Consider the following 72,089-nt stretch of genomic DNA (forward strand, 5'->3'; position numbering starts at 1 on the left):
TCTAAATCTCAAAAAACAGAACAAAACAAAACAGAACAAAAATTCCAACCAGGCAAACAAAAAATAATTTTAAAAAAAGCTTTTCTATCTCCTGAGCAATTCTGATTCACCTGTGCACACAGCAGATGGAAATCCATGAGTGGATTCTGATATTGATCCTGACTCTGAGCATCTGTGAATTAATTTTAAGAAAAGTAAATTATATTAACATACATAAAAACTACTCTGAAATCCAAATACTCTACATCTATTATTTAGAATACCAATATTCTAAATAGTAGATATTTATTATTAGATTTTTAGAATACCAATATTCTGAATAATAGTGAAGATATTCTAAATAATAGATATTTATTATTAGATACTTAGAATACCGATATTCTAAATAATAGTGAAGAAAAATAAATTGCAAGAGGATTGCGTGGACCCTCTGAAAGCTAAGACAGGAGGTGAAGGGTAAATACACGCCTGTGCAGGCCTGGGGGAAGTAAGCAGAGTGGCTGGGAGGTGACACCAAGCACAATGCTCAGTTCAAGTCCCCCAGAGCCACCCCTGAAGCCTGGTCCTGGCCCATCTAATGCTAGTGCACATGACTAGCTAAGGGCTAGTGGAACCTGGTAGTTAACATTTAGATTTTGCCAGAATCCCGATTTTCTTATTCCAAGTCCAGTGTATTGTCCACTACCTACTTCATTCCAAGTTCTGAAAAGGAATGTCGCAATGTTGAAATTTACTTTAAGCTTGTCAGATAGAAAGCCTCCCATGAGTGCTTGAACCTCTAAGCAGCTTAATCCCTGACAGAATTAAGGTGATCTGCACTTAATTTTTCTAGCATAAAGTTAGCAAAATGCTTTCTGGAAAAAAAAATCTGGACCTTTTTCTATTAAAAAATTTTTAATAGAAAATATGAAAGATTCTGTCAAAAATTATGTGATACCTTGAGAGGCAAGAGCAATAATAGTAAGGCTATCAGTGATCCAGTTATTAGTGTTATCAGAGATTTAGAAGTAATCATGATCAAAATGTTGCAGGAAACCATGAAGAATTCCACTAGACCTCTGAGATCATTAAAAAGAAAGAAATGTGCATTCAAAAACTAAAGCATATCATAAATTGAAAGTAAAAACATGCATATGGGTCTATCTGCATATTTGACTATCCTGAAGACAGTTAGCAGAAAATGTCCAAACCAAGTACAGAAAGACAATAAAAAAGGAGAGGAAGAAAACCGGGGGGAAAAAAAGACTAAAGATACATAAGGCTTTGTGAAAAAGTCTAATATTTTGTAATATTGGAATGTTAGAATATAACAGAATGAAGCACAAACAATATTTTAAAAGTCTTTGCCTGCAAAGAAACAGTAGGACCTATGTTTGACTCTCCACAGAATGAAGAAAGCGTAATGACAGAGGAATGACAAATGTAAAGTTCTGAAAGAAAGTAACTGATGAGCTGGAATCCTACACCTGGTAAAAATATTCTTCAAAAATGAAGACAAAAACATTTCCAGAAAAAGAAAAATGAAAGATTTCATTGCGAATAAACCCATGCTAACATAAACACTACAAGGAGACTTTCACTTAGAAGTATCTTTCTTAATAAAGGTATAAAAATGCATGGTAGAGGGTCAGATGTATTGGCTCACGCCTGTAATCCCAGCACTTTGGTAGGCTGAGGTGGGCAGATTATGAGGTCACGAGTTTGAGAACAGCCTGACCAACATAATGAAACCCCATCTCTACTAAAAATACAAAGATTAGCCAGATGTGGTGGCATGGGCCTGTAATTCCAGCTACTCAGGAGGCTGAGGCAGGAGAATCCAGGAGGCAGAGGTTGCCGTGAACACAGATTGCTCCACTGCACTCCAGCCTGGGCAACAGAGTGAGACTCTGCCTCAAAAAAAGAAAAATGCTTGATAGAGTTAGGGGTAATTCAAATATGTCAGCAATTATATTAACTATAAATGTATTAAATACTTCAAAAAGACAATGATTGATAGACTATATTAAAATAAAAACTTTATACTGCTTTCAGGACACAAATTAAATATAACGACCTCAGATTGCAGATAAGAAAATGGAAAGGTTATGTCAGATACTAATCATTAAAAGGAGCTATAATTAAGGTAATAGATGAGTAGACTTTAAGGCAAGAAGAAATTCCTTTTGATGAAAAGATATTCCATAAGAAATAGATAATAAATTTAAATTCATAGGTAACTAATGATATAGATTCAAAATATATAAAGCAAAATTTAAATAACTAAAATCGATGTAAGCATATTCACAAGTCAAAGAATATATCATACTGTCTTAGGAGCTAATTTAATAAGTATTCAAAATAATCATTAAGAGTATAGAAAATGTAAATGACATGATTCGTAAACTTGATCCAGTTGACATGTAGAGAACACTGCAAACAGAAGTCTTATTAGTATTACATCATTAGTTATTATAATTAATTACATCATTATTTATTATTGACAATTTAATAATCATTGAGCCATCAAACTATTAAAAAACGTAGACATTAATCTTCACAATCTCAGATTCAGCAATTAATTACTCTATTTGACACCAGAAGTACTAACAACAAAAGAAAATAAATTGGACTTTATAAAAATTAAAGATATTTACGTTTAAAGGCACTATCAAGAAATTAAAAACATCCCCATAGAAAGGGTGAAAATATTTACAAATCATGTATCTGATAATTGAATTGTATCCAGGACATACAAAGGCCATATACAACTCAGTATAAAAATGAGCAAGCAGTTTGATAGTCATTTCTTCAAAAACATGAATCTGCTAATAAGCATATGAAAAGATGCTTGACGTCTTCAGTCATCAGAGCAATGCAAATCAAGAGCACCATGACATACCACCTCACATGATCTAGCAAGACTGTAATAGAAATCACAGACCAAAACCAAGTGTTAGTCTGGGTGTGAGGAAGCTGAAATCCTCCTGCACTGCTAAATGGTGCACTTAGAAAAACACTATAGTAGTTCCTCAAAATGCTTAACACAGAGTTACTATATTACCTAGCCAGCAGTTCCACTGCTAGTTCAAGAAATATGCAAATATATGTCCACACAAATACTTGCACACAGCTAGTGTTAGTATCATTATTCATGAAATCAAGAAGTGAAAACAACCCAAATATCTGTCTACTCATAAGTGAATAAACAAAATACGATAAATCTATACAATAGAGTGTTACTTGACAATGGAAAGGAATTAAGCACTGATGCATGCTACAGCCTGCATGAACCTTGAAAACATTACACTAAATGAAAGAAGCCATACCTAAAACCCCACATGTTGTATGATTCCATTTATATGAAATATCCAAAACAGGCAAATCTTTAAGGATAAATACTTGAACAAATGGAACAAATGGAAAGTGATTGCCAGAGGTTTTAAAGCCGATGAAATTGTTTTAAATGATATTATTTTAATGGCTACATAACTGTCTATATTAAACTATTCTATTGTAACTGTAAATAGGCTAATCTCAAAATACGTAAATTATATCTCAACATAATTGTTTTTTAAAAGAAAAGTAAAAACCCATATAATAATACACCTTCAAAATATGTGAGATTAAAAAGGACAGATAAAAAGGAGAAATTGGAAAATCTATCACGCCAGAGGTTTTTATTCACTCTCATTAATTGATAGAATGTATGTAGAAAAAAACATTTAAATATAGTAGGCTTGAAACAACACAATTAATCGTTTTGGTACAGTAAATACATGCTACACATCTAATGATCGGGAGGTGAATATTCTTCAGAAGCACACAAAGGACATTTACAAAAAGGGGCTACTTATCAAGGTATAAATCGACTTTTTTTTTTTTTTTTTTTTTTTTTTGAGACGGAGTTTCGCTCTTGTTACCCAGGCTGGAGTGCAATGGCGTGATCTCGGCTCACCGCAACCTCCGCCTCCTGGGTTCAGGCAATTCTTCCTGCCTCAGCCTCCTGAGTAGCTGGGATTACAGGCACTCGCCACCGTGCCCAGCTAATTTTTTGTATTTTTAGTAGAGACGGGGTTTCACCATGTTGACCAGGATGGTCTCGATCTCTTGACCTCGTGATCCACCCGCCTCGGCCTCCCAATAAATCGACATTTTAAAGTTACTATTATTCAGTGCACACTCTCTGCTTTCAAATATCTATTTCTAAAACAAATAATCTGATTTTTTAATGTACATAGAACTCCAATGAATGGCTTTTTGAAATACATTTTTTGGACCCAGTCAAATTTCTGCCTTAGAAAGTGTAAGGTGAGGCCCATATTTGCATTTCTAGCAAGTTCTCAGATGATGCTTATGTTGCTAATCTAGGAGGCAGGTTTTAAGAAACATAGCTCTTAAATACGCATTCACAAATTTAAAAACACACTTCCAAATGTCATATTATATGTAAAGCAATTGAAATATAAAATACTTTAAAATACATAATAATAAAAGTGCTTCACACCAAAAGATCGGGGATACGACTAAGGAGTGTCTTAAGTGTATATTTAAAGCAAACATATTGGAAAATAAGAATGGCTAAAAATTAATGAGTCAGGCATCCAGCACAGGAAGTAAGCAAAATAGCCACAGAATAAACTCAAAGATGCAGGGGAAAGGAAGTAATAAGCATGAAAGCAGAGATTCATAAAATAGAAGACAAAGGAATAATTGAGCTCATTCACAGTGCCAGATTATTTGTTTTTGAAAGTGTAATAAGATGGACAAACCTCTGGCAATGATGGTCAAAGGAAAAATAAAGAGAAAATGTGCAAATAGCCAATATTAGAAATGAAAATGGGAATTATCACTGCATGTAATAAAGACTAAAATGATAACAGACTATTATGAAAAAATGTGCCAGTGCATTTTAAAACCTAGAAAACAGGGACAATTTTCTTGTAAAGTATAAATTTCAAAACTGATTCAAGTATTAGAGATAATGCATAATAAAAAACTTTTAGAAAACTACAAGAAGAGCACTTCAATAATCTGATGAAGGAATTACAGGAAGCATGAAATAACAAAACTTAAAACAAAATTATTAATAAATACAGTCAAAAACAATACCAGTTTCCCAGTTTCATCATACCTGTTAAAACAAACAAACAAACAAACAAAAGACTCAATTGTAAAAAATAAAGAAAATAAATTCTAAAGTGTATCATTGGGTTCCTAGAAATAAATAGTATAAAGCAAATATATATATATATGTGTGTGTGTGTGTGTGTGTGTGTGTGTGTGTGTGTGTGTGTGTGTATATATATGTTTTCCAGTAAGGAAAGGAAAAAGAAAAATATATAAAATGAGTGAGAATTAAAAAGGGAAAAAAGAAAATGGTCATTATTCACACATAATATGATTGTTTACGTAGTAGTCCCAAAAACTTCTACAGACAAATCTCTAGAATTAATATTGGAAATTATGCTAGGTTACACACTATAAGATTCATACATAAAGGTAATAGGATTTTTACACTGAAAGAGCAAACATATCACAAGCTTGTAATTTATAATAGAAAAATATATTTGTAACTAACAATATATTTTAAAACACATGTGTAAATTTACTCTGGAGAAGCATGAAGCTTTATCTTGATCACGTTAAAGGAAGTCCATATGAAGTTATAGGTAAAACAGGCGTATGCATAAAGAGCCATCACATGGGAGAGATACCAGACTTTCCCAAATTGACCTGTGTATTCAACTGCATTCCTCAAACACTCTGATTGTTTCTCATTTATTTTTTTCGAGGGGAGGTTTGTTTGTTTGTTTTTGATGGTATCAAGTAAGCTGATTCTAAAACAAAGCTACGGAAGTTAACAACAGGCAAGATATTTCTCTGGATGTCAAACTCCTTATCCTGGAGTTTAGGAGTTCATGTCTTACAAATCCACATTATCATTATTTTTTTCCTGGGGAATGCTGGGCAGCTCTCTACTTTCTCTGTATTCTCTCTCAATGACCTTCACATCATTCACTATGCAATCTCTTGTATAATGGCTGTTTTTGTATCTTTCTTGCCATATCTACTTGATTATGAATGCTTCATGATAAAAGACCACCTGTAATTATCTCTGAATCTTTTATAGAAGACTTGCCCTGACTCACCTGTGTTCAGGAAATGCCTACTACATGCTTGGCCTCGTTCTGAGTCTTAGGGACACAAAAGTCTACAAGACATGCAAAGCTTCTCTCTTGGGAACATATATTCTAGAGGATTTAATGGATACAGATTTAAATGCCAAAGAAGAAAAATTATTTTGCTCTAGAAGATATCAGACTAGTAAATGTAATAAAACATATAAAAATTGTGCATCCTAAAAATATTAACATTAAATATAATTAGAATATTAGAATTTTAGTTAAAGCAGAAATTAGCTCAGATGTTATCTAATCAGGTAACTTCCATTTTGATGATGAAACAAAGGCTCAGAGAGTTTAGGAGGATTTGTTTTGTTTTAGGGCATTTGACTGGATATTTTTTCATTTGGACTAAAATTTATATTTTGGAGGAGTGAACTTAAATGAACCCATTTGACTGGGTATTTTTTCATTGGGACTAAAATGTATTTATTGGAGGTATGAACTTAAATGATCAACACAGTCAGGTAATCAAATCTTGCATGAAGGGTTGAATTTCATTATCAGTGTCTATAGGATGGTTGATGTTATTCCCATGTGAGGCTGCAGTGTCATCCGTGTGCCTGACTCAGAGAAGACCGTCAAACGTGCTCATCAAGGGCTGCTAACAAAAGTCTCTTCCTTCATGTTGGAGCAGTTATACCAGAAAAACAGGAATGCTACAATCTTTTTGAAATAAGTCAAGAAACAGACAAAGTGAGATCTTTCACTAAGCTATATCTAGCCAGGCACGGCCATGTGCACCTGTAGTCCTAGCTACTCAGGAGGCTGAGGCAGGAAGATCAGTTGAGCACAGGAGTTTGAGGCTCTGTGAACGTGCCTGTGAAGAGCCACTGCACTCCAGTCTAGACAACACAGGGAGATCTGTCTCTTAAAAATAAATGTTTAAAAAGATATGTGTCTGAAGAGAGGGTGTGAGAACCAAGTTACATAAAAATGACCCAATTCAAATGCAATCTGCATGATTGTCTCCGGTCCAAGCAGGGCAGGGAAGACCTCCCTTGTGTTACTTGCTAGAGCAGAACCTGAGGCCTTCGTAGATGCATAGTTCCCACCTAGTCACCACTTAGAGAACTGCATAATTCACCAAGAGGGTGAAATGTGCTCTAACTGGTTTATAAAATTTATCCTATATGCATTTATTTTCCTAAAATTTCCTTGAATATTTGCTCAGATTCTTAAAGCAGATGAAAAAAAAACAAATCATTATTTGTACAAAAAAAACATATTTACTGTTAAATTTGATTCATTATGGCTAGCACTTCTAAGTACAGACATATTTTCTGAATTATTGAAATGCAGTATAGTGTCCTACATATAAAGTTCTTTGCTTTGCAACATTATATGAGAACAGTTAAAGTGTTATTCAAATACTTTAGAAGTATAAAAATATAGAGAATTTCTCATAATTTCTAAAATCGTGTAATAGTTGTTAGTCCTTATCCAAATTGTTACTAAAATGCCTATCTAAAAGTTTTTCATAACAAGCTCAATCATTTTCAAGATTATAATTTATCTCTGAGCATCATATATTAAAACAAGATCCTCAGTACCAAATGTGACCAAGTTTAATTTAAAAATATCTCATTAATTTGCAATAATGAGATGTAATGAATATTTATGGGAAGTTTTATCTGTACCTATTAATTTGCCATGATGTGTCACTGATAAACTAGTCCTCTAAGCTGAAACCAAGAGATGTGAAAGTGAAAAGTATATAAAATAATGTTCAATAACTACCACTTGAGATTCCGACATTTGGTGTAAAAGGTAATACGTTTTCTGCAAATGAAAGTTTACTGTATAATGCTCTGAATACACCACAGGGAATGAAGTCATTTTCTCTGCACACACAGTTTATTACTTTTGAATATCATTTCTCTCCTACTTCACCAATAAGGTAGAACAACAGCGTTTTTCCTGCAGCAGAAACCAATTGTCTTCACTTCTAGATATTAGATAAAAGGTCATTTGTATTGCAGATGAAAGGAAGTGGCAGATCTGCAAACCACCAGCAAGTTTTGTTGAAGGGTTTGAGGATGTGCTGGTCCTGGCTCCACACTGGTCTGATGTTTTGCTGAGTGCATTTGGTGGGACCTTGGCTGTGCTCTCCTGCTTGTCACTGTACCACTAATGGTCACTGAGCACATTTCCTTGCAGTTTCCAATGGTGTCTTCATGTGCCTCAAAGCAGCAAACTATAATGAATTATTTACTCACACTAGTTTATTCTACAGAAAGGTGAATTTAAACATATGGTCATCTGCACATTTTCCTGATTGATGAACCTTAAAGAAAACTCCTTCCTAAAGACTGAGGTCTTAATTCTGGCTATTATCAGTTTAAAATGGACTAGCCTTCAGCTTAAGTCAACTTAATCACAGCCCAAATGCAATTTTTATGCCCTAACCAATAATCGTGTCCAGGTCAGAATGCTAAAAAATCTCTAACAAGAAGCTGTAAAACTATGGTCTTCAGGACATAAACATTTTGTGATAATGAGGGACATTTTCAAATAAGTCATCAACAGCTGAATTTACTGACTGTGAAGCAGGGGTATTTCAGATCATTAATTTTGCAAATCAAGAGATCTATATAGTAATTTATTTTTACTTTGGCTTAGGAATAGTATAATCTATTAGAAGGAACTTGGTATTAATTTTAAAATTTTAATAAAGTAGAGTAAAAGCTTTTTAATTTTTAATTTTGTAGTATAAATGACCAAAAACTCCTTTTATTTTCAAATAAAAAGACAAAACTATTGATTTAATTTAGATTTTAACAAATTACGTAGAAATCTTAAGATTAGTTTAATAACCCATAGAAAGACAAAATTAGGGTACAGAGCACAAAAACCAATAAAGAAAATGACATGAGGGAGAAAAAAAATCATTCAAAGAGAAGGTAAGACACAAAGCAGGAAGAAAATCAAGACAAAAAGAAAGTTAAAGAATGAAATAAGAGAAACTCATTAAGTAATGATATTGGATAGGAATGGACCAAATTATTCTATTAAAGAAAAATTTTGAGGCTGAGCATGGTGGCTCATACCTGTAATCCCAGCACTTTGGGAGGCCAAGGCGATCAGGTGGATCACCTGAGGTCAGGAGTTCAAGGCCAGCCTGGCCAACTTGGAGAAACCTTGTCTCTACTAAAAATACAAAAATTATCCAGGCATGGTGGCGCATGCTTGTAATCCCAGCTACTCGGGAGGCTGAGGCAGGAGAATTGCTTGAACCCAGGAGGCAGAGGATGCAGTGAGTCAAGACCACACCACTGCGCTCCAGCCTGGGCAACAGAGCAAGACTCCATCTCAATTAAAATGTATAAATAAAATAAACATAGGAGAATTTTGGTAGACATACTTAAATCTAAAGAAAAAAACAATTAAATTTATGATGGGCAAATGCCAAACATAACAAACAGAAAAACAACCCAAATGAAGCAGCTGTATTATATCAGGCAGCAGAAAATATTAACGGGGTTAAACAGGAATGTTTTCTAATGATAACACTTTCAACAACACAACAAAATTTGATACTAAGCTTGTCTGCACTCTTAAAATAGATCTTCTTATAAGGTAGAAACCATAAGAAAGTAGATAATTCATAGTAGCAATAACACAAAATTTAAAATAAGAATAAACATAAATTTGTAAAATTCTTGTGATAGAAACATTAGAATACTGAAAAAAGATAAAAATACGTCAAAACAAATGATGAGGTTTCTCATATAACATATAAGAATATATGTTAAAGTTATGTAAGAAACTGAGATTTCCAGTTTCAGAAAGAAAAACAGATACAGATATAATAGCACATAAGAAGTTCAATTTAAATTGGAAATGTGACTATGTGCTAAAGATCTTTTATTAAAAGTAACTCCAGCTCTCTTTGCTGAAAGACCCTAAAAGACATAAACTTTAGAAGTATTCAGAACTGTAAGGCTGGTTGCCTCGCCGGGAGCTTGGACGCACATCCCCCTCCACACTTTTTTCCAAAAGCTCGGACATGCTCGGGTTGTTCCCTTCTCCCTTTCTCGCACAGCCTGGCTTTCCCTTAAAGAACCCAGGATGCAAGCGGGGTCTTGTGATTCTAGCCAATAGTAGCCAAGTCTTTCTAGCCAATAGCAACTGAGTCTTTCTAGCCAATAGCAGCCGAGTCTTTCCAGCCAATAGCAGCCGAGTAATTCTAACCAACAGCAGCCAAGTCCTGTATGCAAACAAAGGCTTGTAACCTTACCCAATAGTAGTCCTGCTCTCCCACAACCAATCGAGCTCTTTCACTCCTTATAAAACCCCACGTCTGAGAGGAGTGCGTGCGACTTCTCCGGCCCCTCCTGTTGGACCACAGAACCTCGCCTGGGAGCCTGAATAAATTCCTTTATATTGGATCGTCTTGTGTTGGCCTCAGTTTCCTCCTTTTAAACTCGGCAAGAACAAACCTTACAAGAACCACTAGTATCTAATCACTATTTCTAAATACACTTTTCCAGTAAAGGAACTAAAAAACAATTGGAGAAATTCTAAGACAGAGGACAGAGTTATCCTATAACGTCTTGTGCCAGAAAACAGCAAGATACAAAAGACCAAGGAGGGTATGTTTAAAGCACAGAAGAGTTAGGTTAAAGTTGCTTCTGTTGGCCAAATATGGGATACATCAACATCAAAAATGAATACTCACTGTATTTTATTATACCACATTGAATCCATAAAAAGCCATGTGTTTCTGGTGATGTGAGGCTGGAGTGGGTGGAGAAAGCACATCATTTGACGTCATTATTGGTGACAACTAAATGTTTTTCATGCATTTTAGGTAGAACTATCATAGTTCATCCCCAGTTCATGAGGAAAAAATTTCTCTTTCAGAATAGAACTAGTCCACAAATGTGGAAGAAGCCAGAAAACACCCTCTTTCAACTTGAAAGAAAACGATTGATTCAGTCAACGATGATCGATTATTAACGGACACTAAAGTCATTTTCTGAACACTTGTTCAGATATTCCCACAGTTCCAAAGGTTAGTCCTACTTGTGAATTGGAAAGGAACGCAAAACAAAATAAAAAATACCATTATAATTAAGCTTCCCAATCTTCCCCAAGTTATCAGATTTCGCCCCATAAATAATGAGACATGTGACACCACACAGCTCCAATGCAGGCATCTTCACGCACACCGCATTGCCTGTTTTCCTAGTGATGAAACAAAAGCTTCAGCTGAATTAAATTTAAGTAGCTTAACTCAGCAGTGACTGATCCACAAATGGGGCAGCCCCCAGAATCACAACAGATTCACAGAGAATCCAGGGATGCCTTGTGGTCAGAACAAATTTATAGACAAAAAGGTGAAGTGATGTACAGGAATCACAAGTGAGTTACAGAAACAGTGAGATTGGTTACAAGTTGGTCTTTGCCCTATTTGAAGGAATTTTTAACATTCAGCCATGTACGAGTGATTGACGTATAGCCGCTGGGCTGGCAGACACTCAGCTACTGTGACAGTGCACACTACTAAGTTAGGTTTTCAATTTTGTCTGACAATTAAGCTAGGTTACAGTTCATCTACAAGGACACAAATATAGAAGTACAGAGTCTTTCTCAGGCCATATTTAGTTTGCTTTGACACTAATTTTCTAGACTGCCTTAACCAAGTGCCACAGACTAGGATGCTTCAAGTACATCAGGATTCAAGACATCATCAGCAGGGCCATGCTTCCTCTGAAACCTGTAGGGCAGGCCTTCATTGTCGCTCCAGGCTTTGGTGAGGACCTGGCACTGTCAGTCCCTGGTTTGCAGCTGGTTACCCCTCGTCTCTGCCTTTGTCATCGGGTTGTTCTCCTGAGTAGATATATCTTCACAGTTTTTTACAAGGATACCAGGGGCCATCGTACTCCGATATGACCTCATTTTAACTAACTACATCAGCAGTGACCCTATTTACAACTAAGGTCATAATCTAGGCAGGTGAGTGCATCTTTTTTGGAGAGACACAAGTCAACAAATAACACCCATTCTTGCTGAACTGGTTCAACTTGATTCTAACCACATAATCTAACGTCTAGTTTATAGGAAATTCTGTGGTTACAGAACTATCTGCCAAAACAACTTAGGCACACTCAGCCTTTACATGTTCTCAACACAATACTCCTGTGTTCTTCAAATTTCAATGTTTTACAAAACAATAATAAACATACATAAAAATTGTAGGGAATTTTCTAGACTTAAAGAGGCAAAAGAGAAATTAAATCCAAATGAATTGAATGAAACTTGATCAGATTCTTGTCTAAGACAAAAGCCATTATAAACAATATTTTTTAATAATTGGAAAATTTAAATATAGTTTTAGTGCTACAAATTATGAAGGAATTATTGTTAGTATTCAAAGCATAAAAATGGTATTGGGGTTATTGTAGGGTACTATTTTATTTTTACACATAGATTGTCATGTATATAATTTGCTTTCAATAAATGAGCAGAAATGTATAAATATATATGCATGTATGTGTATGTGTGTGTGTATATATATATATAAATGCATAAATATAGCAAAGAGCTAAAAGATACTGAGCCAGGAAGACAGTCCGCAGGTGTCCATTCTGCGTGTTATTCTTCCTGGAAGACAGTCCGCATGTGTCCGTTCTGTTTGTTATTCTTCTGGGAAGACAGTCCGTATGTGCCCATTCTTCGTGTTATTCTTCCTCGAAGACAGTCCGCATGTGTGCATTCTGCGTGTTATTCTTCTGGGAAGGCAGTCCGCATGTGCCCATTCTGCGTGTTATTCTTCCTGGAAGACAGTCAGCATGTGTGCATTCTGTGTGTTATTCTTCCTGGAAGACAGTCTGCATGTGTCCGTTCTGCTTGTTATTCTTCCGGGAAGACAGTCCGCATGTGCCCATTCTGCGTGTTATTGTTCCTGGAAGACAGTCAGCATGTGTCCATTCTGCATGTTATTCTTCTGGGAAGACAGTCCACATGTGCCCATTCTGTGTGTTATTCTTCCTGGAAGACAGTTCGCATGTGTCTGTTCTGTTTGTTATTCTTCCGAGAAGACAGTCCGCATGTGCCCATTCTGCATGTTATTCTTCCGGGAAGACAGTCCGCATGTGTGCATTCTGCGTGTTATTCTTCCTGGAAGACAGTCCGCATGTGCCCATTCTGCATGTTATTCTTCCTGGAAGACAGTCAGCATGTGTGCATTCTGCGTTATTCTTCCTGGAAGACAGTCCGCTTGTGCCCATTCTGCATGCTATTCTTCCGGGAAGACAGTCCACATGTGCCCATTCTGTGTGTTATTCTTCCTGGAAGACAGTTCGCATGTGTCCGTTCTGTTTGTTATTCTTCCGAGAATACAGTCCACATGTGCCCATTCTGTGTGTTATTCTTCCTGGAAGACAGTTCGCATGTGTCCGTTCTGTTTGTTATTCTTCCGAGAATACAGTCCACATGTGCCCATTCTGTGTGTTATTCTTCCTGGAAGACAGTCCGCATGTGTCCGTTCTGCATGTTATTCTTCCGGGAAGACAGTCCGCATGTGCCCATTCTGCGTGTTATTCTTCCTGGAAGACAGTCCGCATGTATGCATTCTGCGTGTTATTCTTCCGGGAAGACAGTACGCATGTGTGCTGAGCCCCTCTCTTGTGCTGTCCTGAGTGGTGAGCTGCCCTCGTGGCTCCCAAGAAATTTTGACCCCAGGATCAGAGATTACACTTGTAAACGTAGAAAGACATTACTGGAGGGTTTCTTTCTTTCTTTAAGGAATACAAAATATATTTATTTTTTAAAAACCATTTTAAATGTTTCTATATCAAAAGTTAAAACTGGTAGCTATATTTTAACCTCCTGCTATGTGAAAGATCCTGTCTTTTTAAGCTTATTGTCTATTTAATTCTAACAATTTTAAACAAGATTGATGTAAGTTTTCATGTAAGAAAAGCCCGAAACAGAATTTAACGAACGTGCCACTGTTCACCTGTGTGGACATGGCAGATATAGCTGTGAAATCCTGACTTCTCTAGGTCCAAATCCTGTGATCTTTCCAGTGTTCTTCTTGTTCTGCCAGTCTTTATCTTTATTCTCACCTCTTGCTATTTCTATCCATCTTTCTTCCTCTTTTGCCCTTCAGATAATAGAACACTGTCCCCAAGTCTTTCCTCGTTAACTTTCAAGATGAGGGTCATTTGTACATACTCTCATTTTTTGATACCTCTACAGACATATCTGTAACTTCCCCTAAGCACTGCAGAGGCAAACAGAAATGATGATACATGCAGGAGACACTATCTATATCTCAAATAATTCAATATCCGTTTTATTATATAGAAATTAATTTTATGGGAATAAATAATGCCTTAAACATATGGATGTAGGATGACTACTGCAACTCAATCACTCTGGTTTATTCAGTAGACACTTTCCTCATCAAGACTCTCAACTCCTAAGAACGTGGTCAAGGTGTATGTAACCAGTCTTGGATAGAAAGTCGGGGCTGATCTTCGACATCCCAAAGATTAGAGAAATTATGTGTTGATGGTATTCCAAGGAAAGACAAGAACTTGTGCCAGAGTTCAAAACTTCTAGCTCTGAGGAGTAGAAGCCTTGGTCATGAATAAGCAGGCTTTGCTTCTCTTAGCACATGACATTTGAATTTGTTTTACCAACAGATGCTTTTCAATATTGTCTCTGTATATGACATATTAATAAGTAGTGTAGAGGATAAGGGAACGGCCCTACTCTTAAATAATGTTAATTGTTTGTTGTTATGAAGGTTCCATGACATTTTGCTCAGAGTTCTAGAGTCAGCCAGACTACGGGTATGAATCACAGCATAAACTTTAGCATGTTTCTAATCTCTGCAAGTCTTTGCATGCTGCGCAGGAATAGTAGTATCACTTGTGTCATCGAGTTGACATGGAGATAACATAACGGAATGCATACAAAGCACATGTATAGCAATGATATGAATAACAACTAAGAAAGTAGTGAAGAAGGCTATGATGAAGACTATGATGACGAAAGCATACATGGTGAGTAGGAGGTGAAGGCTAAAATGATAGTCAAATCTACATCGTCTTCCAGTTTCAGCATCCCTTCTGTGCTGTGTTCGCAATGCAATGACCGTGATGATAGGCTGGTGAGCAAGAATTGTTGAGATGAAAGAAGAGGAGGCTATGAAACCAAGTATAAAAAGGGTGTCCAAATCAAATGTGGAGTCAGGAAAGGATTTCTGAATGAAGTGATGCTGGAGCTAAATTTCAAGGATGGGTATGAATCAGTTTAGGTAAATATATGTTATGAGAAGGTATGCCAGGACAGCAGAGGAAGGAATGCTTGCATATGCCTGAAGGAGAGGCACTGGAAAACACAGTCTACAAGTGACCTAAGAAGACACTACGTGGTGGATACCCTTGAGATCCGGAGTAGTGCCTTCTTGCTCAGCTAAGTAGGAATCACCAACTATTCTGAGATCTGTGAGACAATAAAAGAAAGACACATATCAAGAATGTGAATTACAGAATGGTTTACTTTTATTTTGATTTATTTTCATAGTCTAAGGAAATTTATGTCAAGCATCGTTCCTATGATATTTGAACACCCCTCTAACATCATTGATATTGGCGCATCTTTTTCCTGCCTCATTTTTGTTGATGATAATGAATAAATAGATACAGAGTAGTAGGCTATCGTGAATATTGTTTTAAAACACACAGCAAAAAATAGCCATCAGAATAATGATCTCATTGTCCCCTCGAAGCATCCATAAAGGCAGCAGCCTGTCTTGCAGACAGCATTGCCTCACAGGAATGGTTTATAGTGAGTGATAAGGTGAGAAGCTCCAAGCCATGGGGCTTTGCAAACAGGCATCACCCTTTGCTTTGGCAGAAAATAGCTAAAGTAAAGGACTAGAAAGAGAATCGTTACAGTTGAGCGGTCCTGTAACAAGAAGACGGTGGCTTTTCAATTCATTCTGTAATCAAGGGTCCTAAATGCAGTCACCTCTTTTGTTTTCAAGATACGAAGGTCTCCCTCAGCTGACAAACTACCTAGAGCATCATAATCAAATAAGAAACCCTTCCAGGCTAGAGGGAGGCTCAAAAAGTGAAGTCAGGTGGGCATTTTGATAAGCCATCCTTTTACAACAGCTAGAGAAACACGTCATCCCCAGACAAGTCTCAGCCACATGCCGCTAGGAATTCTCTCAAGATCTATGTAAACATGGCTACACTCCTCAAAGTAAAACTGACAGCGACTTCTTTGTAAAGGTAGCATGTATTCAAACAGCAGGATTATTTTTAAAGTTTCTACACCACAAATAGCCTTGGAGGGTATTGGATGCCAAGGTTCTTAAAGATGTTGAACGTTTGATTAAGTGACATTTTAACCCTCACATTTTTTCTGTATTGATGTCCTATTTGAAGCCAATATTTTGTATCACACATCCTACTTGCTTGCCTAAAAGATGAAATATAAGAAATTACATGGGTGAACGGATTATTACTTTTTTAGTAAGATAAAAACATTCCAAAAACCAGATGTGTTGAGATTAGCTCTGTTTTACCTGTGAACACCCGGCTGTCTGAGGATTTGGCTCACATTCTGTATAGGATGAGTTTATTTGCTCAAAAACTCTTAATCTTTGCAAGGCTCATTGTGAGCAGGTAAAGATGGTTTATACCTGCTTTCATGATAGCAAAAAGATGGCTCAAAGGCCTGTTGTGCTCAATGGATCTGGTGACTTTAAAAAATGATGAAAATCTTCACTTACATGTAGACTAAGCCACATGTAATGGTTAATTTTCTGTGTCAACTTGACTGGGACATGGTACCCAGATATTTGGTCAAACATTATTCTAAGTGTTTCTGGTGGGGGATGGTATTTTTAGATGAAGTTAGCATTTAAATCAGTGGACTTTTAGTAAACAGACTGCCCTCCACATGTGGGTGGGCCTCCTTCTATCAATTGAAGGCCTTATTAGAACTAAGAGTGATTTCCCCCTAAAGAGGAAATTTGACCAAGCAGATGACCTTTGGGCTCAAACTGCAACATCATCTCCTCCCTGGGACTCCAGCTTGTGTTCTTACCCTGACTTGCAAGCCCCACCATCCCATGAGGCAGTTCCTTAAAATCTCTCTCAATAGGCAGATGACAGACAGATGAGCTACACATCCTACCGGAGAGTTCTCAGGTACCACACACCCTATTTAGCTAAAGGAATAGACAGAGAAGTATTTTTTACAAATGTATTTAGAAGGTGCTCTCCTCTGCTGAATGTTAGTGGCTGTCCTTCCATTTGCACAGACAACATGACAGTTTCGTTCCCTCCCTTCTGCTGTCCTCAGAGGCTAAAGCATTTGGTGCCTGAGCATCAGAGAAAACACGAACCATGCAGGAGCATCAGCTGCAGCTGGAGGCTCACCGGCATTTCTCTGGAAAGCCCTTTGAAGTAGGAGCTGGGCGCTGGAACCAAGCAGTTACAGCCTGCAGTTACCAAGAATTTCTTCTAAAAGTAAAGTCTCTTAATTCTCCTGCACACAGCCTAGTGAATCAGGGCCTGAGGATAACACAAAGTGTTTTGTTTTCAAAACACCCAGCCTCCCTTCCTTTAGTCTCATCCCCACCTACATGAAAGGCTCCACACTTAAGTCAGGAATGCCCGAGGATATAGCTAATTCCAGAAATTCCAGCAAAATTCTACAATCCTGTGTTTCCCCAACCTCTTAGACTGGGAGACTGTCTTATTCCTTTCGAATAAATAAGGAAAGCCTATATTTAAAAGTTCATTTTAAAAATAAATCTAGAAAGTTCAGTCTTCTTATTATAAGCCAAGAGTACTGTGGCCCTACATTAGAGAGATGGCTCCTGAGAGCCCTGGACCATCAGTGAAAAGAGCAGAACAATCCATGCTTGAACCAGCCACACTGGCTCTGCCTATTCAGGTTGGACTCTGCTGGCCCATACGGGCCTATCTAATAAACAGCGTGTTTGGAGGAGAGAGCGTCTGCTTGGGTTCCAGTGACCACGGGTGCAAATCCTTTCCCACAACTCATAAGCTGCAGGTTAGGGTCAATTCGATCAAGGACTTTAGAGTCTTTGGGCCACAGACTTCTAATTTGTTAAGTGGGAATAATAACTCGTACCTCAGGGGTTGTGTGTAAGAATTAAATGAGAGAGTGTGTGTAACACTCGTGAATTGAATAGATAGCCACAGAAGATTAGAATCCTCCCTCTTTATTAGCTGGGACTGATGGCCTTTGATAATAGACAATGCAATCAATAGTGTAATTTCCTGTTTATCAGGGAAAATTAATGTACGCAGTGACCTAGAGAAGGATATGAGGCAGATGTATTATCATCAACAAAAAGAAACACAGATTTTGTAAGTGATGAAAGTCAGAAAGTTAATGAATTACAAAGGCTGGTCTTGAAAATATGTATGAATGGGTTATGTGCCCATGATTCTTCCTGTATAATGCACTATCTTAAACCAACCCTAAAAGCACTTAGTACTTTATAAGGTAGACTGTCACGTGCTTCAAAAGGGCTGATGATTAATAATTAATGTTTGCCTAGGGTTCACACTAATCACCCTCTCAATGATTCTCAAAGAAGGCATGATTGCTGTAATACCCTTGCTTTCCTACCCCGTGGCCATGACCTTCCAGTCCCTGCCACTTTCAGTTAGTATCAGAAGCCATGTGCTTCCAAGAGGGCTGGAAGTAACCGCACCACCAAGGTGAATCTCAATTAGCAACAATCTGTGGTGGTAATTCCATTCACTTGCCTGTGATTGTTTAAGAAATGAGCATATGGTGCAATTCTGGTCAAAAGCAAACAAGAGAAGATTCTTCTGACAATAAAGGAGGAAGTGAGGGTTCTGGGAACATTTTTCTGCTGCCGAAAGAAACACACAAGAAGGAGACAATCCTCTCTTCTTGTCCTTTGTGTGTTGCTTGGGAGAGTTGGTTCCCAGCTACAACCGTTTTATAGCAATGAGGGGACAAACTGGAGGGAAAAGAGCTAAAACATTGAGGATGGCAGAGTAAGAAGACAGGGAGGACTCTGAAAATGTTATTCAGCCACTGAACTCACCCACCCCAGAATCAAATTGAGAATTTGAGTTAGGTAAGGCAATATTACTTATAACAAAAATCTTACCCTTTTAAGCCACTTCCAGTTTCTGCCTCAGTTAAAGCATTCCCTTCTATCACCTATACTATTCAGCATTTATTCCACCAACATTCAGTGAGACGAACTGTGTATCAGATATTGTAGCAGACATCGTCTGAAATGAAGTAGAAAATATATATGGACCTGGCACGGTGGTTCAGGCCTTTAATTTCAGCACTTTGGGAGGCCGAGGTGGGCTGTATCACTTGAGGTCAGGAGTTCGAGACAAGCCTGGTCAACATTCTGAAACCCCTTCTCTACTGAAAATATAGAAATTAGCCAGATGTGGTGGCAGGTGCCTGTAATCCCAGCTACTCGGGAAGCTGAAGCAGGAGAATCACTTGAACTTGGGAGGCAGAGGTTAAACTGAGCTGAGATCACGTCACTGCACTCCAGCCTGGTGGATAGAGTGAGACTCTGCCTCCAAAATAATAAATAAATAAATAAGAAATAGAAAAACAAGTAGAATGTGATAGTATCCTAAAAAAAATGCCTGTGGCTTTTTGCTTCATTTATTTTATGGTGTAATTACTGTGTACAGAGGACATTGCAATAGATTTTTGGCTGGTTCCCTATCTCTAACCATTACCATCTTCAACTGGCCCCCCAATCCCCCACTCCACTTGATTGAATTATCTTTCAACAATTTAGATTCTGTCACATCACCCACCTGATTTAAAATTCACTCCCTGTGGTGGTAGTGATTCTCACTGGCGTTTCTTAATCTTTGCAAGGCTCATCGTGAGCAGGTAAAGATGGCTTATCCCTGCTTTTGTGACAGCAGAAAGATGGCTCAAAAGACCTGTTTGTGCTCAAGGGATCTGGTGACTTTAAAAAATGATGAAAGTCTTCAGTTAAATGTAGACTAAGCCACATGTAATGGTTAATTGTCTGTGTCAACTTTACTGGGACCTGGTACCCAGATATTTGGTCAAACATTATTCTAAATGTTTCTGGGAGGGAAAACTTGTTAAAACACACATTAGTGGACACACCTCCTGACTCTCAGATTCAGTAGGTCTAAGGTGGAGTCTGAGAATGTGAATTTTGAGCATATTCATAAGTGCCGCTGCTGCTGCTGGCGTGGGAATCACCTTTGCTGACCAGTGATCTATACAATCCGGTCCACATCAATTGGAAAGCACACCTGTCCCTGTGCTTTGGGTGAAGGTTTTGCACCTTTTCAAATATTTATCCTCCTGGCCAGCATATGTTTTCCCATCTTAGTCAAAACCTGAACACTTGCTCTATCTAGGATATTTTATTTAGTGTAGCTATCTCCCATATACATATATGCATATTTGGCATTAACAGACACTTCTCTATATTTTCTTGTTACTTTTTACACACTTTATGTATTTTCACATCAATGATATATTGTTGTTGGAGACCCACAGCCTGAGTTTAGGGTAACAAAGCATCTGGCTTACTTATTACATTAAAATATGGACATTTCTTTAGGATATGTAGCATATAGAATCTACTTTTGCAGGTTGGCATGCAGGCACAATATATGACACTCACTCCAGCTCAATGTGAAAAGATTGGTGAATATAATGCATGGGACCAAACAGTGCCTTCACTTTAAATTCCATCTGAAGATATAAGTGAAATGTTAAACAAAGTTTAGTCATACAGTTTTAAGTTCAAAATGGACCACCAAATTGTTGACTCTAGAGTAAATCAAATCACTGACCAAAAACTAAAAGGATTTATGCAAAGTGGTATTAAAAAAACATTTCATTTAATGTAAATATCTTGCTTTTACTTAATTCATTATATATTTTCTAGCAAAGTGTTTTTAGTTTTAAAGGTCACTTGAAAGAATTTCATTTCCTCATTTTGAATCAGTCATCTCACTTTCTTATTCTAGAACTGTTCAATAAGAATGTGGAATTTGTTAACAAGATAACATCATTTTAGTTCCTAGTTCTTTTTTTCTTTGAGGTATTAAGAGTCTCCAAAAGCTAATGAAGTTGATGAATCTTATTAACACAAATTACACAATTAAAAAATAAATGCTTATATTTGTCTAAAGTGTTATAATTCAATTACTTATTGATTTTAACTTCTGGGTTAATATCATTATGTAAAATTTTCTAATGTACAAAAGCTCCTATAATGAAGAATTAACACTGTGGCCCGTCCCTCCAAACAAAGAAAACAAAAGGAAAAACAAACATAAAACAGCCAGTACAATAATTCCAACCCTGGTCTACCTTCTCTTCTCTACATTTATCTCATAATATGCTTCATTCTAGGACTTCCCTCACCTATTTGATGTAAAAAATCCGAACTCTCTGTACCACAATTTTCTTAGACAGTAAACAAAGAAACAAACATATCTTATATGATTATTCTGAAGATTAAATGATGCAGTCGGCTAAAGTCACGAACTTGTGTTAGGCCGTATACATGTATGCATAGTGGGCATTAATAGACACTTCGCTATAGGCCACATTCAAAGCCTAACACAAGTTCATGACTTTAGTCATTTAATCTTCAGAATAATCATATAAGATATGTTTGCTTTTTACTGTAAAAGAAAATTGCGGTACATTGAGTTTAAACTTTTTTACATCAGCCGGTGAGCCATGGGTTGGACAAGCTTGGTTTAGAGTTTAAAGAAACATGGCAACACTGACATGAAAGGTGAGAGAAAGGAAAATGGGATTAAAGGGTTCTGAGGTCCCAGCATTATTGGGCATGAAGTGTAAGAAGTAATATGTGTTAAATTTTAATAAGATAATCACCAATGTTGTAATCAGTTAAACAGAAAAAATAATTAATTTAAGGTCTAGTCCTGCAAGTGAAGTCATTAGACTATACTAAGTTTAAAGTCATGATCTCAGTATTGCTTATTATTATTATTTTGGTACGTACTTATACAGTCAAAGTATACTGCTTGTTATCATTTCGATATGTACTTACACAGTTAAAGGATAGGCAGTCTTCACTTTCCATGATATTGAAATTACTTTACAATCTCTGGAAAACAATCTTAACAACATATGGGAATAATGAGAATTGTCCTACAACCTTCAGATTTTTGTCTTACTGTAAATTATAAACAAATAGGAGTGTAAAAACATAGAAAACCTAATATTTGGTTTGCACACTGTAAAAAGACATTTGAACAATTAAAAGTACTTTCTTTTTAAGAATGTATTAAGTAATTTGAAAAATCCTGACTCTTCGTTGTTGCATGGCATTTTAACTTTTACACTTTGAATATTGTGAAATATCTCCAAGAAGTCCTCTTTGAAAAATACACTGATTTAATTAACGCATACAAATTGTATACAAGCATTCTTGACTGTATTGCAACTTGCTTTATTGCACCTCAAAGTTCTTCTTCTTTTTACAAATTGAAATTCTGTGACAATCCTGCATCCATCAAGTTTATTGGCACCATTTTTCCAATAGCTTGTGCTCATTTTGTGTTTTTTTTTGTGTCTTGTAATATTTCAAATGTTTTTTAATTATTGGTAAATCTGTTATAGTGACCTCTGATCAGTGATCTCTGATGTTACTATTATAATTGTTTTGGATCAGCATGGACAGTGCCCACCTAAAACAGAAATCTTAATTCATAAATGTGTGTGTTCTGCCTGCTCTATTCACTGACTGTTCTCCAGCTGGCATGGCTTCGCTCTGTGTCCCCACCCAAATCTCATGTTGAGTTGTAATACCCAGTGTTGGTGGTGGGACCTGGTGGGAGGTGATTGGATCATGGAGGGGGGATTTTTCACTTGATGCTCTTATAATATTGAGTGAATTCTCAGGAGATCTGATTCTTTAAAAGTATATAGCACTTCCCTCTTCACTTTCTCTCCTACTTTGCCTTGTGAAGACATGCCTGCTTCCCCTTTGCCTTCCACCATGATTGTAAGTTTCTTGAGGCCTCCCCAGCCATGCTTCCTGTACAGCCTGCAGAACCATGAACCATTTAAAACTCTTTCCTTCATAAATTGCCTAGTCTCAGGTAGTTCTTTCTAGCAGTGTGAGAACAGATTAATACATCACCTCTCTCCCTTTTCTCAGGACTCCCTATCCCTGAAGCACAACAATATTAAAATCAGGCCTGCAATGGCCTCTGAGTGTAGAAATGAAAGAAAGAGTTGCATGCCTCTCACTTTAAATCAAAAGTTAGAAATGAGTAAGATTGTTGAGGAAGTCATGTAGAAAGCTGAGATGTGATGAAAGTTAGGGCCCTTGTGCCAAATAGCCCAGTTGCAAATGCAAAGGAAAAGTTTTTGAAGGAAATTAAAAGTGCTATTTCATTGAACACACAAATAATACAAAAACCAAGGAATCTGATTGTTGACATGGAACAAATGTAATGGTCTGGACAGAAAATCAAACCAGCCACGTCATTCCCTTAAGCACGTCCCTAACTCTCTATAATTCTTTGAAGACTGAGAGATGCAACGCTGCAGGAAAAAGATTGAAGCTAACGGAGGTTTGTTAATGAGGTTTAAGAAAAGAAGTCATCTCTATAAAATAAGCATGCAAGGTGAAGCAACAAAGGCTGATGGAGAAGCCACAGCAAGTTATCCAGAAGATCTGTCTAAGACCCTTGATGAACACGGCTGCAGTAAACCACAGATTGTCAATGTAGATGAAGCCGTCTTCTACTGAAATAAGATACAATATAGGAATTCATAGCTAGAGAGGAGAAGCAAATGTCTGGCTTCAAAGTTTCAATTGGCAGGCTTACTCTCTTATTATTGGCTAATGCAGGCTGGTGACTTCGAGTTGAAGCCAATGCTCATTTATCATTCTGAAAATCCTAGAACCTTTAAGAATTACGCTAAATCTAGTCTTCCTATTCTCTAAAGTGGAGCAACAAAGACAACACATCTATTTACAGCATGGTTTACTGAATATTTTAAGGCCACTATTGGGACCTAATGAACAGAAAAAATATATATTTTTGAAATATTACTGTTCATTGGCAATGCACCTGGTCACTCAAGAGTTCCGATGGATATGTGCAAGGAGATCTTGGTTTCACACCTGCTGACATAACTTCCATTCTGCAGCCCATGAATAAAGGAGTAATTTTAACTTTCAAGTCTTATTATAAAAGAAATGCCTTTTGCGACACTGTAGATGCCATAAATAATGATTACTCTGATGGATCTTGGCAAAGAAAATTGAAAACCTTCTTGAATGGATTCAACATTCTAGAGGCCATTAAAAAGATCTGTGATTCATATGAGAGGAATTTAAAATATTAACATTAACAGGAGTTTGGAAGAAGTTGATTCCAACCATCATGAATGACTCTGAGGAGTTCAAGACTTCAGTGAAGGAGGTACTTACAGATGTGGTAGCTAGTGAATTAGAAATAGGAGTGGAGTCTGAAGACTGAATTGCTGGGATCTCATGATAATATGGGAATGGATAAGGACATATTTCTTATGGATGAGCAAAGAAAGTCGTTTCTGGAAATGAAATCTACTTCCGGTGAAGATGCTGCGAATATCATTGAAATGACAACAAAGGATTTAAAATATTACCTACACTTTTCTGATAAAGCAGGGTTTCAGAGGTCCAACTCAAATTTTGAAAGAAGTTGTACTGTGGGTAAAATGTTGTCAAACAGCATTGTGTGAGACAGAGAAATCTTTCATAAAAGGAAGAGTCAATTGATGCAGCAAACTTCATTGTTGTCTTATTGTTAGAAATTCTCAAAGCCGTTTCAAACTTCAGCAACCACCACCATGAATCAGTCAGCAACCATCAACATCAAAGCAAGACTCTATCGGCAACTTGACTATGACTCACTAAAGGCTCAGATGATCACAGCATTTTTAAAACAATAAATTACTTTCTGATTGAGATATGTACGTTGTTTTAACAACACAATGCTACCTCACCCAATAGAATACAGTATAATGTAAACATAAGTTTTATATGAACTGGGAAAGCAAAATAATTGTGTCACTTTCTTTATTGAGATATCTGCTTTATTGCTGTGGTCTGCTTTATCTCAATATGGAATTGCTAAATTGAGCTAATTAACATATGCATTACCTCCTACACTTACTATTTTTTGTGAGAATACTTAAAATTCACTTTTATTTTCAAGAATATGATATATTGCTATGGACCCTAGTCTTCATGTTGTGTAATATTGATCTCTTGAACTTATTCCTTCGGACAAAATGAGATTTTGTATCCTTTAACCAGCATCTCCCCAGATTATCACCCTCCTCTCTGCCCAGCTGCTGGTAACCACCATTCTATGCTCTGCTTCTCCAAGTTTAAATGTTTACATTCCACATATAAGTGAGACCATGTTGTATTCATCTTTCTGTGCCTGTCTCATTCCACTTAATATAATGTCCTTCAGGTTTATCTATGTTGTTGCAAATAACATGGTTTCTTTCTTCTTATGGCTGAATAGTATTCACATTGTGTACATGAACCACATTTTCTTTATTCATTCTCCAGTTGATGGACACAGATCTTGACTACTGTGAAGAATGCTGCAGTGTACATATTGTAAGTTGATGCAGCCATTACGAGAAACAGTATGAAGGTTCTTCAAAAAATTAAAAATAGAACTACCACATGATCCAGCAATCCCACTATCGGATATATATCTGTGATTGTTAATATCAGGTGTCAACATGATTGGATTGAAAGATGCCTGAATAGCTGGAAAAGTTTTCTTTCTTTCCTTCCTTCCTTGCTTTCTTTCTTCTTTCTTTCTTTCTGTCTTCCTCTCTCTCTCTTTCTTTCTTTCCTGCCTTCCTCCCTTCCTCCCTTTCTCTCTTTCTCTCTTTCTTTCTTGTCTTTGCTCTGTCACCCAGGCTGGAGTGCAGAGGCACGATCTTCACTCGCTGCAACCTCCACCTTCCGGGTTCAAGTGATTCTCCTGCCCCAGCCTCCCAGTAGCTAGAACTATAGGCACGTGCCACCACCCCTGGCTAACTTTTTGTATTTTTAGTAGAGACAGGGTTTCACCATGTTAGCCTGGATGGTCTCGATCTTCTGATCTCATGATCCTCCCACCTCAGCCTCCCAAAGTGCTGGGATTACAGGCGAAGTATTGTTTCTAGGCGTATCTTCGTGGGTGTTGCCAGAGGAAATGGACATTTGAGTTGGTGGACTGAGAGAGGAAAGTCCACTCTCAGTGTGGGTGGGCACCAACGAATCAGCTGCCAGTATGGCTGGAACAAAGCCAGTGGAGGAAAGTGGGATAAACCGCCTTATGGAGTCTTCTGGCTTTTATCTCTCTCCCATGTCCCGTGTGGATGCCTCCTTCCATTCCTCCTGCCCTTAGACATCAGACTCCAGATTCTTTGGCCTTTGGACTCTTGAACTTACACCAATGGTTTGCTGGGGGCTCTCCAGCCTTTGGCCATGGACTGAAGGCTGCCCTGTTGGCTTTCCTGCTTTTGAGTTTTTGGACTCAGACTGAGCAACCACTGGCCTCTTTCTTCCTCCTCTTGTAGATGGCTTATAGTGGGACTTTGCCTTGTGACTGTGCAAGCCAATTTTCCCCACTAAACTCCCTTTCATATATATGTATATTATATTAGTTCTGTCCCTCTGGAGAACTGTGACTAATACAATATCCAAAGGTTAGAAAATCGATGTCAAAGAGCTAACTGCACTTTATCAAATTCTTTTAGTATTTAGCCTTTTACCAGCTTCATTCCCTCTGAGCCATCATCATTTTTGCCCCAGCTTTTTGCTCGTTGAGGACAGTAAGTTTGCCTCCCTGCGTCCCTCTGGCTGCATGTTCAGAGACTCTCGGTAGTGACTGTGTCAACACAGCAATGGCCAGCCATTTCTTCTACGACTCTGTTTACATCGAATTCCATTTAATTTTCAGTGAAATCATTATTCATTTGTTGCTGGACTTACAACTTTTTGGCCAATTCCCTCTTTGGATGATCCATTTTGTAAAATGTCATACAGGTCTATCACTAACAGACAAGGAAGAAGCATAAGGACATACATTGCTGTTTAGGCATGAACTTAATAGAACAGATGCTGTGTGGACAGAAGAGCCAGCAGTGAAGTTTGTATTTCCTGAAACTAGATACAATTAATGAGCAGTGATAACAGAAATGGGATCATGTTTTAGCTAAACTGCAAAGATTAAAATCTGTGGATCTGTGCAAAGTAAGGAAGGTCTATACACAGAAATATCAAAAAATAATGACCACCAATTCAGGACAAGAGGGAGAGAGAAAAATTGACCTCAAAGGGAAGATATGGGCTACTATAAGTATATATATACACATATGTATACACACATGTGCATATACACATGTAAATATATACATGTATATATACATGCCTACAAATATACATGTAAACATACACACATACACATGTATGCATACACATATACATGCATGAATATATACATATATGTATGTGTGCACATATGTGTATATGTAAGCATATATGTACATATGTATGCATATTTGTACACATGCATATGTGTGCATAGATACACATATGTGCACGTACACACATACGTATGTACGTACACATATACATGTTCGTGTATGTACACATGTACATGTGTATATGCATACGTATACATGTTTGTATATCTGCACTCACACGTATACACGTACACATGTACATGTGTGCACACATATGTTCATGTGTGCATATATGCACGTGCACACATATACATGTGTGTGCATGCATGTGTACATATGTGCTCGTGGTATTCACACATGCATATATACATGGGTACATGTGTGTATATTTACATATATACACACCAAACACATATACACACATGTGCATACATGCACATGTGCACATATGAACATGTACACATACATATATGTATGTGTGTGCGTGTGCACATATACATGTGTGTATATGTACATATATATGCATGCATACATATGTGTATATATATGCGTATATACTTGCATATGTGTGTATATACATGTATGTACATGTGTATATATGTATGTGTACATGTGTATACATGTGTGTATGTATATTATATTAGTTATAATATATTATATATTAGTGTTCGTTTACTAACTTAAATCCTATCTAACCTCCAAAGCCTGATGCTTGACCTAACTTCTCCACAAAACAAACCTATACCTGTCTCTCTTCTTACTGACCTTTTCCTTCCCAAAACACTTACAAGATGTACAACTCCTCCTTTTCCTGTTTGTATGCCATCTCCAAGTGAAAATTCAAGTTTTTGGGGCAAAGAACAGTTCACAAGCTTTCATATCCTTCAAGGATTCTAAGAACTCAGGTCTGGCCAGTAGTAAATCTGGCAAATCTTCAAAAAGTTCTGGCTCAACTTAAAATCTTGTTTTCAGATCATTCATAGCCTATCTATGAGTTATCAGAGAAGAGTGTTTTATTTAGCATGAGATATTTGCATTCCATTTGTTAAAACCACTTTGTTGTTGGCGTTTTTGAGTATTGAGTTAATGCCCTATTAATGCCCTATTGGTAGAAGTCTGTTTCTATGTGTTCTAATGTAATTTAAGTAACGGAGACTTCATCTACTAATGTCATAAATACTATCTTGCTGCCATGTTAGGGCTTTGCACTGTAACTCAAAAGAAGTAGATGACAAACTAGCTTTTATTCTGCTTTTTGTAATTTAATCTGGTTGTAATTTAATTATGCACACTCTTGAAATTAGTCTTATTAATTTGCTCATTTGATGTCAATTCACTGATTAATTCTCACTGCTATAGCCATCTATGTTTCTATGTTCTCTGTGAATATATTTTAGAAACCTGATATAAACGTCTACATCTGGGTGTGTGCCTCCCAGTTGTCACTGTTGCGCACTAATTTTTCCTAGGAGTTATCCTATTTTGTGTCATGTGCAGTCACCTCACAAGTAGCTCAATAGCTGTTTGAAGGAGCGGGTCAGGCTTCTTACTTGCCTGAATTCCCTACTGTGCCTGGCTTGATGTTTTAGAAATAAAATATTGCACATTAATATTTGCTAAAAGATTATAAATGATCGTTTATTATTTATTTATTAAAATCATGCTATAATTTGGAGATGGTATTAACTTAGGCCTCAGGTGCAGTACACTTTCACAGCCTTTTCAGTTTTAGTCTCTGTATCAAATCTTTTGACAAGTTTCTGAGTACTGTATATGGTTTTTATTCTCTTATTTTCTTATTTAATATTTATTTAGATTAATGCTCAGACGTTTTTAAAAATATTCTAATTTTACATATGCTATGACCTTTCTATCTGCAAACCAGGTCTCACCCCTGTTGCAGAGATGGGCATAGTGAGAGGTATTGTTCAGGTCCAGCCAAAAGCACCCTTTAACCTCTAGTAGGAATGAAATAATGGGCAGTTAGATCTTTTAAATTTAGCAAAAGAAGAGATTAAAGTAAACTGCGCTGTTGTATGAAAGAGTGAATTCTTGAATTCACTGTTTGTCAACACAAAATGAACTCTTAAGTCTCCAAGACTTGCCTCTTCTCTTCTCTGGTCTGGTCTGCCTACTCCCCAGATATATTTTTGGCAAATACCTTCTCGTCCTTCCAGGCTACCCGAAATGTCAGTTTCTCTGTAGATTTCTGAAATCACTCAGTGCCTCAGCAAGTCCTTACTGAATAAACAGATATTTTAATCCATTGATGAGATTCTTATATACCACTTTCTACTTCCCTTTTGGTTATTCTAACACTTAATTCTATGTCAGTGTAAGGTATTTTTAGAGAGAGAAACACTGCGTTTTTAAGTGCTTGAGAATGTTTTCTGACACATGCCTTAGATACTCATAGCCATAATTCCGCCTGCTGATTCAGATGATTGAAAGGAGGAGAAATAAGGGAATACAGATAAAAACAAACTCACATCTATCCTTTACCCACCAAACACTTTATCCAAACTTAATCAACTCTCAAATTATTTTTGCCTACATCTAGAAAATCCATGTACATGTTTCTGAAAGTTTTCAAAGATAATCACAGGTACATATTAGGTTAGTGCAAAAGTAATTGAGGTTTTTGCCATTACTTTTAATGGTGCAAATGTAATTGCAGTTTTATTCATTAAAAATAATGGCTAAGCTACAATTACATTTGCACCAACTTAGTAGGATTCTGTCATCATTTTTAAATGTAATGTGTGTTCATTTTTCAAAAGAAGATATACAAGTGGCCAAACATGAAACAATGCTCAGAGAAATGCAAATTAAAACCAAATGAGATACCATCTTACATTAGTGAGAATGACTGCTATAATGAAGTGTAATAGCAGATTTCAGTGAGGCTGCGGAGAAAAGGGAAACTTATATACAATTATCAGGAATGTAAATTAGCACAGCCTTTATGGAAAATGGTATGGATATTTCTCAAAAGACACAAAGTAAAACTATCATTTGATCCAGCAATTCCACTATAAACATACACCCAAAGGGAAACTATTTTATCAAACATTATATCAAAAAAGATAACTGTGCTTGTATGTTTAACACAGTACTATTCACAATAGCAGGATATGGAATCAACTTAAGTGTCCATCAGTGGATGATTGGATAAAGAAAACATTTTATACATATAAACATTTATATATCTAAAACATTCGTATAAATACACATATAAAGCATATATGCCTGTTTATGTATATATGTATACCCATGAAATATTTAGCCATGAAGAAAGAATAGAATCCTGTCTTTTGCAGCAACATGGATATAACTGGAGGACATCATATTTAGCAAAATAACTCAGAAAACAGAAGGTCACATACCACATGTCCTCACTAATAAATGGGAGCTGAACGATGGGTACACATAGACACAGAGAGTGGAATAACAAACACTGGAGACTACAAAGGTGGGAAGGTGGGGGGTGAGGGTTAAAATATTATCAATTGGGTGGGTAAAATGTACACTATTTGAGTGACAGATACACTGAAAGCCTGGACTCTACCGCCATACAATATGTGCATGTAAGAAAACTGCACTTATGTCCCCTACATATATTAGTAAAATAAATAAATCAGTGAAAATTAAAAATAGAATGTCATGTCTATGGATGAAACTCAAATAAGAAATCTTAATTTTATCTGTACTTGTCATTAAAGATAAGTCAGTCCAACTTTGTGAAATGACAAAAATCAGAGTATCATGCATTTAACAATCAAGAAATCTTTGGTCAAAATTCAATAACCCACTGTTTGTTATAACAAAAGGAGATATATTTGAAATAATAATCATACAGCTGGAAATCAAGATGTAAATTCTTGACATAGCTCTTTTCCTGACTCTGATATATTGCTGAAATCTTTTAACCTCTGTGAATTTATTTTTTTTTTTAGTCTATATAACTGACTTGCCAATGTACACATTTTAAAAATATCTAGTAAGCTTCCTTTCTTCACTAGTCATTTGAGAGTCCGCTACAGGGGATACCGACATGAGTCAAACAGAGACCTGAATCCTCATATTCAAGAGGGAGATAAAATCTGCACATAAGTTAGTAGAAAACAAGATGGTAGCAGTGATGCCATAGATGAGAACAGATAGCATGCTGGGAAAGAGAGAGAGAAAAAATAGAATCTCTTTTTCTAGGGCAGAGGGAGATCAAGTTTTGAAGATGAGATATTGAAAAAAGATCACGTTATACTAGATAATCTCGAAAGTTCCTTGGAACTCCTACATCCAATTCTGTTAATTTTGGGAAAATATTAAATCAAGATTCCCTTTAGGCAGGCCAGAGAGAATGTGTCTAACTAATCTGAGATAGCTTGTCTTCAAATAATGACAATCATTCTTTAATTTTCATCCTCTCTCAATTGTGCAGTTTGTCTATTGAAAAAAGACTTTCATCACAAAAACATTTGCATATGCTTACAATTCCCAAACATAACAAGGTTAAATAATTATTTGTTATTCTTTCAGATGATAAAATGGAGCCTACAAGCAAGACTGAAATAGCATATCCATTTTGCAGGCACAACTGTTGTTCATGTAGACAGAATGGGCAATTTGCTAATTTGCAAAAGAATATGGGGAATACCTTCATGCAGTTCTATTCTTCAGGGAATCTTTAAACATATCAGATTCTTAGAGGAGTTCATTAACATTCTCTATCTCTTCTCATAAAGCTGGAAGCTCTACTTTCAGACATATCTAATGAAAATATCTTTAACATTAGCATGAAGAAAACAAATTATGACAGGGTATTCAGTTTTAATTGTACCCTCCTAGAATGTACTTACATCTACCAGATCGTTGGCATTTTATGTAAATTAAAAAGTGACGTGTTGGAAAAAAGGAAAGCCAAAAGATGGACTGTGAACTGACATTATGCAGATGTCTCAGAACAAGCCAGCAGAAGTGCCGATGGGTGCCCTGCAAAGGACCATTGTGCAGTAAGTGGTTGTAAAAATCTGGTCAAGTCACATGTAGAAAATTAAAAATATATTTTTTAAAGGCTAATTAATTATTTATACAACATTTTCATGCATTTTTTTTTGAGATGGAGTTTTGCTCTTGTCACCCAGGCTGGAGTCCAATGGCATGATCTTGGCTTTCTGCAACCTCCACCTCCTGGGTTCATGCCATTCTCTTGCCTCAGCCTCCTGAGTAGCTGGGATTACAGGTACACGTGACCACACAGGGCTAATTTTTGTATTTTCAATAGAGAAAGGGTTTCACCATGTTGGCCAGGCTGGTCTCTAACTCCTGACCTCAAGTGATCCACCCGCCTCAGCCTCCCAAAGTGCTGGGATTACAGGTGAGCCATCGTGCCTCGCCTATAATGCCTTTTGTATTGAGCTATATCTTTCTTGAAATTAGTTTTACTATTAACTGTAATACTTAATGGAGGCTTAAAACAAAGACAAATAAATAAGCATATTTTGTTCAGTTGAAAGGGTTACGTCAGTTAAAGCTGGAAGCTGAAAAGTAACTCTTTCATCCCTGAATGTCTACTCTAGCAACATGGTATTCAGCCATGCTGCACGTGTGCATAAGTATAGTCTTCTGTGTGGTCTCAAGTGTGCTTAACTCCTTTTCATCCTTTAGATGTGAATTGACTTTCTACTCTTCTCGCACCTCCTCGACGCCCCTGTTCTTTAAGGCCAAACTCTGAGGAAGTCGCTGCTTGCTCATCTCACATTGTTAGACTCCAGATTCTGTTCCATGCCAGCTGTGACTCAAACGTAAGCATGATCTTGGAGAGACTACCAACACGTTCTGCCCTGGCCCACCAGCCCTCTAAACTCTCAGCGCTTTTGGCGTTGTTGGTTGATTCTAACCTTCTTCGGGAAACCCTCTCTTTCTTCTTCTTGCTGGACACTGTGTGTCCTGGTGTCCTTTCCTAGGAAGACTCATTCCCTGGCCCTTTTCTCACCCTTTCTACCTTCCTGTGTTAATAGATCTCACAAGGGTCTGTCCTGTACTTCTTCTTCTCTTACACTTAATTCCATTCCGTTTTGCAATCGAAGAGTTTTTTTATTTCTTTCCTGAACTATTGCAACAACCTCCTTGTGGATAAAAATGCAGAAACTTAGGACAATCTCATACTTGGGCAAAAAGCTGAGATTATCTGAAAGAACTGATTAATTCTATTCTTTCATGTAGTCATTCATTCCACAGACTCATAGTAAGTGTGCTTGCCACATGTAAAGAAGAAAGCTAGTTTGTCTTTACTTTCTCATCCAAAACCAAAATGGATAACAGAGTTACAGGATTAGTCTTCGAAGCTAAGCCTAGCTGTTTGTATTTGGAACGGGACTGATAAGAAGGAGCCCTGGTTCTAGGTGCAGATCTAGAATCTGCAATGCATGGAAATGTGCATTGTGCATTTTTGAGCCTCAGACTCATTTTTCTTTAAATGGGAATGAAGCTCACTATCACTTTTGTTCTTCTCTAATGCTAAATTATCATCATACTAAAACAAGGGAGAAAGAGAGAAAATGTAACAATTCAGAAAAAAATAACATTTTTATTTATACTTAAAATAAAATCAAAGTCCTAATAATGACAATATATTGGGTTATTACAGTATACCAATAAAAGAAATAAATGGTAGCAATGCTATAAGGTATGAGGGAGCATTATTGGGAATTCTTTGTTATAAAATACATGGATTATATGTGAGGCAATACAGTGTTATTAAAAGTAGACATAAATTAGTTAAAAATGTATATTGCAAAGTTCAAGGTGATCACTGACTTTTATTTAAAGAAGTATAATTTATATTCTAAGAGGAAGTTAAACAGGATCATAAAATACTCAATTGAAACCAAGAAAATGAGAAGTGACAAAAGAAACAAAGAACAAATGGAAAAGGATGCAACATGGTGGCTATTAATCCACCAGGAATCACTTTCAATCATGGGCTAAACATGCCAATTAAAACGCAGACATTTTTAGAGTGGATAAAAATGTAGAACCCAATTACATGCTGTCAATAAGAAACCGACTTTTAATATAAAGACTCAGGTAGGTTAACAATACAGAAGAAAAAAACCTTATACTATGCCAACATTGAATAAGAATAAGCCTGAGAAGGTATGGTAATCTCAACAGAACAGACTACAGAACAAGGAGAAATACTGGGGATACAGAGGGACATTACGTAATAGTAAAAGGGTCAACTTTCCAAGAAGACATCAAAATATTAAACATGTAAAAAGCTAATAACAGAGCATAAAAATAGCTGAGGCAATAAACTTAGACAACTTTTAGGACAAATAGACAAATCTACAATTGCAGACGTTAACCTCCTTCTATTGGCAGTTGATAACAAGCAGGCAGGAAATTAGTAAGAATACGGTTGACTCAAACAGCACTATGAAGAACTTGAACTAATTGATATTTATGGGATACTGACCCAACAAGAGCAAAGCACACATTCTTCTCAGGCTCCTGTGGAAATTCAGGGAAAAATGCAGGGTAAGCACAAGTACCTTACCTCCCCATCAAGGTAAGCACAAGTCTGGGCCATGTAATTTACCTTAACAAATCATAAAACAGAGAACTTATACCAAGGGCGGTGTAAGACCCAGATGAAATTAAACTGGAAATCAGTAACGAAAGAGAGCTGAAGCATCTCCAAATATTTCTACGTTAAACAACTCATTTCTAAATAACAGATGGGTCAAATAAGTCACAAAATAAATTCTAAAATATTCTTAAACAAACAAAAACAAAATGCAACATCAAAAATGAGGATTCAGCACAAGCAGAGATCAGAGGAAACTTTATAGCATGACATGCAAAATTATAAAGAAAAAAGACATACAATTAAAATGTTGTCTCCACTTTAGGGAACTAAAAGAAAAAGAGTAACTTAAGGCTAAACCAAACAGAAGGAAAAAAAACACATATAATGGCAACAAAAAGCCAAATTTAAGACATAAAATTAAAAGAGAAAATTAATAAAATAAAAATCTGGTTCTTTAAAAGTCCAACAAAATTGGTAACTTTTGTTAGGCTAAATAAAAAGAGGAAAGAGAAAGAAGACACAAACTGCCAATATTACAAAAGAAACAGGAGTCACTGCTGTTTATTCCATTGGTATTAAAAGAAAAAGAAATACCGTGAACAACTATATGCCAGAATTTGAGAACTTAGATAAAATGAATTAATTCCTTAAAAGACACAACTACCAGAACTCAAACAAAGAAAAAATAATCAAAATGAATCTAAATCTATTTAAAAATTTAAATTGACAATTAGTCATCTTTCAAAATAAGCACCAGAACCATAGGTTTTCTCTTCTGAATCTGCTGAATCTTTAAGGAAGAAATGATGCCTATTCTCCACAATCTCTTCAAGAAAATAGAAGCAGAACAATTTTTAGCTCATTCTGTGAGACCAGCATTATCTTAATGGCAAACCCAGATAAATACACTCAAGGAAAGAAAAGCTACAAACCATATCTCCAATGAACAAAGATGCAAAAATCTTAAACAAGATTTTGGCTGATTATTCCGACATATATAACAAAAATTATACATCACAGCACACTTGACTGTATCCCAGATTTGCAAAACATATTCAATATTTGAGAATCAACAGAACAAAAAGAGAAACATTATATGATCATATTAATCAATGTAGAGAAAATTATTTGACAATACTCAATGACACTCATTAATGATAAAAAAAAAACTCATCAAACTAGAAATAGGAAAAAAGTTTTTAACTTGATAAAGAACATCGAATAAAATATAAAAACTTTAGTTAATGTCATACTTAATAGAGAGAAACTAGATTCTTTCTCCTTAATTTTGGGAACATGGTGAGGATGCTCTCTCTCACCATTCATATGCAACATTGTACTGTAAATCCTACCTAGTCCAATAAGATAAGAAACAGTAAGGAAGTACTAAAAAAAAAAAAATCTAAATCTAAACTTTTGGGCTATATTGCATTGACATAGCCCATCAATGTTCTTACCCTTTAATGGCCAAAGCTAGAAAAATCTGAGCAATGAATTAATTCAAGTAGTACTGAAGCATAATTTAGAATATAAAATAAATATCCACATGTCAATACTAATATAAATACATGATTGAATAAAGGAATAACTGGGAAAGAAGAAACATATTTTCCAGATAGAAAATTTCCAAATAATGTATGTAGCTACTTCATCATCAGTTAGGTGGACCATTTGGTGTAATGCTCCATTCCTTAAGTGCTGACTGTGTAAAGTGCCTTCCTTCCAAATAGTACAGTGTGGAAACAAGGGGGAAATAACTTCGTATTGGAGAACTGACAAACACTACCTCAGCCAGATGATCAAGACCCATATCAACAACGATCAGTCATGCTGACAGTACGCACCATCAATACTTCATGATGAAAAAGACTGCTGTGGTTTTTCTCCCTATAACCCATAATCTAGTCTAATCATGAGAACATCAGATAAATCCCAAGAGAGACATTCTACACAATACCTGACTAGTACTCTTTAAATTATCAATACTACCAAAAAAAATGGAAAGAAGTATGTGCCTCTTCTCTGGATAGGAACCAAAATAATTAAGTATATATTCACATTTCAAACATTGTCTGAAAGAAAATGCTGGTATTAGCCCCAGAAATGATGGGAGGCACCAGAGGTAAGTAAAGAGAGGCTTCAAGGGAGTTTACCCAGCTAGGGAGAGGCTCAGAGAGTGGAAGAGACTGCTAGATAAGGAGAAATAGTAAGAGAGAAACCCCCAGGGCTCCACACTCAAACAGGCTTTTACAACCCTGGCTACAGAGGAAGCTATCAACCCACTAGGGCCTTGAGCCTGATACATGGGGCTCCTTAAAGATTACACAGAGATGTTGCTCTAGAAAGGGAATCCACACAGAATCTCACAGTCACCAAAGCCTAGAGCAGCTTCAGCAGGCACCATTTTGAGAATCTAGATAATGGTGGGATCCACAAACAAGGCTTCTGCACTGCTCCAAGGAGGCAGAGAGGAGACCAGGAACTCCAATGTGTCCCTGAGAGGGCTCCTACTGCCTGCAACAGGCTGCTGTTGATGCTGAGATGTGACCAGACCACACTCCCCACAGATTCTTCCCCATGCTGCCTGCCTAGGAGAGTCACTTCCCTCTCTAGTGTCAGGATCAAGCTGACATTTCTGAGACTCTAATGCTGTGCTGCACCCCACTCTCAGGGTGAGTTCAGACTGAGGCAGCTGCAATGCCACCTAGTCAAGGAGAGGCAGGGAATCCAGGCCTTCTTATGCATATCTACGACAATACCCAGTGCCCTGCAGCAGACTGCTGTGAGCCTGACATGCAGACTGCACTCCCCACAGCGTCTTGCCCATGCTGCTTGCTTTGGAGGGGTTCCACCATCTCTAGTCCTAGGTACCATGTGTAATTTGAAAATCTAACACTTGCTGTGTCCCAACTTCAGGGCGAGTTTGTGCTGGCACAGCTGTAGATGATGCCCAGCCAATGAGGGGCAGAGAATCCAAGCTCTCCTACACAAACCTAGGACAATACCCACCACCCTGCTACAGGATGCCATGAGACCGAGACGCAATCAGACTTATTGCTCATGCTTGCCTGCGAGGGGCTTCACCGTCTCTGGTCACAAGCCCACAGCTGGCACCATTTTGAGTGTTTAATGATGGGCTGTGCCTCACCTCAGGTCAAGTTCAAGATGATGTGGCTAAGCTGCCACCCTGCTGGGGAAGGCATAAGGAGATTGAGCTCTCCTAAGCACACATAAAACAATACCCACTGCCCTACTATGGGTGGATGTGGGGCTGGGGACTAGTTTGTTTAATTTGTCACTGCTGCCAGTGGTCCCACCAGGACGACTTGGGTCCTAGTGGGTTGCTCCACCATTATTATTGCCATCATCTCTATCACATCATCTGCTCAGGGGCTTGAGAACCGTCTACACAGCCAGCCCACCACTCCCACAGCTAGCTCCTATGCAAGTCACCTAGAGGTACAAGACCCCATGACACTGGAGCCAGTGTAAGCTGCTCGGGGAACTAAAAACAGGCACATTCAACCCATTAATGTGACCAGTGGGGACCAAAGACTGGTTCAGCTGGCATCCAAGTCCCCAGCAAAACTTCACCATAACTTTTTAACAACTGAACCCCCAGCAACTAAGGAAATCACACATACCACAAATCCTTTGTACTACCAAAGAAGTCACACAAAGACCACATTATTCCAGCCCCAAATCAAAGCCAAATTATCCTACTCAACCAACGACATATATACGTCTTCAGGAAAAATTATCTAGTATATAAGCAATTTTGAAACATAAAAACAAGTGACTGTGACATCAGATGTGCAGATATCGATGGAAGGACACAGGAAACATGAAAAAGTAGAGACATGTGACATCGCCAAGGACCACAGTTGTCCAGCAACAGACCCCAATTCACAAAAAAATCCCTTAAAATGCCAGTAAATAATTCAAAATATTGATTTTAAAGAAGCTCAATGAGATGCAAGACAAATCTGATAACCAATACACATGAATCAGAAAATCCATTCAATACATAAATGAGAAATTTGTCAAAAAGATAGATGTATTTTTTTAAAAAAAGAAATTCTGGAAGAAAAAAATATTTAAACACAAAACACATTTGAAAACTTCAATAATAGACTAGCCCTTGAATATAGGTTTTTGAAATAATCCAGTCAGATAAAAATAAGGAAAAAATAGTAAAAAGACTTTGAGACATCTGGGATGACATGAAGCAATCTAACGTATGAATGATCAGTATTCCTGAGTGAGAACAAAGATCAAAAGGTTTTGAAAATCTGTTTAAGAAAATAATTTATAAATAATTCTCACGTGTAGCAAGAGAGTTTGACTTTCAAATATAGGAGACATACCAATCCCCAGGCAAACATGTTGCAAAAAGGGCTTCATCACAGCGTATTATATTCAGAATGTCTAAAATCAAACTGAAAGAAATAATTTTAAAATTGTCAAAATGGAAGCATCTAGTCACCTATAAAGGAAATGTCAACAGACTAACAGTGGACTTTTCAACAGAGAGCCCATTTGCCAGAAAAGAATGGCAAGGAATTTTCAAAGTGCTGAAAGAAAACTAATGTCAGCTAAGAATTTTATATCCTGCCCAAATAAGTTTCATAAATAAAAGAGAATAAAACATTTTTTCCTAACATGCAAACACTAAGGGAATTTGTCACAAGACCAGCCCTACAGCAAATGCTCAAAGGGGTCTTAAGCATGGAAATTAAAGGTCAATATTCACCATCATGAAAATATCAAAAATACAAAATTCACAGGTCTTACAAAACAATCACACAAAGGAGAAAAAGAAAGGAATCAAATGACAACAAAAAGGAATTTCATCAAATCATGAAGACAAGAAGAGAAAAAGAAAGAAACAAAGACTTTAAAAAACAACGTGAAAGCAATAAATAATATCACAAGAACAAAGCCTCTCATATCATTATTAATCTTGAATGTAAATGGATTAAAAGTTTCATTTACAATATATAGATTGACAAAATGGATTTTAAAAAACATTCAGGACATAGGTGTAGGCAAGGACTTCATGACCAAAACACCAAAAGCATTGGCAACAAAAGCCAAAATAGACAAATGGGACCTAATCAAACTCTACAGCTTCTGCACAGCAAAAGAAACATCGCTAGAGTGAATCAGTAACCAACAGAATGGGAAAAAATTTTTGTAGCTTACCCATCTGACAAAGGGCTGATATCCAGAATTTACAATGAACTAAAACAGATTTACAAGAAAAAAACAAACAAGCCCATTCAAAAATGGGCGAAGGATATGAACAGATACTTTACAAAAGAAGACATACATGAGGCCAACAAGCATATGAAAAAATGCTCATCATCACTGGTTATTAGAGAAATGCAAATCAAAACTACATTGAGATACCATCTCACGCCAGTTAGAATGACGATCATTAAAAAATCTGGAGACAACAGATGCTGGAGAGGATGTGGAGAAATAGGAACACTTTTACACTGTTGGTGGGAGTGTAAATTAGTTCAACCACTGTGGAAGACAATGTGGCGATTCCTCAAGGACCTAGAAATAGAAATTTCATTTGACCCAGCAATCCCATTACTGGGTATACATCCAAAGGATTATAAATTGTTCTACTCCGTCTGGAGTCAATTTTAGTGTAAGGTGTCAGGAAGGGGTCCAGTTTCTGCTTTCTGCATATGGCTAGCCAGTTTTCCCAACACCACTTATTGAACATGGAATCCTTTCCCCATTGATTGTTTTTTTCAGGTTTGTCAAAGATCAGGTGGTTGTAGATATGTTGTGTCGCCTCCGACGCCTCTGTTCTGTTCCATTGGTCTATATCTCTGTTTTGGTACCAGTACCATGCTGTTTTGATTACTGTAGCCTTGTAGTAGAGTTTGATGTCCGGTAGTGTGATGCCTCCCGCTTTGTTCTTTTTGCTTAGAATTGACTTGGCAGGTGGATTAAAGACTTAAACATAAGACGTAACACCATAAAAACACTAGAAGGAAACCTAGGCAAAACCATTCAGGACATAGGCGTAGGCAAGGACTTTATGACCAAAACACCAAAAGCATTGGCAACAAAAGTCAAAATAGACAAATGGGACCTAATCAAACTCCACAGCTTTTGCACGGCAAAAGAAACAGTCAATAGAGTGAATCGGCAACCAACAGAATGGGAAAAAATCTTTGCAGCCTACCCGTCTGACAAAGGGCTGATATCCAGAATTTACAATGAACTAAAACAGATTTACAAGAAAAAAACAAACAAGCCCATTCAAAAATGGGCGAAGGATATGAACAGATACTTTACAAAAGAAGACATACATGAGGCCAACAAACATATGAAAAAATGCTCATCATCACTGGTCATTAGAGAAATGCAAATCAAAACTACATTGAGATACCATCTCATGCCAGTTAGAATGGCGATCATTAAAAAATCTGGAGAAAACAGATGCTGGAGAGGATGTGGAGAAATAGCAACACTTTTACACTGTTGGTGGGAGTGTAAATTAGTTCAACCACTGTGGAAAACAGTGTGGCGATTCCTCAAGGACCTAGAAATAGAAATTCCATTTGACCCAGCAATCCCATTACTGGGCATATATCCAAAGGATTATAAATCATTCTACTATAAGGACACATGCACACGAATGTTCATTGCAGCACAGTTTACAATAGCAAAGACCTGGAACCAGCCCAAATGCCCATCGATGATAGACTGGACAGGAAAAATGTGACACATATATACCATGGAATATTATGCAGCCATTAAAAAGGAGGAGTTCACATCCTTCGTAGGGACATGGATGAACCTGGAAAACATCATTCTCAGCAAACTGACACAAGAACACAAAATCAAACACCACATGTTCTCACTCATAGGCGGGTGTTGAACAAGGAGAACACATGGACACAGGGAGGGGAGCACTATACACGGGGGTCTGTTGGGAGGAGGGGGGATAGTGGGGGGGTGGGGAGTTGGGGAGGGATTGCATGGGGAGAAATGCCAGATATAGGTGAAGGGGAGGGAGGCAGCAAATCATACTGCCACGTGTGCACCTGTGCAACAACCTTGCATGTTATTCACATGTACCCCAAAACCTAAAATGCAATTAAAAAAAAAAAAAGATATTAAAACAAAAATAAATAAATAAATAAATAAATTGTTCTACTATAAGGACACATGCACACAAATGTTCATTGCAGCACAGTTTACAATAGCAAAGACCTGGAACCAACCTAAATGCCCATCGATGATAGACTGGACAGGGAAAATGTGGCACATATACACCATGGAATATTATGCAGCCATCAAAAACGATGAGTTCACATCCTTTGTAGGGACATGGATAAACCTGGAAACCATCATTCTCAGCAAACTGACACAAGAACACAAAATCAAACACTGCATGTTCTCACTCATAGGTGGGTGTTGAACAATGAGAACACATGGACACAGGGAGGAGAGCACCACACACTGGGGTCTGTTGGGGGGAAATAGGGGAGGGACAGTGGCGGGTGGGGAGTTGGGGAGAGATAGCATGGGGAGAAATGCCAGATATAGGTGAAGGGGAGGAAGGCAGCAAATCACACTGCCATGTATGCACCTATGCAACAATCTTGCATGTTCTTCATATGTACCCCAAAACCTAGAATGCAATTAAAAAAAAGATACAACTCTATGCAGCTTAAAAGAAACACACGTTACCCATAAAGACACATATAGACTGAAAGTAAAGTAGTGTAAAAAGATATTCCACATAAAACGAGAGCCAAAAGTGAGGAGTAGCTATTCTTATATCAGATAAAACAGAATTTAAATCAAAAACAGTAACAAAAAAGACAAAGAAGGTGACTATATACTAATAAAGGGATTGATTCAAAGTGAACATAACATTCCTAAATATATATGTACTCAAATTGGAGAATCCAAATTTACATAAACAAAACAAGACAAAACATATTTTTAGACCCAAAGAAAGACAAAAGACAGAAGAGTGTTCTATCTATAAAATAGCAGGGAACTTTAATACCCCTCTCACAGCAGTATAAAAATAGTGGGGACTTTAATACCCCTCTCACAGCACTAGACAGATCATCAAGAGTGAAAATTAGCAAAGAAACATTGTATTTAGATTGAACTTTAGATCAAATGGACTTAACAGATATTTACAGAACATTCTACCAAATGGCTACAAAATACACATATTTTTCATCAGTACATGGAATAATCTCCAAGATAGACCACACATTAGTTCATAAAACAAGTCTAATGAATTTTAAAAAGTCAAAATCACATCAAGTATCTTCTCATACCGCAGTGCAATAAAGCTAGAAATTAATACTAAGAGAAACTCAGAAAGTATACACTGACTTGAGAATTAAACATCATGCTCCTGGACAATCACTGTGTCAATGAAGATATTAAAATAAAAATATATATTTATCAAAATAAATGAGATTGAAAGCACAACATATCAAAACCTGTGACATACAGCAAAAGCAATGTTAAGCAATAGTTTTATAGCATTAAATGCCTACATTAAAAAGTAGAAAGATTACAAATTAACAAACTAAAGTTTCACCTTAATAAGCTAGAGAAAACTAGAATAAGCCAAACCCAAAGTTAGCAGAAGAAAATAAACAACAAAGATCAGAACAGAACTAAATGAAATAGAGACCAAAAATAAAAAAATAAAAAAGATCAATAAATTGAAAAGGTTCTTCAATGACAAAATCGATAGACTGCTAGCTAGATTAAGCAAGAAAAGAATGGAGATACAAATAAACACAATAAATAGAAAGCAAGACATTACACTGATACCACGGAAATATAAAAGATTATTAGAGACTGTTATGTGCTAGATGTTCACAAACTAGTAAACCTGGAGGAAATCAATAAATTCCTGGAAACCTACAATCTCTCAAGACTGTACCAGGAAGAAATAGAACTCATGAACAAGTCAATAATGAATGACATGATTGATTCAATAATAAAAAATCTTCCAAGAAACAAAAGCCCAGGACCAGCCACAGTTGAATTCTACCAAACATGCAAAGAAGTACTAATAGCAATCCCTAACTATTTCAAAAAATAAAGGAGGGAATTTTCCCTAATTCACTATATGAGGCCAATATCATCCTGACACCAAAAAACAGGCAGAGACATGACAAAGAAAGAAAACTACTGACCTGTATCACTGATGATTATAGATATAAGAATTGTCACCAAAATATTAATACTAGCAAATGAAATCTATCAGCACATCAAAAAGATAAGGCACCATGATCAAGCAGGATTTATACCAGGGATGCAAGGATGGTTCAACATACACAAATCAATAAATGCGATACATCACATAAACAATTAAGAATATTAATCATACAACCATACCAATAGACACAGAAAGAGCACTCAATAAAATTCAGCATCTTTTTATGATAAAAATCCTCTGCAAACTAGGCATGGAAGGAACATACCTCGACAAGACAAGGATGCCCACTTTCACTATTCATGTTCAATGTAGTACTGAAAGTTCTTGTCAGAGCAATCAGGTAAGAGAAAAAAAAAAATAAGACGTTCAAATAAAAAAATAGGAAGTTGAATTATCTCCATTCACTGATAATATAATCTTATATATAGAAAACCTTAAGGACTCCACCAAAAGCTTCTTAGATTTGATAAATGCATTCAGGAAGTTTCAGGATACAAAATTAAAATACAGAAATTAGTAATATTTCCATACACTAATAATGATCTGGCTAAGGACAAAATGAAGAAGACAATCCCATTTTCAAAAGCTATAAAAAACAAAATACCTAGGAATATACTTAACCAAGAAGGTGAAAGATCTTTACAAGGAAAAGTACAAAACACTGATGAAAAAAATTATAAATTAACACAAACACCTGAAAAACCATCCTATGCTAGTGGACCAAAGAAATTAATATTGTTAAAATGGCCTTACTGCTCAAAGAAATGTATATGTTCAATGCAACCTATGTCTTATCAAAATGCCAATGTTATTTTTCAAAGAATTTTAAAAAGTCCTGAAGTTTTAACCATAAAGGAGCCCAAATAGCCAAAGCGGTCCTAAGCAAGAATAGCAAAGATGGAGGCATCATGTTGCCTGACTTCAAGTTATACTATAAAGCTATAGTAAACAAAAAAACATGGTACTGGTGTAAAAACAGGCACACAGATCAATGGAACACAATAAAGAATACAGATATAAAACCACATACTTAAAGCCAACTGATCTCTGACAAAATTGACAAGAACATACACTGGAGAAAGGACATCCTTTCCAATAAATGGTACTGGGAACACTGGATTACCTTATGCAGGATAATGAAACTACTATAGACCGCTGTCTTTCACCATATGCAAAAAATCAACTCAAGATGGATTAAAGACTTGAATGTAAGACCTACAGCTGTTCCATTGGTCTATATTTCTGTTTTGGTACCAGTACCATGCTGTTTTGATCACTGTAGCCTTGTAGTGTAGTTTGAAATCAAGTAGCCTGATGCCTCCAGCTTTGTTTTTGTTTTTGTTTTCCCTTAGGATTGTCTTGGCTATGCAGGCTCTCTTTTGATTCTATATGAAGTTTAAGTTGACTTTTTTCCAATTCGGTGAAGAAAGTCAATGGTAGCTTGATGGGGATAGAATTGAATCAATAAATTACTTTTGGCAGTATGGCCATTTTCACAATATTGATTCTTCCTAACCATGAACATGGAATGTTTCTCCATCTGTTTGTGTCGTCTCTTATTTCCTTGAGCAGTAGTTTGTAGCTCTCCTTGAAGAGGTCCTTGTTAGTTGTATTCCTAGGTATTTTATTCTCTTTGTATCGATTGTAAATGGGAGTTCACTCATGATTAGGGTCCCTGTTTGTTATTGGTGTATAGAAATACTTGTGATTTTTGCACATTGATTTTATATCCTGAGACTTTGCTGAAGTTGCCTATTAGCTTAAGGAGATTTTGGGCTGAGACAATGGGTTTTTCTAAATATACAATCATGTCATCTGAAAATAGAGACAATTTTACTTCCTCTTTTCCTAACTGAATACACTTTACTTCTTTTTCTTGCCTGATTGCCTTGGCCAGAACTTCCAATACTACATTGAATAGGAGTGGTGAGAGAGAACATCCTTGTCTTGTGTCATTTTTTTTTTTTTTTTTTGAGACTGAGTCTCACTCTGTCGCCAGGTGCCAGGCACCAGGCTGTAGTGCAGTGGCACAATCTCGGCTCACTGCAACCTCTGCTTCCCAGGTTCAAGCAATTCTCCTGCCTCAGTCTCCCAAGTAGCTAGGACTATAGTCGCATGCCACCCCACCCAGCTAATTTTTGTATTTTTAGTAGAGACGGGGTTTCACCATGTCGGCCAGGATGGTCTTGATCTCTTGACTTTGTGATCTGCCCACCTCGGCCTCCCAAAGTGCTGGGATTACAGGCTTGAGCCACTGCGCCCGGCCCTTGTGCCAGTTTTAAAAGGGAATGCTTCCAGTTTTTGCACATTCAGTATTATGTTGGCTGTGGGTTTGTCATTAATAGCTTTTATTATTTTGAGATACGTTCCATCGATACCTAGTTTATTGAGAGTTTTTAGCATAAAGCGCTGTTGAATTTTGTCGAAGGCCTTCTCTGCATGTATAATAGATAATAACAGATAATCATGAGCTTTTTATCTTTGATTCTGCTTATGTGATGGATTACGTTTATAGATTTGCAGATGTTGAACCAGTCTTGCATCCCAGGGATGAAGCCAACTTGATCATGATGGATAAGCTTTTTGATATGCTATTGGATTCGGTTTGCTAGGGAGGTAGGGAAGGGATAACAGTGGGTGGAGGGATTGGGGAGGGATAAAATTAGGAGAAATACCTAATGTAGATGATGGAGGATGGAAGCAGCAAACCACCGTGGCACGTGTATACCTATGTAACAAACCCGTATGATCTGCACATGTAACCCAGAACTTAAAGTATATAAAATTAAATTAAATTAAAAAAAGACCTGTAATTATAAAAATAATAAAATGAAATCTAGGAAAAACTCTTCTAGACATTAGTCTAGGCAAAGAGTTTATGATGAAGACCTCAACAGTACAGGCAACTAAAACAAAATCGACAGGTGAACTTAGTTAAACTAAAAATCTTCACAGAAAAATAAATAATTACCAGAGTGAGTAGACAACCTGAAGAGTGGGAGGCAATGTTTGCAAGCAACAGAATTGACAAGAGACTAATATCTAGAATTTACAAGGAACTCAAACCACTCAATTATTAAATAATTCCATTATATAGTGAGCCAAGGACATGAACAGATATTCTTGAGATGAAGAAAAATAAATAGTAAACAAGCATATGAAAAAATGTTCAACATCACTTGTCATCAGAGAAAAGCAAAGTAAAGCTATTAGGCTGGTGCAAAAGTAACTATGGTTTTTGTCATTCTTTTTAATGACAAGGAGATACTTTAATACAAGGAGATATTATCTTACATCAATCAGAATGGCTATTAATAAATAACCAAAAAATATAGATATTGAGGATGCAGAAAAAAAACAGAAGTCTTACACTTTTTTGGTGAGAATATAAATTAGTACAATCTCTATGAAAAACAGTTTGGAGATTTCTCAAAGAACTAAAAATATGATTCAGCAATTTCACTGCTAGATATGTATCCAAAAGAAATCATTATATCAAAAAGATACCTCCACTCACATGTTTATCACAGCACAATTCACAATAGCAAATATATGGAATCAACCTGAGTGTCCATCAATAGAGGATTAAAGAAAATACGGTATACATAAACAATGTAATACTACTCAGCAATAAAAATAAATGAAATCATGTCTTTGCAGCAACATGGATGAAACTGGGGGTCATTGTCTTAAGTGAAACAACTCAGGCACAAAAAGATAAGCACTGCATATTCTTCCTTGTAAGTGGATCTACATAATGTGGACACATGAAAACAGAGTGTTGGATCATGGAACATGGAAACTCAGAGGGGTGAGAAGCATGGGAGAGAGGTGAATGAAGGGAGGTGACTTGGTTGGTACAATGTGGGTTGCTCCAGTGCTAAGTGCACTGAAGGTCCTGATTTCACCATGATGCAATATAACAATTCAGCAAAATTGCACTTCTACTCCATCAATATATACAAATAAAAACATATAAAGATATTGAAGAATAAAGGGCTTTGGGGCCAAAATAGAAAGAGAAGCTATAAACCAAGTAAGGATATTTGCAATCAAATAAACAACAATGAAGTAGTATCAAAGATGTAAAAAGACTTCCACCAAATAAATAAGGAAATGGCAAACAATCAAATATGAAAATGACGAAGGTAAGTGGATAAGTCCTTCACAATATAGAAAAGCTATACTGTCAATAAACAGCCAAGATAATAAAAATCAAGTCACAATTCAAAATAAATGTGCCCCATATTATTAGGAAAAATTAGATCTGACAATACCAAAGATAAGCAGATAGCTACCATTGGGTTCATTTAAATGCTGCTGATGGGGTGGAATGATCACAAACACTTTAGAAAATACTTTGGTAGTATAGCATACAGCTATACACTCTACAACCTAGCAACTCCACAAAAAGGGGTATACTAGGACAAATTCTTGCACCTTTTGCCTTTATTCATGAAATGTTCACGTCATTTCTAGGTTGTAAGAGTAAAAAACAGAAAATAACCAAAATGTCACAAAAATTCTTCTTATAAAAATATGGACAAAAATAAAGAAGAAGATATAATAATGTCACTTCAGTATTTTTCCTATGTGTAAATACAATTTAATGGGATAATACTATACATATAGTTTTGTATCCTATTCTTTTGAGCTTATATATGGGCTGATTTTTTTAAGGATGAGAAAATACTGAAAGTATGAGAAACTGTACCGGTCAAGAAAAGCCTAAAGCAGTATAATGAATAAATGTAATGTGGTATACTAGCTGGGATTGTGGGAAAAAGTGCATTAAGTAAAAGGAACTTTGATAAAGCATGAACTCTAGTTAATAATAATGCATCAATTCTGGCTCATTAATGTGTCAAATATGCCATACTAATTCCAGTTGTTAATAATACAGGCTATTGAGTACTGAGTCTGTGGGGAAATCTCTATATTATATTTTAATTTTTAAATAAATCTATAGATCTTCTATAATCAAACTTTTATTAGAATAAAGACAACTGTAAACAATATCTGTGGGATCGAATGCCACAGAGTAGAGAACCCAGATGCAGAAACACAGCCACATAAATATGGTCACTTAGTTTATCTGATGACATTCAGAGCATTTGGGAAAGGTTTGTCATTAGTAAATGACATTGTATCAATTGCCTTACTTACATTCCCCACAATCATCTTGACCTCTATGCTATATACAAACAAATTTATTCCAGTGATATAGTAAATATAAATATGTAAATTAAAATAATATAGCTTTTATAAGATATGAAATGATATACATCTTATAAAAGCTATATTATTTTAATTTACAAGATAATATAGGACCCCTAAGAAGAGGCAAATATCTCTTACATAGAAAACAAAAAGTGGCAACCATACAGAAGAAGATTGTGGAATGCATTTAGATTAACAACTTTTGTTTATCAAAATTTGCCATGAAAAGTGTAAAAGGACAAGTCAGAGTAACAGAATATATTTGCACTCTATATAATGAGCAAGCATCTCAAATCTAGCATATTTAAACAACTCCTAGAAATCAGTAAGAGAAACTCAGACAACTCAATAGAAAAGTGAGCCCAAGGCATGAGATCACATTTCAGAAAAGAGAATATCCAAGTGGACAAGAAGGAAATAGAAAGGTGCTTAACCTCTTCGGTCATCAGGGAAATGCAAATTTAAAACAATATGAGGTACCACAGACATAAAGCAGAATGGCTAAAATTAGAGACTAATAATGCCAACTATTGGCAAAGAATGTGAACCAACTGGAACTTTCACACATTGCTGGTGGGAATATAAATTGGTACAAGCTCTTTGGGACACTGGAAATATTTACTAATACTGAACATATACGTTCAGTCATCCAGTGTTTCTACTTCTGAGTTACATACCCAACAGAATTGGGGTGGGTGTGTGTGTGTGTGTGTGTATGTCCAAGACATGTACAAGAATTCTTACAGAGCATTACTCAGAAGAACCCCAAATGGAAAACCATGCACATGTCCAGAACAGTATAATACATTGTAGTACATTTGTAACCTTTAGGAATGGCATGTAGCCACATACAGCATGGGTGAAAATCACAAACTATGTTGAAGGAAAAAAAGCCAGCCACAAAGAATACCCACTGTAAATTCTGATTTGCATAAACTTTAGAAACAGGCAAAATTCATCTATGGTGTTTGAAGTCAAAATAGTGGTTGCTTGGGGTCGGAATGGTCTGTAGTGACAACGAGGTCCCTAAAGGGGATTCTGGGGCATTAATACTGTTCTAGCTCCTTATCTGCTCATTGGTTACACAGACGAGAAATTCCTGAAATTCCACTGAGCTCCACTCTTCTGATTTGTGGATGTTTCTTTGTGTATCATGTTTTGTTTTTAAAGTTTATTAAAAATAAGTTTGAAAACTCCTCTAGTTTTCACCATCCCAGTTGTGATGATATTCACACTCACGACATGCTGTAAAAGCCCTACGTGCTCTGCTCACCGTTTGCCTCTCACATGGTCTCTTTTTTGCCAATGTGTTTCTGAATGCCCTAAAGCCCCCTTCCCCTCTCATTCTTAGCCCACCACTCTGGAAACCCTCACTATGATGCCTTCATCGTTACAGTACTTAGCACTGACTGAAAACATGTTCCATGCTCATTTGTTCATGGGCTGTATTCCTCTATATAACGTAGGTTATGTGAGAGCCATGCCTACATCCTCCTGCTTCTGCCTAGTGGAAGTTCCTGGACCTCGGGTAGTGAAGAAGCAATACATTTAAATGCATGGAGGACTGAAAGTGACTAGGAACACACAGGAGGCAGGAACCGGTGCCAATCAGGCAAAATGGAGATAGCCTCACAGATGAAGAGGCAAGTGAGCCAGGCCTTGAGGGATGAGTGAAATTTTGTCATTAGGAAAGTTGCAGAAGGACAACACTCAGGTGAGAATCAGATGCAAAGGCTGGCACCTGTGTAGAGAAGGGAACTCCCAACCTGTGCGAAGCTGGTTCCTGCGTAGTCATCCGATCACAAGAGGTTATGATAGAGACCTGAGCTTGGACATCCTTAGCTCAGAGAGGGTATATTAATGGATATTCCTCCTAGGGTAAAATATTTACACAGACAATCATGCACATGAATGGAAAATTGTCAAAATGTGATTTTAAAGCTGTGGCTTTTTTAACTGTTAAGGAAGATAAATCTAAAATCTCTACTAGAAACTCAAAAACACTTGAAAAGAGACCCTGAAAATCTTTCTCATTTGATTCATTTTACGACAAAATGAAGAAGAGAGCCCTCCAATACCACAGCTTCTTTCTCTCCCCGAGACACAAGGATGGTTGTCTCATTTTCTGGCGCTTAAGCACACTACCATTCCTCTCTAGTTCTTGATGTTTGTGAGAAGACGGCTTTAAGGCATTTATAAATAAATCTCGGTAGTTTAGAAAGTAGCCTACTTTTTTATTTGAGAAAGTGGTGCTGGCTGGTTCTGTTTAATGTTCACATGCACTTTTAGAGTAAAGTCATAAAAATATTACAATTTTCTGTGCTTTAGAAGTCCTGAGAAAATCTAAAGATATTTAAAATCCATGACTCAAATATGTCTATATAAGTTTCCAAGTGTGAGTAACACATTAAAAGCTATTTTTATGTGAAGGACCCAAGGGTAAATATATCTAGAGTCTTATAATTCCAGGTCAACATTTGATCTGGAATTATAAGATTCTAGATATATTTTATGTCCCTTGTTGATTTCACCATGTAAAAAAAATCTATATGAATTATATACTTTGATAAAATAATGCTAATTTCCATTCTATTAATAAATAATAACTTGTAATTTTTTAAAAGTAATGTCCTGTAATGGGCCTTGATTTCTTTAGAAATCTATTAAAAGAAATACAGACACTAGATTTTTACTCATTCCATTCTACTGATCTGTGTGAGGAGAATACCTTAAACATTGCATGAAGCTGGCCATTTGAACAGAAGTATGAACACTTCCTTCCACCCCAAGTACCTTTTCTTGGCCAGATTATGTTACAGAATACAGTTTAGTTAGCATCACAGTACTTTCTAAATAAATCTCTTATTGCACAGCCTATAGAATGACAGACCACTAAGCATATCACTTTCTGTGATTTCTCGGTGAATCATATTTTGACAATCTAGTTTTGATCTCTAGTTTGATCAACAGAAAACAGAAACAGAGGCCAGAAGCATGGGAATCATTCAAGACTAAGCATAGGCCACTTCGACCTGATATCTGGCTATATTTTACCAAGATGAGGATTTTCTTTAAAGCTGAATAAAGGTTATAAACCTGATCAAGAAACAATGAAATAATTCCCAAGGTTTCATACCCATGTATGACAATAGTCAATGAATCATCACATTTTTATTTACTCTAATATAGCTGCACTCTTTAAAAGATCAATGTAATGAAATTATGTGTATTCTCTACACACACACGCACACACACACATATACACACACATACACACACACATAAACATGCATACAGTCTAGGTGCAGTGGCTCATGCCTGTAATTCCAAAACATGCAGGCAGATTGTTTTATTTCAGGAGTTCAGACCAGCCTAGGAAACATGGCAAAACTCCACCTCTACAAAGATTAAAAAATTAGTCAGGCATGGTGGCACACACTTGTGGTCCCAGCTACTCAGGAGGCTGAGGTTGGAGAATCGCCAGAGCCTGGGGAGGTCAAGAGGTCAAGGCTGTAGTGAGCCGTGATCATGCAGTCCAGCTTGAGTGACAGAACAAGACCTTGTCTCGAATATGCATATATATATACACACACACACACATATATATTCACATATATACATAGGTACATACATATACATGCATTTATAGATATAAATTATATAGAATAATACATGTCCAATCACATGCACGTGTATTAGAATTAATCTGTCTCAAGACATTCCGAGGCAGAACTATGCAGGGTTGTAGCCCGAGGAACCACGTGATCTCTCACATTGGGATTGGGGCTGAGGTCCCCTCATGGAGAAGGACTGAGTCTTTAGAGGGAAGCCATGTGCCAGCTCCACCCAAAAGAAGGGCTGTGTTTGTCACAGAGTCATCATCCACAGACTGGGCAAAATGCTAGTCACAGCATGTTCCAATGTAAATGTCTCTAGTACAAATCCACGAAGCAGAATTGCAGTAAAACAGGACTGTCTAAAAGCGATTCAAATGGATAAAACTATGGAGCTAGAATAGAGGGAAAATCTGTAAAATTAGAAAACATTCCCACTTTTTATTTGTAAGAAACATTTGTTAGGGTCCTACTATACGTAAGGCATAGTGTTAAGTGCTGGATATAGAAAAATTAATGATAGAAAATCATAGCAAGTACCTAGAGCACATCTCCCCCAACAACGTTTTACGCTGTATTTTGAGAAGAGACCAGATGGTCATGCCTAAAATCACATCTCTTGAACTCCGGCGTCTTTCCACAACTTTGTACAAACCAGCTTGGCTGCATGAAATAAGAAAATGCTTACTTTAGATATCAAAATTTATACTACAAGGTAATATGCAGATATTATTGCTATTTTGGCAGGAAACTTAGCTCACCACTTACTGGATTTCCAAGGATACATCTCACTTAAAAATAAAATGTATTTTGCAAAACTGAGACATCAGTTTCACGCACCGAAGAAACTCACCACTTCCACTGGTAAAGGGAACCATGTCTTCAAGCTAAGTGGCATGCATATATCCTAAACAGATTACTGAAACAACCCTATTAATACAAGTCCAAGTCCATGCAATTTATCACCATTTCTATACTGTATGGTGTTGACAGTGCTTCTAGTTAAACAATTTGGTTTAATAGCCTAGGAATAAGGACAGTCCTGCATGTATAAAAATATGCTTAGAGAAGTGATATATAAATAAACTGACCCCAAATCACTGCATCAATGCACAGTTATTGAACACCTATTATATGACAGGCGTTTTGTCAAATACTGGGCTCAGACATCTCTGTCCTCATAAAACTTAGGTGCTAGCAGGGGAGAGAAATATTAAGCAAAACATTCCACAATTTCTACGCAAAAAAGGGAAGAATAGGCAGAGGCAGGAGAATTGTGAAGTGGCAGGTTTTTCCTGAGGAAATGAATTATCTGGCTAGGATGAGGATGGGTAGGAAAGAGGTTTGTTAGATTAGAAAGCACACAAGAGTAGAGAGTGTGACAAGTGGGAGGCTGGCCAGGTAGGCAAGAGTCTGGCCAGACAGCCCTGTCTACAACACGAGAAGGGTCTTTAGGAAGATGCGTGTGGTCCGTTGTGACAGCACATTCCCAAGGCCACTAAAGAACAGAATTCAGCCAGCACTGATTCCACTTTGCATGCTATTCCCAGAGCCTCAACCTTCAAAAGAAGTGTCAAATGCTTTCGTTTTTTGTAATATCTCTTGTTTTCTGCTTAAAGTTGCCCTCTTCCTAGTAATTTTTTGTTTGTTTGTTTTGAGATAGAGTCTCACTCTGTTGCCCAGGCTGGAGTGCAGTGGCATGATCACAGTTCATTCCAGCCTCTGCCTCCTGAGTACCTGGGATCACAGGCATGTGTGATTTTAGCTCCCTGCAATCTCCACCTCTCGGGTTCAAGTGATGGTTTTGCTTCAGCCTCCTGAGTAGCTGGGATAATAGGCACCTGCCACCATGCCCAGCTAATTTTTGTGTTTTTAGTAGAGACACAGTTTCATTATGTTGACCAGGCTGGTCTCAAACTCCTGACCTCAGGTGATCCACTCACCTCAGCCTCCCAAAGTGCTGGGAATACAGGTGTGAACCATCATCCCTGGCCTCTTCATAGTAATTTAGTATGATGAGGTAAAATATGGAACTAATTTATCATAAGATAAGTTTTTAAATTGTATGATCATCTTTCTCTTCTCCTTCAAAATCAAGGGAAAGTTACTAGAATAATATCATCTACAGGATGATGATACATATATTTATTTAAGGAGAATGCATAAAATATATTAGTTCAGAAGACTTTATGTGAATTATGTCTCAAGAAATGCAAGAAATCCTAAAAATTTTAATGTGGAAGAGTTTCTTTTTGGTAAAAATCACTTTCTCAATGACACCCTATGACACATAATTCTGTTCATAATGTACAAAATGAGATACAGAGATGTAACAAAAGTCACATTTTATGAGGATTATAACATCCTCAAGTGATAGGAACAGGAACCCTGTAGGGGAAGATTCTGGAGAGTCACATGCATCAGTTGGATGGCCTGTCTGGACGCACCTTAAATGTGCACCTATCTCAGGAAAAGCCTGAGTTGTGGTCCTTGAGCCCCCTGGGTCTGTGTCTGGGCAAAGGCAGCAACGCCGTGTGGTCCAGTGACTGCAACAGCCACAATGCCCTCCCCTGGACACTGCCATTTGGTCCCCTTGGGGGCCTCTCTGTGGACAGAGTGGAGGCCTCAGGGGATGGAGTGCCCTCCCAGGAGATGGAGCACGCTTGCAGGAGGCAGAGCACCCTCACAGGGGATGGAGCACCTCGCAGGGGTCAAAGCACCCTAGCAGTGTAGGAGTGCCCTTGCAGGATATGGACCACCCTCATAGAGATGGAGCACCCCCACAGGGGACAGAGCGCCCTCGCAGGGGATGGAGCTCCCTCACGAAGAGATGGAGCACCCTCACAAAGAGATGGAGCATCCTCACAGAGGATGGAGCACACTTGCAGGGCAGAGATCACCCTGGCAGGGGATGGAGTGCCTTCACAGGGGATGCAGAAACCTTGCAGGGCATAGAACACCCTTGCAGGGGATGGAGCACCCTCGCAGAGGACGGAGCACCCTCACAGGAGATGAGCATTCTTGCAGAGGATGGAGTGCCCTCACGGGAGAGAACCCAGAGTCAAGGCGTGAAGAAGCCAAAGACCAGATGAAAAGTCAGGGAGGACTGAGGGATAAGCAGAGACAACTGGAGAAGGGAGACGTGGATTCCCCAGATCCTCGAGTGTGTTCATGAAGAACAAGAGTCAACCCCCTTGTAGCAACATCAAAGGCCTGAGCAACACACCCACATTGCCCACCGGGCCTGGCCACCCTGCTCACAGACCAGGTCCTGTTACATGCTTCTTTTCATATGCCAAGCCCCATTATTTGTAAAAACTTGAGTATGTCTTTGTATTTCTAAGCTAAGCCGGACAATGTAATCCAGATTCAACTGTCAAAATCCTCACAAAAAATAAAGCCTGAGAACGGGGAAATGAGTCTCACATTTCATCCAGTATCTAGAATGGTCTTAAAAGAAAACAGCCATTATAATGTAACTAAAGTAAACGCACCTGTCTAATACCTTGCTTCTGGACAGGAGAGATGATCACAAATAGCACATTTCTATGGATGTGCTTTGCTAATTTTGAGGAATGGCAATAGAGCTGGCAGTGTGAAATGAGGCAGATGTCAGAGAGTGGTAAGAACCAGAGCATGTGGGATTTAAAACTGACCCTGGTTAGCCACTGGCATTAAAGAAATAACTCAGAAATAAATAGGGAGATGTATGCACAGTAATGCATACCCTAATGTGATAAATACAGTCTCCACACCGGAAATGAAGAACTAAAATAGCTGTAAGAAAAACAGTTAGCACCCATGAGCTGTGAGGTCAGTTAGATACTTTCTAAGCACATTAAAGGCATGATGTATCTTGTTCTCATATCCACTCTATGGGATAAATACTATCATTATTTCTATTTTATAGATTAAAACTGAGGCAAAAAGTGTTTAACTAGTTACTTGAAGTCCACAGCTATATTAACCAGGTTTCTCCAGAAAAACAGAACAGATGATCGATAGATCGATGGATAGATAGATAGATAGATGATAGATAGATAGATATGTTTCTGTGTGTTTGTGTGTATAGAGAGAAAAGAAAGAGAGACAGAGACAAAGATAAAGGCAGAGACAGAAAGACAGTGGGACACATACAGAAAGATTTATTTTAAGAAATTGGCTCACATGATTATGGGTGCTGGCAAGTCCAAAATCTGCAGAGCAGACCCACAGGCTGAGCCCCCAAGGCAGAATCCCTCTTATTTAGACAGACAGTATTTTTCTCGTAAGGCCTTCAACTCATTGGCTGAAGCTCATCAACATTAAGGAGGGCCATCTGCTTTACTTACAGTCTACTGATTACGAATGTTAACTGTATCTAAGACATACCTTCACTTTTAAAATCTCAAATTATTAATCCATCTGTAAATTATAAAAATTCTAGACCAGGTGTGGTGGCTCAGGGCTGTAATCCCAGCACTTTGGAAGGCCGAGGCTGGTGGATCACTTGAGCCCAGGAGTTTAAGACAGCCTGGGTAATGCAGTGAAAACTTTTCTCTACAGAAAATACGAAAATTAGCCAGGCATGGTGGCATGCACCTGTAGTTTCAGCTACTTGGGAGACTGAGGTGGAAAGACAGTCTGAGACGTCAAGGCTGCAGTGATCCAAGATCATGCTGCTGCATTCCAGCCTGGGAGCCAGAAAAAGACCCTGCCTCAAATATATATGTATATATATGTATGTATTAGAAGAAACTACTTAATATACAGGTTGAGTGTCTCGTATCCAAAATCCCTGGGACCAGATGTACAGTTCAGATTTTTTCAGACTTGTGAATATTTGCATCACAGAAGTTAAGCATCCCAAATCTGAATATCTGAAATCTGAAATGCTTCAATGAGCAGCATCTCCTTTAAGTGTTATATTCAGCCTCAAAAAGTGTTGGGTTTTAGAGCACTTCAGATTTTGGCTTTTCAGCTCTATTTGTGTGAACAGTGACTAGATAGCTATAAAATGTTGAGATTATATATTTTGTTTTTATTTTCCCAATCCTATTTGCAAATTATATGACTTATATTATTGAACTATGCACATACATGAGCTATGCATGCATAGACACACACAGACTTACATTCACATGCCAAGAGGAGTTTTTCTTGTTACTTGGGGTTTTAAACTTTTATTTTGAGGTAGAGTACGGTGGCTCAGGTCTGTAATCCCAGCACTTTGGGAAGTCAAGGCAGATGGGGAGTTCAAGACAAGCCTGACCAACATGGGGAAACAATGTCTCTACTAAAAATATAAAAATTAGCCAGGCATGGTGGCACATGCTTGTAATTCCAGCTACTTGAGAGGCTGAGGCAAGAGAATCACTGGAACCCAGGAGACAGAGGTTGCAATGAGCCAAGATCTCACCACGGCATTCCAGCCTGGGTGACAAGTCAAAGAAAAAAAAAAAAAAAAAAAAAACACCACCACAAACATTTATTTTGATACAATTTCAAAGTTACAGAAAAGGTACAAGAATAAAATAAGAAACTCCTAAACATCCTTTATGCATATTCACCAATATTTGATACTTGTTTTAATTAGTTTCCATCTCTTTCTCTCATTATAGATATATATTTTATGTATCTACACACACATAAACACATACACATACAGATGCATATGTGTATATATATACACACATAGTTACTCGTATGTGTATTTCTGAACCATTTGAGAGTCACTTTATCCATTCTCGCCCTGTATCTCTAATTGCCTCTAATAATGCAGTATTTTCTAACAAGGTATTCATTCTCATTTATAACCACAAATTTTATCATAAAAACCAGGAATTTAATATTGATACAATAATAGAGTACAATTCAGTCTGTCTTTAAATGTTATCAGTTTTCCCAGCAATGCCCTTTTAACACATTTTTCCTGGTCCAGGATTCACTGGCTGTTCCTCCTTATTTCCTCCTTAATCTAGAGCCACTCATGGTAGAGACGTTTTCAGGTAAACACAGCAGCACATGTGTATCATGAGGACCCCTTCCAAGTGACCACTTGGAAAGGAAATCACACCTGTGTCCTAATGATGCTGCTTTGTATTTTTAAGTTTCTGGAATTTTTGTCTGAAATTATCAGTTGCAGTCATCTTATTGCTACATATGATAACCCTTTATCATTGCTTTTAAAACTCAGCCCCATTTTCTTCAGTTGTCTGTCATCATAAACCTGTCAGCAGACTTTGCTTGAAGACTATTTCCAGAAATTATGACCACACTTAATGGTGAAAATAATTTTAATATGTGACCCCCTTAAAAAGCAAAAATCATGCATTCTAATTAGATGTACAGAAGAGGAGAAAACTATTCCCCAAATCAGACCAGAACTACCTTCCTCGGATACAATTCCGGAGGTGATTCCTTCCTGTACTGAGCTATGACCTCTGCAACTGTATTTTTAACAGTCTCATGCAAATCTCTATAGGCAGGATTACAGGAAATGTAACAACCAAATTATAGAAAGTCAAGAATTACCAGAAAAATCATCTTAAAAAATTCTTTTAATTTCAAATAATAATCAAAGTGTTAGTAACTTTATCTAAAATTTTCCAGTAATCCACAAATCACACTTCTTTTCTTCTTAACTTTTAGAGATTATTTGCTGTCTTTGTTTCTTTTGCTTTATCTCCTTATTTATTGTCAACTGATGTTCTCTTCCGCGAAGTGTATGATGATTTGTAAGATAACAAAATGTTTTTGACCAAAGTATCCTATAGACATATTATTAAATTAATTACATTACAAGAGACAACTGTGTTTTTGCAGTTGACTCACTAAGTCATCTGCACAGGGTACTCTTGGCTGGTTGCAAGCATCGTTGAGAAGGACCCCCCCGGTATACACTATCTAGAAGCTGTCTTGAGACATGAGGATTTTTAAATACCTGGACACATCTACAGCCCATTATACAAATACATTCTATGATGTTGGAGCAGCAATTTCCTGTGACTTTACCAGGAAATACTTGCTCCTGTACTCTTTGTGTACCATGTAGGTTAGAATCTTACTAATTTTCCAGACACAGAAAAAATAATTTAAGCCATGTGTTGGACAAATGTTTTCCAGATTCATAATCCTAGACCAGAGTCTCCGTTTTATCTCTTCTGCAGACTGTCCAGGGGCTATGACAGGTGATGGAAAAACGTGAAAAATATAACGATTGTGTGGCAAATCCGAGAGCAAATCCAAGGAGGTGAAGAAGCACCAGCGCTCGGCATGGCACAGCTGCAATTTGTTTTCTCTCTGTCAAGTTAGTGGTTCTGGAAGTCATTTCAAAACAATAACCGTGTTGGCATGCTGCAAGTAAATTTGCTTTTTCCTACTGCTCTGGTTATTCACGGTCTAGTATTCCTTTCAGTGACAGTACATCATCTTTTCTAGATTGAATCAATCCTGCGTGATCTAGAAGGTGTCCTTTCTTCTTCATGCTCATCTGTTATTCTGATGAGGGCAACAAAAGGCCCTGTGGTTTGGCCAGCAGTGGGCAACTCTTACAGTGCGGCTGGAGGAAGGACTTGCCTCCCTTCCTTTGTCTCCTCCCCTTCTTCTTATCCCTCGTCTCTTCCTTATTTTAGCTCTCACTTCCCCTCTCCCTTTTTGTCTTTTCTCTATTATTGTAGATAGATCTGGTACATGTCAAATGATTATTTGAGAATTGTGATTATAAATTTTAAGCAAGGTCAATTAAAATGGTTTTGAGAGTTTTCTTCAACCATGTTCAGCTGTTTGGTGTAAGAAGATAATTAAGCAGGCTCTGCATTGGAAGGTGGATACAATAATCAAAGAAAGGAGTAAGGGAGTTAAAAATGCTTTCGCAGTAGTTGTTTACGCCCAAACCACGAGCTCTCAATCTAGGGCACAGTGCCACTGTAAAGACGGCAAAATGAGAGGATGAGTGGTTTGGAGACTGATGCATAACCGGAGAAACCCAGCTGGAAGAGTGGGAAATAAGCGAGAATGCAGGATCTTCTCTTCGTGGTATTTGTTAAGTTCAGGGGTACACATGCAGGTTTGTTACGTAGGTAAGCGTGCACCATGTTGACTTGCTGCACAGATCATCTCTCATCACCTAGGTATTAAGCCCAGAGTCCATTAGCTGTTCTTTCTGATGTTCTACCTCCTCCCCTCAATACCCTCCAACAGGCCCCAGTGTATATTGTCCCCCAGAATGTGTCTATGTGTTCTCATTGAGAATGCAGGATTCTTCAAGTGAGCATTTCAGAAACGGCCCAGCTACCGGTCACTGAAAGTGGGTTGCTGAGGTTGAATAGAGATTAACTATGAGAAGAACAAGAACCATAGAAGCTCTGGTGTTGAGTGACTCATCGTGTAAGTACAGCAGTCACCAAGTTAATTGGATTTTGTCTGTGTCCCACATGGTTGCAGAGTTTGTCCATTTCATAAAGCTGCCGGGCTTCCCAGCTTGTCAAGCGCTACACTTGCAGTGAGGGTGCTCCCTACCCACAGAAAGAAGCTCCATCTTCTGAACCTCCTGATCATAGAGGTGAATGTTCTTATTTGCACAGATGTGATGTATGGGCTAGTAGTTTTGTTTGTTTGTTTGATCATGTTTCAGTTTTATACACTTGTCTTTTGCACAAATTTTCAAAAGAACATTATGTGTAAAATCAAAAAGATGCCGAAATCAATGCATGCCTTTCCAGTCATAAAGTTGTGTATCTCACGTTAGCAAATCAAATTCATGATTGCACTGCTGTGTTTAGTCTGTTGTAATTAGATACACCTTGCCATTTTTTAATCATTTTTGAAAGACTTTATTTTTAGAGCAGTTTCAGGCTCATAGTAAAATTGAGCAGGAAGAACAGAGAGTTTCCATATGCTCTGATGTGGTTTGGCTGTGTACATACTCAAATCTTATCTTGAACTGTAGCTCCCACAATTCTCACATGCCATGGGAGGGACCCAGTAGGAGGTAATTGAATCATGGGGGTAGGTGTTTCCCATGCTGTTCTCATGACAGTGAGTAAGTCTCATGAGATCTGCTGGTTTTGTAAACAGGAGTTTCCCTGCACAAGCTTTCTCTTGCCTGATGCTAAGTAAGACATCCCTGCTCTTTTGCTATGATTGTGAGACCTCCCCAGCCATGTAGAACTGTGAGTCAATTGAACATTTTTCCTTGATAAATAACCCAATCTTAGTTATGTCTTTTGTAGCAGAGTGAGAATAGACTAATAAATGCTCCCTGAACCCTCCCCTATCAACATCCTGCACTATAGTGGTACATTTGTTACAATGGCTAAGCCAATATTGATATCTTATTATTCACTAAAGTCCATAGTTCACATGAAAGTTCATTCTTGGTGTTTTACATTCTGTGGGTTTTGGAAAATATATAATGCCACACATCCACCGGTATAGTATTGTGCAGAATAGTTTCACTGCCCTAAGAATCCTCTACATTCTACCTGTTTATTACTGATTAGCTAATTACATTTTGATATAAAATAAAGGAAGTAGCCAATGTTTATTGGGAGATCAATAAAATGTCTTACATTCAAAGTGCAGAGCACTTTCACAGTAAGACCTCATTGTCTTTGTGGTACACATGGAGACATGCCACCATTCCTCTCAGATTCCCCCATCAAAGATGCACCTTCCAAGCTGTCTGCTCCATCAGGCTTGGCCTCAGCTGCCAAGAGCATCCTCACTCAACGATACACAGTTCTCAGTGGTCACTCACATCCAGTGACTGGTTGCGGAGTTTCATAATGGTCAAAACTATTTGGGACAACTGTGACAAGTAATTTCCACTCCAGAAATGCCATGTGAGATTAGCTAACCTCTTGCTTGAAGGGACATCTAACTTCTCTCTGCTCAATCGTGTCTCTTCTGCCCAGTGATCACCTCCAATAAAAATCCAAAACACCTATGTCAGCCTCAAAGTGGGTTTCTAGAGGATTCAACCTGTGATGCTCTCAAGACAGGAAAAATTGTGTCTTACTTTTCAGACCTAGTAACAAAAACACAAGTTTCAGAAAATCCAAATCAAAGATCAAGGTACCCACATTAGTGGAAGCAGGAATCTGATATTCTTAAAACATCTTCTAAGGAAGCCTACCTAGAGATCTCAGAGATAAAGAGGCATCACCAACATGCTGATCTTAAATCCCACTCACACATGCCCAAATAAATGACTTAAATCACATCAAGCTATTCAACTCAAGAATACGAATTCCAGAATTACCAGGCTTTGAAAAGTTAGAGTATTTTCAATATTCTAGTATTCCCTATTGAAAAATTCAAGTATTCCTCAATGACTCAAGACTCTAAGTCACTATATTTGCTTGTAAGGATAGTGTATCACTATGGAATATACTGAAGCCTCACACATGTGTATGTACACACACACATAGAACAATTTGGTAAATAAGACAGAAAGAAAATGCTCCAGATTTGGGAAAAATCTAACCCCCATTGAACAGTGTTGCCACGAATCTAGGTCAGGAAGTCTTGGTATCAGGAACTTGGAGTCTACATCAGGAACATGATCAGATAAAGGCTGGTACTCGAGATGCAGAAGGATGCAAGTGGATGGAAGCAGAAGAGCAAGTGGGAATCCAGGCACGGACACAAACAACACTTGGACTGGGTCATGGTCCCAGCAAGGTTTTTACTTTCTTAGCTGTTGCAAATTTGTTGGTAAATCTATAAAGAATGATTAGCGAAAGTTACAAATGATTCCCATGGTCTCATCTCACCCACTGGACGTGCAGTGAATGCTAAGAGTGTGCTAGTCCAGCAAGCATGCTCCTGCTTCTCTTACTCATTGCCCCTCTTACAAAAAGGAGCACAGCAAAGATGAATGGAATTCTGTTTCCATGGTTAATGGTCAAGAGCTCTGATCATTTTCCTAGTACAAGGTATTTATTATTTTTATGTTTCAGTAAATGTTAAAGAAAAAGAGCTCGACCTCATGTATATGAAAACTATATTTGTTTATACTGTATACACACACTATGTGTGTATATATATATATATGTAGATAGTATATAAATATATATATACATGTTTATATAGATAGTATATATATACATGAATATGCTATATATACATGTATATTCTGGCTTTACAAGTCATGCACTTCCAGCCCAATCCCCACCCTACCCCAAGAAGTTCTTCACCAAGTATATTCTACTAAGGACCAGTGTCTGTATGCTTATTTTGCTTTGCATGTATATGTGGGAAGGGGAATTGGATAATAGACTGACTTTGGTTAACCCAAGACGGCCAAGGAGGGTTCTGTTTTCCATATATACATACACTATTCATTTGTGGTTTTCTCTCAATGTCTAATACTACTTAGAATCATCCTAAGGATGTTGATGATGACCATAGAAGATGAGATGTTCCCTCTGGTCATTCTTTTGCAGGTTTTAACATGTCATTTGCCCTCCACTTTGCAGTAGGAGTATATTATATGAGGGATCTATAGTGATATGTTTCACAAAAGATGAGCCTGAAAGCTACTCACATATAAAGTGTTTTCACAATGTTTTCTTTTACATTGGTCACATTATTCTTAAAAGGATGCTTGTTAGAAAGAGGGAAATGTGAAAGACACTTGATGCATACTTTAAAGGCATGCTTTTCTTTGGATGCATGTATCTGCAGGAAGCACAGTCTCATATGTGCAAGAGAAAGTGACATTGAATTCAGAAGTAGGCAGAGAGAGGTCAGAACCCTCTGTATTTACAAGAATTGATAGCTGTAATGTTCACTGATTCTGGACCAGACGAAAAGAGTGGACATCGTAATTCACACACCAGTTTGCCTGACCTGTCCTCGTAGTGTTGGCTGTGGGGGCTGCAGTAGAGGCTCATGGATCCAGAAAGACCCTGGTTGTCCTCTTTTCACTGTCTCTTTAAATAGCATGGCCTGCCAGAGCTGCATGAGTGACTTTTAACCTCTTTGAGGCGGGAGAAATAATAAGCACATTCAGGAAGCTCTAGATAAGCAGGTTAGGGAAAGTGTTGTTTCTCTCTTAGAAGCGATGATTTGCTCACTGGTCCAGAAACAAAGTTCCAATAGCACCTGTTTACATGAACGGTTTGCAGCACAAAAGTGACACCTGTGCCCAGGTGCAAGTCACAGGAAGGCAGAAATGCTCTCTGGGACTCACAGGTAACTGATGGCAGCATATTTAGAAAATAACACACACACACACACACACACCCATACACACACTCACACACACAACTCCCTCTGGTGCTTCTGGTTTTGTTTTTTTTTTCATAGTAGGAAAAAATCACTGGAATAAAGGGATTTTGAAAGTAGGGAATGAAAATTAGAAAGAATGAGAAATCTTGGCATTGTGAAAAAGAGGATGAAATAGGTTGTATCTTAACACTTTTTATAAGAAAAAAATTGTATGATTTAAGATAGAAGTAAACCTTTGGCAATGAGACAAACAGGAAAGAGTAATAGAAGTATCGAGACATTCAGTGTAAGGCTGTGTGTTTACAGCTCCTCCAAGAGACCTGAGCAAGCCCACTGATACGATCAAGTTGGCTGACCCTTTGGGGCAGTGGAGGCAATTTCTCCCTAGTTAGTATATTAGGCCATTCTGAGTTCTGCACACCATTGTCTTAAAAACAAGTGGTTAGGGCCGGGCGCAGTGGCTCACGCCTGTAATCCCAGCACTTTGGGAGGCAGAGGCGGGTGGATCACGAGGTCAAGAGATCGAGACCATCCTGGTCAACATGGTGAAACCCCGTCTCTACTAAAAATACAAAAAATTAGCTGGGCATGGTGGCGCGTGCCTGTAATCCCAGCTACTCAGGAGGCTGAGGCAGGAGAATTGCCTGAACCCAGGAGGCGGAGGTTGCGGTGAGCCGAGATCGCGCCATTGCACTCCAGCCTGGGTAACAAGAGCAAAACTCCGTCTCAAAAAAAAAAAAAAAAAAAACAAGTTGTTAAATATCCAGTTTCAGAATAGCATGCTCGTACTTCTCAGGGTTGGAAAACCTGTGCAAGATGTTAAACTAGTTGTATTTTCTTTTCATCTTTGGAAGTTCATCTTCAATGGAAGCTGCTTCATCATAACTTCACATTAAGCTACTGAGGGAAGTTTACAGGAGGTCCAGGGTGAAATACTATCTGATAATCTTATTCTTTTTTTTTTTTATTATTGAGTTGGTGCAGAACTGATTTAATGTTGTGTTTTATTTAATTTATTTTTTATTTTATTTTATTTTTTTAATTTATTGTACTTTAGATACTGGGGTACATGTGTAGATCATGCAAGATTGTTGCATAGGTACATTCATGGCAAGGTGGTTTGTTACCACCATCCCCTCATCACCTATACCTGACATTTCTACCCACTTTATCCCTCCCCCACCCCCCCTCCCACTATCCCTCCCATAGTATCCCCTAAATGGACCCCAGAGTGTGATGCCCTCCTCTTTGTGTCCAAGTGTTATTGTTCATCACCCACCTGTGAGTGAAAACGTGCAGTGTTTGATTTTCTGTTCTTTTGTCAGTTCGCTGAGAATGATGGTTTCCAGGTTCATCCATATCCCTAAAGAGGACACATCATTTTTTAAGGCTGCGTAGTATTCCATGGTGAATATGTGCCACATTTTCTTTGTCTAGTCTATCATTGATGGGTATTTGGGTTGGTTCCAAGTCTTTGCTATTGTAAACAGTGCCGTGATGAACATGTGTGTGTGTGTGTCTTTATAACAGAATGATTTATAATTCTTTGAGTATATACCCAGTAATGGGATTGCTTGGTCAATTGGAATTTCTATTTCTAGATCTTTGAGGAATTGCCATGCTGTCTTTCACAATAGTTGAACTAATTTACACTCCCACCAACAGTGTAAAAGTGATTCCACTTCTCCACATCCTCTCCAGCATCAGTTGTCTCCAGATTTTTTAATGATCACCATTCTAACTGGCATGAGACTGTATCTCAATGTGGTTTTGATTTGCATTTCTCCAGTGACAAGTGATGATGAGCAATTTTTCATGTTTGTTGGCTTCATATATGTCTTCTTTTGAAAAGTATCTGTTCATATCCTTCGCCCACTTTTGGATGGGTTTATTTGTTTTTTTCTTGTAAATCTGTTTCATTTCTTTGTAGATTCTGGATATTAGCCCTTTGTCAGATAGGTAGATTGCAAAATTTTTTTTCCCATTCTGTTGGTTGCTGGTTCGATCTAATGATAGTTTCTTTTGCTGTAGAGAAGCTCTTTAGTTTAATTAGATCCCATTTGTCTATTTTGGCTTTTGTTGCCATTGCTTTTGGTGTTTTAGTCATGAAGTCCTTGCCTATGTCTATGTCCTGAATGGTTTTGCCTAGGTTTTCTTCCAGGGTTTTTATGGTGTTAGGTCTTATGTTTAAGTCCTTAATCCATCTGGAGTTAATTTTAGTGTAAGGTGTCAGGAAGGGGTCCAGTTTCTGCTTTCTGCACCTTAATAGCCAATTTTCCCAACATCATTTATTAAACAGGGGATCCTTTCCCCATTGCTTGGTTTTGTCGGGTTTGTCAAAGATCAGATGGTTGTAGATGTGTGGTGTTGCTCTAGAGGCCTCTGTTCTGTTCCATTGGTCTATATCTCTGTTTCGATACCAGTACCATGCTGTTTTGATTATTGTTGCTTTGTAGAATAGCTTGAAGTCTGGCAATGTGATGCCACCAGCTTTATTTTTTTGACTTAGGATTGTCTTGGCTACATGGGCTCTTTTTTGGTTCCTTATGAAGTTTAAAGTGTTTTTTTCTAGTTCTCTGAAGAATGTCATTGGTAGTTTGATGGGGATAGCATTAAATCTATAAATTACTTTGGGTAGTATGGCCATTTTCACAATATTGATTCTTCCTAACCATGAGCATGGAATATATTTCCATCTGTTTGTGTCTTCTCTTATTTCCTTGAGCAGTGGTTTATAGTTCTCCTTGAAGAGGTCCTTTATCTCTTTTGTTAGTTGTATTCATAGGTATTTTATTCTTCTTGTAGCAATTGTGAATAAGAGTTCACACTTGACTTGGCTCTCTGTTTGTCTGTTATTGGTGTAAAGGAATGCTTGTGATTTCTGCACGTTGATTTTGTATCCTGAGACTTTGCTGAAGTTGCTTATCAGCTTAAGGGGAGTTTGGGCTGAGACAATGGGGTCTTCTAAATACACAATCATGTTATCTACAAATAGAGACAATTTGACTTCCTCCTTTCCTAATTGAATACCCTTTATTTCTGTTTCTTGACTGATTGCTCTGGCTAAAACTTCCGATACTATATTGAATAAGAGTGGGGAGAGAGGGTAACCTTATCTAGTGACAGATTTCAAAGGGAACACTTCTAATTTTTGCCCATTCAGTATGATATTGGCAATGGGTTTGTCATAAATAGCTTTTATTATTTTGTGATAGGTTCCATTGATACCTAGTTTATTGAGGGTTTTTAGCATAAAGTGTTGTTGAATTTTATCGAAGGCTTCTCTGCATCTATTTAGATAATCATGTGGTTTTTGTCTTTGGTTCTATTTATGTGATGGATTACGTTTATGGACTTGCTTATGTTGAACCAGCCTTGCATCCCTGGGATGAAGCCTACTTGATCATGATGGATAAGCTTTTTGATGTGCTGTTGCAATTGGTTTGCCAGTATTTTATTGAAGATTTTTGCGTGTACATTCATCATGGATATTGGCCTGAAGTTTTCTTTTTTTGTTGACTCTCTGCTGGGTTTTGGTATCACAATGACATTGGTCTCATAAAATGAGTTGAAGGTTCCTTCTTTCTGTATTGTTTGGAATAGTTTCAGAATGATTGGCAGTAGATCCTCTTTGTACATCTGGTAGAATTCAACTGTGAACTCGTCTGGACCTGGGCTTTTTTTGGTTAGTAGGCTGTTAATTGCTGCCTCAATTTCAGCCCTTGTTAGTGGTCTATTCAGGGTTTCAACTTCTTCCTGGTTTAGTTTTGATAGGGTGCAAGTGTCCATGAATTTATCCATTTCTTCCAGGTTTACTGGTTTATGTGCATAGTGTTGTTTGTAGTAATCTCTGATGGTAGTTTGTATTTCTGTGAGATCGGTGGTGATATCCCCTTTATTATTTTTCATTGCATCTATTTGATTCTTCTCCCTTTTCTTTTTTATTAATCTGGCTAGTGGTCTATTTTGTTGATCTTTTCAAAAGACCAGCTGCTGGATTTATTGATTTTTTGAAGAGTTTTTTTTCTTTGTCTCTATCTCCTTCATTTCTGCTCTGATCTTAGTTATTTCTTGTCTTCTGTTAGCTTTTGAGTTTTTTTGATCATGCTTCTGTAGCTCTTTCAATTTTGACGATAGGGTTTCAATTTTAGATCTTTCCTCATTTCTCATGTGGGGATTTATTGCTATAAATTTCCCTCTAGACACTGCTTTAAATGTGTCCCAGAGATTCTGGTACATTGTGTCCTCGTTCTCATTGGTTTTGAAGACCATCTTTATTTCTGCCTTCATTTCATTGTTTATCCAGTCAACATTCAGGAGCCAATTGTTCAGTTTCCATGAAGTACTGCGGTTTTGAGTCAGTTTCTTAATCCTGAGATCTAATTTGATTGCACTGTGGTCTGAGAGACTGTTTCTTATGATTTCCGTTCTTTTTACACTTGCTGAGAAATGATTTTCTTCCAATTATGTGGTCAGTTTTAAAGTGCAATGTGGTGCTGAGAAGAAAGCATATTCTGTAGCTGTGGGTGGAGGGTACTGTAGATGTCTATTAGGTCTGCTTGTGTGTTCTGTGTTCAAGTCCTATATATCTTTGTTGATTTTCCGTGTCATTGATCTGTCTAATGTTGACAATAGCGTGTTAAATTCTCCCACTATTATTCTGCAGGAGTCTAAGTCTCTTTGTAGGTCATTTAGAACTTGCTTTATGTATCTGGGCGCTCCTGTATTTAGGATAGTTAGCTCTTCTTGTTGTATTGATCCTTTCACTGTTATGTAGTGTCCTTATTTGTCTCTTCCGATCTTTGTTGGTTTAAAGCCGATTTTATTCGAGACTAAAATTGCAACCCCTGCTTTTTTTTTGCTCTCCATTTGCTTAGTAGATCATCTTCCATTTCTTTATTTTGAATCTATGTGTGTCTTTGCATGTGAGATGGGTCTCCTAAATACAGCACACCGATGGATTTTGTCTTTTTATCCAGTTTGCCAGTCTGTGTCTTTTGATTGTGGCATTTAGGCCATTAACATTTAAGGTTAATATTGTTATGTGTGAATTTGATCCTGCCGTTTTGTTACTGGTTGTTTGTTTTGCCCATTGGTCAATGCAGTTTCCTCATTGCATCATTGGTCTTTACCATTTGGTTTGTTTTTGCAGTGGTTACTATGGGATGTTTTTTCCGTGTTTAGTGCTTCCTTCAGGAGCTCTTGTAGGGCAGGTCTGGTGGTGACAAAATCTCTCAGGAATTGCTTGTCCATAAAGGATTTTATTTCTCCTATCCTTATGAAGGTTAGTTTGGCTGGATATAAGATTCTGGGCTGAAAGTTCTTTTCTTTAAGGGTATTGAATATTGGTCCCCACTCTCTTCTGGCTTGTAGGATTTCTGCCAAGAGATCTTCTGTGAGTCTTACGGTCTTTCTTTTGTGGGTGACCCAAACTTTCTCTCTGGCTGCCCTTAGCATTTTTTCCTTCATTTCAACCCTGGAGAAACTGGCAATTATATGCCTTGGGATTTCTCTTCTTGAGGAGTATCTGTGTGGTGTTCTTTGCATTTCCTGTATTTGAATGTTGGCCTGCTTTGCTAGGTTGGGGAAGTTCTCCTGGATAATATTTTGAAGAGTGTTTTCCAGCTTGGATTCATTTTCCCCGATCAAGCATAGATTAGGTCTTCTCACATAATCCCATATATCTTGGAGGCTTTGTTCATTTCTTTTCACTCTTTTCTTGCCTTCTCTTTTTATTTCATTGAGTTGATCTTCAATCTCTGATATCCTTTCTTCTGCTTGATCAATTCGGCTATTGACACTTGTGTATGCTTCACAAAGTTCTCGTGCTATGTTTTTCAGCTCCATCAAGTCGTTTATGTTCTTCTCTAGGCTGATTATTCTAGTGAGCATTTCATCTAACCTTTTTTCAGGTTCTTAGTTTCTTTGCATTGGGTTAAAACATGTTATTTTAGCTCAGAGAAGTTTGTTATTACCCATCTTCTGAAGCCTGCCATTACTCCTTATGGGACTAGTAATAAGAAACCTTAAAGTACGGAATATGCCTTGAGATAGCTCAGCTCCACAGGACTCTTAATATAGAAACCAAGGCTTTACGAAGTTTAGCAGCATTCCCAGGATTGTGCAGTGAGCAGCAGGGACAGTCTCCTGGTGAGGCCTCACCCGACGCACTGCTTCCTCCCAGCATGCATGCAGGTTGCCATGCGGTGGGCCGTTCCCAACACCAGAACATAAATGCCATCCCTGCCACTGACAAGTAACTGCCTATCCATGAAAAGAAAGTGTCACAGATTATCTAATATATTAACTAATCATTAGTTTTTAATATAAATTTAATGTTCATTTTATTTTAATTTGAATAAGTTGACATATTAATGAGTAAATGAATAAAAACTGTCTTAATTAAAGTGTCAGTTTAAGATACTAGATATATTCTTAATATGGTTAAGAAAACTGAACTGTCAGGTCAGGCACAGTGACTTATATATGTAATCCCACCACTCTGGGAGGCTAAGATGGAAGGACCACTTAAG

The sequence above is a fragment of the Aotus nancymaae genome, unplaced genomic scaffold, assembly GCF_030222135.1.
Source record: "Aotus nancymaae isolate 86718 unplaced genomic scaffold, 86718_ANA_hifiasm-v0.15.2.pri h1tg000057l, whole genome shotgun sequence".
In the NCBI taxonomy this organism is placed as follows: Eukaryota; Metazoa; Chordata; class Mammalia; order Primates; family Aotidae; genus Aotus; species Aotus nancymaae.